Genomic DNA, 72,089 nt, shown 5'->3' with positions numbered 1-72,089 from the left:
CTTTAACCTGGGTGCTGTGAGACTGAGTGTAGGTGGCTGCTCTTAAGCCTAGTGTGGCTTTAGGTCACTTCTCAGCCTTTCTTAGTACCAGTTTTCCCATTCATGACATGAAGACACTAGCTAAGGGAGAATGAAAATAGAAACTAACTTGGTTTCTATGCTTGGTAATTTTTTTTTAATTAAAAAAATATTTTATTTAACTTTAACTTATGTGCATTGGTGTGAGGGTATCAGATCTTGGTGTTACAGACAGTTGTGAGCTGCCATGTGGGTGCTGGGAATTGAACCCGGGTCCTTTGGAAGAGCAGGCAGTGCTCTTAACCATGGAACCATCTCTCCAGCCCTGCGCTTGGTAGTTTTTTTGTATGTGAACTTGACATGGACTAGAGTTATCTGGGCAGAGAGAACCTCAACTGAGTTCTCCATCAGATTGGCCAGCACACAGGTCTATGGGACATTTTCTCAATAACTGTTAAGGGCCCAGACCACTGGGCAGTGTCACCTAGCAGGTAGTCATGTATTACATTAACAACAACAACAACAACAACAACCTGAGCAAGCCACCATGGTGATGGCAATAAAGCAGTGTCTCTCCATGGCTTCTGTTCGTGCCTTGACTTACTTTATAATAGATTGTAAGATGAAATCAACTCTTTCCTCGCAACTTGTTTTTAGTCGTGGTGCTTTATCTCAGCAGTGGAAAGCAAACTAGACTAGTTGGGAAGATTGGCTGGAGAAAAATATGTCTCTATTTTGTTGGTGAGGATGGCTTGGAGGACAACAATGGAGAATACTTTTTTTTCTTTTTTTAAGTGCATTTTGAGGATAGGGAGTACAGAATGGGAGAAAATATTTACCAGATATCACACTATAGATTAATTTCTATAATACATAAAGAACCTCAAGAACTGAACACTTACAAAAGGAAAACTACCCATCAACAAATGGGCTATTGAAATGGGCAGATAGTTCTCAAGAGAAAAAAACCACAGAGGCCAATAAATATTTTTAAAATTATTCAATACCCTTAACCATCAAGTAGATGCATATTAAAAGTACTTTGAGACACTATGCCATTCTAGTCAGACTGGTTTTATTAATTTATTGAGGATTAGCACAGTTTTGTTTAAAATTTCAGAGCACAGCCAGGTGTGTGGCGCACACCTTTAATCCCAGCACTTGGGAGACAGAAGCAGGTGGATGGCTTTGAGTTCGAGGCCAGCCTGGTCTATAAAGAGAGTTCCAGGACAGCCAAGGCTACACACAGATCTGCCTGCCCCCAACCCCCCCTTCCAGCCCCTGCTCTCTCTCTCTTTCTCTCAAAATAAAAATCAGAACACTTGAAAATAAATAATATAATGTACCTTTTTATTGTGTAACTTAAAAAAAAATCTTCTAATTACAATTAGCCCCAAAGCTTTATTTATTTATTTATGTTTTGCCTGTATGTCCATCTGTGTGAGGGTGTCAAATTACTTAGAGCTGTATTACAGACAGTTGTGAGCTGCCATGTAGGTGTTGGGAATTGAACCCTGGTCCAATGGAAGAACAATCAGTGCTCTTTACCACTGAGCAATCTCTCTAGCCCCCAAAATGCTTTTATTAAAAAAAAAAAAAGAGAGACAATCACAAATGTTGACAATGTTGTAGGGAAAAAGGGGCACTTTCTCACTGGTAATAACAGTGTAAAGTAGTACAGTCATTATGAAAATCAGTATGGAGGTTTATTTAAAAAGCTAAAAATAGAACTACCACATGGTCCTGCTTCACCACTGCTGGGTATATACCCTAAGGATTCCATATTTTATTGCAGAGACACTTTGACATTCATATTTATTGTTGCATTATTCACAATATCAAGAAAATGGATCCAGGCTAGCTGTCCATCAACCAACAAATGGATGGATAATAGAAATGTAATAAACATGCATAATTTCTATGTGACAAATATACAGAATTTTAGTCAACAGTAAAAAAATGGAATTATGAAATTTGTAGGAAAATGAATGTAAAATAAGATGACTCAAAGAACAAACATTATATCTTCTCTCTTATGTGTGAATCCTAGCTTATAAAATTTATATATATTTATATATAGCCAATTGAGTATAAATATATGTGTGGAATTAGGAAGGAAGCCATGATAGAGAAGAGGACATGTTGAGAAGTGCAGAGAGTATTAGGACACATGTGACACTGAAAGAGAGTTAGAGGGACATGGACAAATATATTGGTGACTTTTATATGGCTGCAATAAAACAGCATGTCCAAGGCAACTTATAAAAGGAAGAGTTTATTTGGGCTTATGGTTCCAAAGAAATAAGAGTCTAATTTCATCACAATGGGAAAATGTGGCAGCAGGCAGACACAGTAACTGGAGCAATAGCTGAGAGCACATATCCTGGGCCATGAGCAGGAAACAGAAAAAGTGAACTGGGAATGATGCATGGCTTTGGAGCTTCAAAGCCCACCCCCCAGTGACAGACTTCTGATTTCATCCAAACAGTGCCACCAACTGGGGACAAGGTAGTCAAATGCCTTAGTCTATTGTGGACATCTCATTTAAACCATCAGAACAAGGAAAGCAAAAGAAGTCTCTTAGACTTTATGTGGCTTCTTTTTCCTGGAAGATATTCTGAGGTGCAAGGTCTGGGAGGCTTGGGAGTTGGGGTCTGCACAAGACCAGTAATGGAAGGGGAGAACCCCGAGACCATATAACAAACCCAAGCCAGGGCCTGTTTGACTGACTTCCAGCCATGGGGCCCCTGCCATCCCAAAGGGATAAGGAAGCTACCTTTTCTTTCTCTGGTGCTTGAACTTTTGTTTTTCCTAGATGCTCAGTTCTTCATCCATCTCATGGAATGAACTTGGCAGTCATTAGATGATTCCCAGGGTCCACACTACACTATGAAATGGAAAAAGGTCTACAAGGGGTAGAAAGGTATAAGAGGAGGCAGAAGGAGAAGAGAGGAAAATTAACAAATGTAAATTTTTGTTTGAAAATCACAGACTAAAATCTAATACTGTTTATGTTAATTAAAATAAAAAAAATAAAAATGAATGGATAAAAAGATAAAATATTATTTAATGCTTTATCCATTATTTGATGACTCCACAACAGAATTCCTTTCAATATTGAAAAAAAGGAAAAGTTGGAGACTTGCAGGAAAAAGAATGGAGTTAAAAAATATTATACTGAATGAGGTAACTGAGGGCCAGAAAAGAATATTTTCTTTCTCATATGCAGAGTCTATATTCTGTTTTAAATGTCTGTATCTAAGTTGGAGGATCTGCAGATTCCAGGAATCAACAAAAGCAGTTATGAAGTGGGTGGGAAAGAGGACTGAAGGGAGGGGTTACCATGGAAATAAAGGGAAAAATACTATGGGTGGAAAGGTTTAACATGGGACAGAGACAGGTCATGGGAGAGGACAGAGCCAGCTAAAACTAAGGATGTATGGAAAAGCCATATGGGAGCATACTACTTTATAAGTTAACTAAAAACTATGTTTATTTGCTTGTTTTTAAAAGGAGCTGGAATGGAGTTATCTTTCATGGTTACGTTAACATTGTCCTCTGTCTTAGTTATGGTTTTATTGCTGTGAAGAGACACCATGCCATGGCAACTCTTATAAAGGAAAACATTTAATTGGGACTATCTTATAGTTTTAGAGGTTCAGTCCATTATCATCATGGCAGGAAGCATGGCAGCGTGCAGGGAGACATGGTGTTGGAGAAGGAGCTGAGAGTTTGACATCTTGATCTGCAGTCAGCAGTAGGTGACTGTGTGTCACACTGGGCAGGGCTTGAGCATAAGAGAAGTCAAAGCCTGCCCCACAGTGACACATTTCCTCCCACAAGGCGACACTTTCCAATAGTGCCACTCCTTATGGAATAAGCACTCAAACACATGAGTCTCTGGGGGTCATACTTACTCAAACCACCACACCCCTATAAGTAACAGGTTATCATGGCCACATCCCTGTATCAGATAAGAAATACCTCCCTATGAGCTAATTTGCCAGGGTATCAGGCTCTCAAAACAACACAAGTTATTGCCATTGTTCTTGGTTGCTCACCAGAAATAGATGGCTAGACACTCTTGCTGAAGACAGCACATAGTCTCAATGGAGGACACAGAGGGATCATACTCAGACTGAACTGGAAGTTCCTAACTGTTGATTTATGTTCATAGTTCTGGAAGCTACTATCTAAGCTGTTGGGGGAGAAAAATCCATCAAAGATCTAATCCAGGTGTGAACCCTGTCCCTGTATGCTGCTGGTCAAGACACGCTCATGGGTTCAATAGTGGTGTGACTATTCCTGGTGTAACCAACTACTTTTTGATTGGGTCTAAAGCCTGTTCCATTGGAGAGAGTGCCTGCTTAAGTACTACAAACCTGGTCAAACTCCTATGGGTAGGAAAGTCATTGGCAAAATGGAAATCTACTACAATGTTTTGCTAAATGGAAATGTAGGCCAATTTTTTTCTGACTGGCATTGCACTCAGCTTTAGTTCACGACATTTCTTCTGACAGTTCTTGATGGTCAAAATAGGAATACATTAACTACCAAAGTCCTGAGAACAAGGACTTCTGTGAGTGCTTAGCCTTAAATAGGACATCTAAACTATGAAGCCAGGGAGCATTGTGAAGGAGTTGTTGGGAAGACTGGGAGATGGATGGAGGATAGGAAGGATCTTCTGGGTATAACATGGCTCCTGAAATAATTAACACACAGAAGCTATGGCCAATTGCTAAAGACATGAAGACACACACACACACACACACACACACACACACACACACACACACACGGGAGGGGGGAGGGGGGAGGTAAGAGAAGGACTAGTTGGGAAGAAAAGGGTTGGGAAAAGTGGAAGGAGAGCAAGAGAGTGTATTATCTGGCCTCCACACTGTTCACACAGGTACATGCTCCTGTATATACATTTGCACACATCTTCGTATTACAAGGCTATACACAATTCTTTCTTTTTAAATAGTCGTTTTATATTTATAATACACCTTAGTTTGGATGAATCGTATTGGAGAAGCCACCATACTAGACATCCTGGGTCTAAATCCTGCAGGAAGAAATTAAACAAAATCAGGTACTTAGATAAGCCTTATTTGTTTAAATTTTTAATTCATTTAAAAAATTTGACAGTTTCTTCCTTATACAACATATTGTGATTATATTATTCATATTTCAATTGAAGACATTAAGTGTTTCTTAATGTCTTTCTGTGTTATTTCTTAGAGACAAGGTTTCTCGGTACACCTGGAGCTAGGCTGGCAAGCACCAGTGATCCTCCTGTCTGGACTCCACATTGCTCTGGGGTTACAGCTGTGCATGGCCATGCCAGCTTTTATGTGGTTGCTGGGGGTTTGAACTCAGATTTTAATGTTTGTATGGCCAGTGTTCTTACTCACTGAACCATCTCTTTAATCCCCACATTTTGAGAATTTAGTACATAAATATAAACTAAGCCAGGCAGTGGTGACACACGCCTTTAATTCCAGCATATGGGAGGCAGAGGGAGAGGCAGGGAGATCTCTGAGTTCAAGGCTAGCCTTGTCTACAGAGTGAGTTCTAGGACAGCCAGGGCTACACAGAGAAATCTTGTCTTGAAGATTAAAAAAAAAAAAAAAAAAGACATAGATATATAAATTGTTTTTTAAAATGTAAATTATGTCATTAGTAATTTAAAAATATTTGACTGAATGCATAACAATACTATTGCTCATCCCCAGTCCAATAAAAACCCATTACTAAAATTTATTTTATCTATGTCATTCTAAATTTTTGAGCAACTTAAAAAAGTTAAAGTTAAACATGTGGCTTACATTCTCGTGTATTTCCACCGCACAGAGCTAGAACATCAAGTCTATGAACTACTACTGGGAAGGCAGTTGCACCCATGAGCTGCAGCTGTGGCTATGTCTCTAAGATTTGTATAAGACTGAGCTCATCAAGGATGAGAAAGGGAGCTAGGCTTTAATCCCAGCACTTGAGAGGTGGAGGCAGGCAGATGGCTGTGAGTTCAAGGCCAGCCTGGTCCAGCACAGCCAGGACTACACAGAGAAACCCTGTCTCAAAAAACAAACAAAACAAAAAGGATGAGAAAGGGACTTATTGTCCATCTGTTCCTAAGGGACTATAGAGGGAAGGCCATGAGAGAATGGAATCGGGGGTGGAGGGTAGGGGACTTGAAAATGACTAAAATTCATTGTATGCATGTATGAGAGTGTCAAGGAACTAAAAAAATAAACAAAACAGAAAAGAAGGGGCTTGTAGAAAGAGTGTCAATAGTAGTCAGATATTGAGTAGATAAAAGCAAGAAGATATCAATGAGTAAAACACTTGAAGAGAACACATGACAGTATCGAGAGATGATCATGAATTTGCACATGACAGTATCAGTCCAGAGTGTCTAACTGCCAAAAAAGAGGCCATGTTTATAGCGGTTGATTGCTATACCTGAAGTAGGAGTAATAGGTTGATTCCTATGTCTGAAAGCATGGAGCCATAACCTCTCCAGTGCTGTATTCTTCCTTAGCTTCCATCACCACCTCAGCTTGCCCAGGGAGTACAGAGTGGGACTGGGAGAAGAGAAAGGTGTATAGGCTGAAGTCGAAGTTCCTTGAGAATTACATACAATTGTTTTTGGCAAGAAGGTAGAGATGGGTGGGGCAAAGGAGCCAGGAATGATTTACAAAGCATGCTACAGACTTTATACACTACCTTCGCCAAAGGCAGGAGTTGGCACAGTGCAGTCATTGTGTCATGTACGATAAACTCAAAGGCATTTGGTAAGTAGTCGCTCTTCTAGGAAAGTTCCTTGGCTGCTTAAAGATGAATCATTTACTTCCCAAAACCACTACACTTATGGGAAGTTCAGTTAAAACCCAGAATTGACTTCTGTTGCCTGAGTATGGCCAGATTTCATGGTGAGGAAATCAGACTCTAAAAGGACATTGAAAATGTCTTTATTACCCTTGCCAACAGCCATTCGAAGGCTTCCTGTATGCCTGGAAGCACAGAGACAGGAATAACCTCTCCAGTACTGGTCCTTTCTCTTAGCTTCCATCGCCTCTTCAGCTTGTCCAGGTCGGACTGGGTGGGTGGGCTGAAGGGGACGTTTAGAGTAGGGGGTTAGTGTAGAGTGCATAGTAGGTTTTGAATACATTGTTATTATTATTATTATTATTATTATTATTATTATTATTATTATTATTATTATTATTATTATTTAGTTTCTTTGAGACGGGGTTTCTCTGTGTAACAGCTCTGGCTATCCTGGAACTCACTCTGTAGACCAGGCTGACCTCAAACTCACATTGATCACCCTGCCTCTGCCTCCCAAGTGCTGGGATTAAATGTGTGGGCCACTACTACCTAGCTTCTATTACTAATTTTTCAGATTTATCTCTTAATATGCAAGATGATTCTCAACACACACACACACACACACACACACACACACACACACACACACACACATTTGTGTATGTCCAGAAAATTGTTAAACTTCTATATTCTGAGATTTTTTTTCTGTCCTCCATTCAATATCTTTTTTTTTGATGTTCCTGTTAAAGATATTTTATAGTTTTATCCTATCTTCCAAGTAATTAACACAGTAGATTATAATAATATAAAATCTGAATTTCATATTCCTGTACTCTCTCGTTTTACTATATTGTAACAGTTTTTGATAATAGCTTTACAACAATAAAAAAAAAACTTCTTTACATTATTTATTGGTTTGTGTGTGTGTATGGAGGTGTGCTTGCCCCCACAGAACATCTGCACAAGTCAGAGAACAGCTTGAGAGAGTTGAGTGTGATCTTACATAAACTGGATTAAACTATAAATATTGTCTCTGGAAAACTCCTTAGTATATTACAGTGTATTTGCAGCTGTGAATTTAGCGTACGTTCTTGTAATAACATATAGTACCAGATGATGACTCCACTGTCTCTTCCTGTCATACACTTATCTTTTTCATGGCGGACATGTCAGCTATGTCAGCTACTTGCTGTGAACTAGATGCAGGCTAATTTTCCCAGTCAGGCTCTGAAGAGGCAGGCCGTGAACAGACGCTGATATTCAGGTTGCCTCTGCTATGTCCTACTCCTCCATTCAGAATGAATGCTTAACTTGTGGCCTGAAAGGTGAAAATGGACCCCTCATTACTGTAACTAAAAATTAATTCATGGTACTAGAGATGGGGAAGTAAGGCAAAGCATCCTTTTGTCAGACGAGCCACTCCAGTTACCCTAATTAGGCACTGTTGATGCACATGATAAAGTGGGTGTTACCTCCTCCCCTCTTTTAATCTGCAGGTTTTATTATCATTCACGTTAAATCACCTTTTTGGCTTCACTCCCGTTTATAACACCTCAGAGTTTGGCTGACACTATCACATCTCATTTATTTTTGACTACAGGTTTGCTGGGCTTGGGTAGCATGAATAGAAACCAAAGCCAAACATTTCTGTAAATTAAAACACTTTGACTTGATAAATTCAAATTCTCGAGCATTGTAATTTTCAGAAGTTTGTCTTAAGAGTGAGTTTGTGAAAAGTTTTCTCTTTTTTCCTAGTCCCTCACACAATTTCTGGAACACATTAGAAATTAAATAAATACTTGTTGAAAAAAAATGAGTGAATGAATGCATTACTATTAATCTGTGACTTAAATATTGACAAAATCTGGGTCAGTGAAGCTGCTTTCTTACACAGTTAAATAATCAATGTAATTTAACATTGAATTAATTTTTCTTTTCCAAATTTTACTTTTAATTGGTATGCAGTAATTACAGATTTATGGTACAGAGTGCCATTTCAGTACTAGTATGTGTAATACAGTAATTAAATTAGAATCATGAACAGATCCCTTACCTCAGATATTGATAATTTCTTGGTGATAATAAAAATCAAGATCATCTTTTCTAGTCACTTCAAAATATGCAAATCTATTAGCTGTAATCACCCTGTAGAGCATAAGTAGCAGAACAGCAGAATTTATTTTTTTCTATCTGTAAATTTGTACCAATGGGTTAGGTGGCTTTCAATCACCATGACAAAGTAATTGAGGCAATGAACAAAATAAAGGAAAAGATTCATTTGTCCCAAGGCTCTGGGTTCAACCTCTGGCACTTGAAAGGATAACAGCAACATGGTTTATTTGGGCTCAGGGTTTCAGAAGTTTGAGTCTATGCTCTCTTGGCTCCGTAGCTTTGAGCTGTGACTGCTTAGTGTGTTGTAATGAGGGTACATCGTAGAAGAGCTCAGTTTACTTCGTGGTGGCTTGTGGTCAACAAGAAACAGGAAGCAGCAAGGATTCCAATATCCCATTCAATAGCACAACTCCCAACAACTCACGTTTCTTAAACTAGCTTTACCTGCTAAGAGTGCCACCAACACCACCAATGGCTTTTGACCAAGACTTCAATGCATGGGGCTTTGGAGAACATTGAAGCTCTGCCCAGTACCACTGTAGTAACCTCTGTTCTATTCTGTGCCACCACCTTTTCAGATTTCTCCTGTGATTGTTATCATGTGGCATTTGTCTGAGTCTGGCTTGTTTGACTTAACACGATGAGCTCTTGTTCTTCTGTGCTATTCGGAATGACAGGATTTCACTCTTTTTTATAGCATAGGAGTATCCTATTGTGTATTTGTGCCTCATTTCCCTCATCCATTTATCTGCTGATGGACACTCAGGTTACTACCCTGTCTTGGTTACTGTGACCAGTGCTGCAATGAACACGGGAATGCAGATGTCTTTCCAGCACTCTGCTTTCTTCTCCTTTGTAACCCAGGAGTAAGACTGCTGCCTCAAATGGTCATTCTCTTTTTGCAGTTTGCTAAGGCACCTTGCACACTGCTTCTCATGCTGACCATGCTCACTTACATCCCTTCCAACAGAGTGTAAGAGTCCTTTTCCCGACAGCCTCCCAGTGCTCAGTATTCTATGCTTCTTTGGTATAGCCATTCCAGCTGGGGCGAGGTAGCGTCTTGTGGTTTTGATTTCCCTAATGAGGAGTGGTACTGAACATTTTTCTTTACATCTGCTGGCTACTTATATACTTTCTCCTGAGAAATGTCTGATCTTTCTCCTCTACATATGGAGATAAGCAGGTATATTTCAGCAATCAAAATTTACCCTGTTCATTGTGGTTGAGATCTGCTGTCTAAGGAGAAGATTGACAAGTTTCCTCCTCATGCCCAAGTCCTACCTGCTGCCTGATTAGTGCAGCTGATTCTACTGATGACTTTGAAACATTTATTCATAGTTGGAAACAGTCAGAATTGTAATGACTGGGGCAGATAACAATGGTATAAAGGTTAATTTCTTTTTTCTTTTTTTCTTTTTCTTCCTGATACAGGTTTCTCTGTGTATCCTTGGCTGTCTTAGACTCACTTTGTAGACTAGGCTGGCCTCAAACTCACCGTAATCTGCCTGCCTCTGCCTCCCGAGTGCTGGAGTTAAAGGTGTGCGTCACCATGCCCAGGTATAAAGGTTAATTTCAATGGCATACTGCTGGGTTCATTCTTTCTTGTATGATTTTCAGTTGCTTTTCTGTAGACGCTGGAGTTGAGGAAGGGCCCACAAAACCAGAGACTCTACTCCCTAGTCTTTTGTTAAAAAAAAAAAAAAAAGTCACTTTTTAGTGTAGAGTCAGATGTCCTCTTTGGTTTGGTTTTGGTTTTTCAAGATAGGGTTTCTCTGGGTAGCCTTGGCTGTCCTGGACTCACTTTGTAGACTAGGCTGTCTTCAAACTCAAAGAGATCCGCCAGCTTCTGTCTCTGCCTCTGCTTCCCCAAGTGCTGGGATCACAGGCATGTGCCATCCTGCTCATCCTTCAGATGCTATCTTGAGGGTCCATGAGGCTCAATTACTAGACATGTTGAAAACTAGAGAAACCCACTGGATGACAAAGTCCTATTTTTGTGACAGCTTGAAAATTATAGCAGTAGCACATTTTCTTTTATTATAGTAACTCAATAATGAATTCTACAAATGTTTTTTCTTCTTCTGAAAATGCACTGGTATAGAATCTTGAATGTCGGGATTGTTCATCTCTCATTACACCACTCTTAACAGGGCAACTGTGGCCCTTTGGGCTTCCCAAGAGTGTCTCTCCAGACCCCTGTCTGACCTACAGTCACTTGCTGGGAAGACATGTGTTTCAGTACATAATTTAAGACAAAGTTTTTAGTATTGGGGGTCATTTTGAAAAGCCTGTGAAAAACTGAAGGTCTGTGCATATATTCTAAGTGTATAAAAGTATTGAATTTTATTTATATTTTAATTTTTCTTTAGTTTCAGTTGTCTACAGCAGAAATAATTATTTTCACAAGATTCTTGATACTAAAGCTGGCACAGTAGGAAGAGGATAATTCCGTAGCTGTCATTCTCAATCAAGTTTCTACGAGGACTATTGCATATTCTCAGAGGCATGTATGTATCCCTATTTTATGCTTCCCCCTCCCCCCCATTTGAAACAGTCTTGCTCTGTAGCCTGGAATGGTCTGAAATTTCTTGTGTAGATCAAACTTTCCTGAAGCTCACAATGACCTTCCTGTATGGCTTTGAATTATGGCAATTTCAGGTTCCATTTTTAACAATATTATCTATTGTTTTCCACAGAAACAGATCCAACTTCTAAATTCCTACAATGAAAATTTTAGTCAAGTACAGTGGTTCATGCTTGCAATCCTAGAGCTTGGAAGCCTGAAGCAGGAGGATTGGCATGACTTCATGCTCTGCCTAGGCTATATAGTACTAGGCAAGCCTGGACAACATAACAAGACTTGGTCTCCAAACCATGGAGGCTGGAAATTTCCACAGGAGAAGATCCTATGGTCTCATAGCCATGTACTCAATGACAGCCTGAAGGCAGAGATCTTTTCTAAAGTTTTATTTATTTTTTGTGTATGAATGTACACCCTGTGAGTACCTGGGAATAAAAAGTTTTTGCATGCCGCAGTAGGTAGGTACTAGCAATAGTATCCAGTGTCTCTACAAGAACAACAAGTGCTGTTAACCACTGGGTCACCTCTTCAGCCCTGAGATCCCTTTTCTTTAGGAGATGGCCAGATTTTTCTTCTAAGGCTTTCAGCTGATTGGACACGATTGAAAGTAATCTTCATTACATACATTGCATATATAACATATATAACATGTTTCATAAATTCTGACAATTTATTTTAGTTTCACATTTGGTCTCTCTCTGTGTATGTGTGTGTGTGCATGCATGTGGGCATCTATTGTATGACACTATTCTTACGGAGAAGTGAATAACATTTACCCACTCCAGATCGGGTACCAATGACAGAGCAAAATAAGGATACCACCAAATTTCAACTTGGTGAATTAATGAATTTCACTGGAATGACTTATAAGAATGTGGGTGAGGGGTTACTTAGAGGAACAGAAATGGCTATGAGAAAGCTATATCACCAAGAGCCCACCCAGCATGAAAGCTGAAACCTACGCCCTGGGCATGACTTGATTAACAGGTTTGCTAGCGTCTCTTCCAAGGCAGCTTGGCTGGTCTGTGCCTGTTCTAAGCACCCCGACTTGTCTGAGAGCGTCATCGCTCCTTCCTACTTATAGAAGCTCAAGGATAGAGGGCCCTAGTGTGTCTGGTCAGTTTCATGGACTTCCCAACATTTTTTGAGTTGTTTACTCTTTTAGCTTAAGGAGCTTCTTGGCAGGATGGAGTGTTTGTTTCTCTTTGGAAGACACGTTTCTCTCCAAGTTGGAGTGTTGCTATGCAACTAGATCAGAGAGGACATCTTGTTGGAGTCTGTTTTGTTTTTCCACCGTGTGAGTTGGACTCACTTGTCAGGCTTGGCCATCTCACCAGCCTTAAGTTTTCTTTTCCATTTAATGCAGTGTGAGTTTAAAAGTCATAGGAACAGCCAACATGCTGGTTTAGACCTTGAACCCCAGCACTCAGGAGGCAGAGACAAGTAACTCTATGACTTTATAGCTAACTTGGTCTACATGGAGTTCCAGGCCATCCATAAGTACACAGACCTTGTCTAAAAACAACCAAAAATAAAACAAAAAACAAAAATAAAAAAACAAACAGACCAAAAATGTTAAAACTCACAGGAATCTAAAGCACATTGGAACATTACATTAGTTTCTCTTCCAGTTTAAGAGCCTTGTCTAGACCCATTAAATTTGTGGAAGACACGCTACTGTGACTGGAAAAACAAAACAAAACAAAACAAAACATAGCACCTAAGGAACCTGTGATCTAATCTTAAAAACCTGTGGATACGTTACCTTAACAAGCAAGGGGGTATTAACTTACATCATGAGCTGACCTTTAAAAAGAGATAGGGCCCTGGATTATCCAGCTGGGCCCATTGTAATTACAAGTCTTTAAATGTGCAATGGCAAAGGTGGCAAGACATACTGTAGACTGAATGCTGTATTTACCTCACTCTAGCCAACCTGATAGGTAAAAGTCCCATCACCCTGTGTGATTTGGAGATGGGGATCTGTCTTAGAGTTTCTATTGCTATGAAGAGGCATCATGACCACAGCAACTCCTATAAGGAAACATTTACTTGGGGTTGGCTTACCGTTGAGAAGTTTAGTCCATAGTCACAGTGGGAAACATGGTAACACCCAGACAGACATGGTGCTAGAGAGATAGCTGAGAGTTCTACATTCAGATTGGCAGGCAATGGGAAGAGAGTGGGATACTGGCCTGGTTTGTACATCTGAGACATCAGACATCAAACCCACCCCCAGTGAAGACACACTTTCTCCAACAAAGCCACACCTAGTACGGCAAGGCTATACCTCCTAATAGTGCCACTCTCTATGGGCCTAAGGCAGCCATTTTCATTCACACCACCACAGGGTCTTTGAAAGGTGGTAAGAATTGAAGGAGCTCATGGGGTGGGAGACTCTCAAGATGGTAAGATAATGCCCTTCCAGAAAGGCATGAATACCCAAGGGGCTGCAAGAAGAGAGCTGTCTGCAAGTCAGAAAGTGTGACCTGTTACAACCTGACCACACTGGTTCCTGATCTCAGACATCCAACCTCCAGGCCAGTGAGAAGTATAACCCTGTGTTTTGAGCCACCTATTGGGGACAGGAGACCACATTGACTAAGATGAGATGTGAAAAAGACTTTCCAAAGTCATTGGCTTTTAGCACAAGGAAGAAAGCAATAGCCGACCAAAGTAGGCGATCTTCTATCAGAAAAGAAATTGTTACTGCAGTTTGCCAAAAAGGTGTGCAAATCCACAGATACCTTGATTTTAAGTTTCGAGACAGCCCCTATTCGGTGACTGGGAGACCAGAAAATACTAATGTACTTGTTATTTCCCGCCACAAAGAATGTAATAATTTGATACCACAACAGAACAAACATATGTAGGTACTAAGCATAGGATGAAAAAAGCTGAGGACTATTAAAGTTCAAACTATACTTATTAAAAATAGAGAGAGCGTGTCAGCTGCCTAGCAAGGCTGGCACTGTCAGGGGGGAATGTCATACTTGTGGGAGAGAATGTTCCAAGCCCTTCAAAAGACTGTTAGCACACCTTTGACATGGTTCTTTTTATTTCACTAAAACTCTCTGGAGAAATTTGCAAAGAATCTGCTAAAGTTACTGAACCACACTGACTCACTCTTTCAGGCAACCCAAAGGAAACTGCTTTTTATAATACTGAAATGAGCATACCCTAAAGTGGTTAGTGTCCGCCGCCTCCCTTTTTCTTTTCTGAGCTTGGATATCATCATGTAGCTGTTGCCCTGGCTGCTCTGGTACACAATATGTAGGCTAGTCTGGCTTTAACATAGAGCCACGACTCTTCCTTCAGCCTCGCCAGTGATGGAATTAAAGGATATACCAACCACATGTACCTCACGTTTCAACTTTGACCATGCACAGTTCAACTTAAACTGAGCATGCCCAGGAACATTAGCACCTTCCACCTTTCCTTTTGAACACATGTTCTTAAAGTGAACATGCTCCGAATGTACCTTCTCCATTTATTTCTTTTATGAGTCGTACAGGCAACACGAAGGGACAATAATGTTGTGCAGATAATCCCTGGGCATCTTGGGATTATTATCTTGATATAACTAATCATTTGAAAGTTTATCTTTGCCTAGTTTCTAAAAACAGAGAGTAAATAATTGCATGTCTTTCCTGTTTAGCAGGTACTATAGCAACTGTGTCTTCTTCATGGTAAGCATACTCTATTTTATTTATTTTTCCTAAGTAATTTGTGGAATGGGACTCCAATTTAGCAATAAAGGCGTGCTATCATACTCAGGAAAGCTGACTGCTGAGACAATGACTTTAATCATTTCACCCACTGCAGCACACAAAGCAAGGAAAGCATATTCTTAATTATAAGCATAGCATGAGGTAAAATTTTAAAAAGAAAAGTAAAATAATAATAATAAAGGATTGTCTATCTCCTTCTATTTATTGATCTATGTAGGTAACTACCCACCTACCCATCCATCCATCTACTTATCTATTGATTTTTTTGATGGGGGAAGAGGTATAGTTTGAGGAAGAAAATTCCCAGTCAAGTAGGCTGGGTTGAAAGTAAAAAAGAATAGAAGTCTTTCTTTCCTTCTGTAATTTCTCTTGCCACTTTTTAGTAGAAAAGTTATTACTACTTTCTCTTGTTATCTATGTTCTTTTTTTTTTTCTTGCCATCAAGAATAGAAAAGAAAGTGCAAGCCATTGTATTGCACCCAGAGTGTTGACCATAGGCCTTTGATCACCCCAGCAGGAGTAGTACAGGGCAATGGGAAGTCTGCTAAAACAGAAGCTACAGGATGTGAGTTCAAACCTTCCCACATACGCGTAATACGGAATCCCTTTACTTTAAGTTTTCTCATCTTGAAAATAAATAGCCCTTCTTTTCTGGATTGCTTTGAAGAAGAAATAAAGTGTTCTCAGAGTACATGAATGATGTAGCTGCTCGACGTTGATAGGACTGTGTTTTCCTCCCTCTTCTGCACCCTTCTTCAGATGACTTAACGTTGTTCTGGGCAGAGCTGGAGCAGGCCTCTTAATCTGCAGTTCTTTACTCTATAGAACAGGAATAGCCAATAATCTATTGTCCTTGATTATTGAGTTCCTACCCATCTCTATTTCCATTTTATCCTTCTCTTCCTACAATAGAAGAAACTATCTCCATGGGCTTGAAGACTAAATCACTACTGAGCTAAGAATAGGAGACTAATGAAGAGCTTGGAGCAGTGGAGGTGGGTTGCGGTGATCGAGTGCTCACTTTTATGTGTAATTACTAGCAATGCATGCAGTCTCATTGAGACGTAGTTTTTTTTTTTTTTTTTTTTTTTGTCTGTTTGTTTGGTTTTTGTTGGTTTTCTTTTGAGAACAGGGTCTCACTGTGTAGCCTAGGCTATTCCCAAGCTCATAGCAATTCTTGTCTCCCAAATGTATGCCTAACTCATTTTTTATTAGTGACTGTTCTATTGCAATGCTAAAATACTGTGACTAGTGTAACCTAGAATAAGTTTATTTGGAGCTTATGGTTTCAGAGGGTTAGAGTCTACAATGCAGATGAGAAGTCTGGAGCTAGAAGCCAAGAATTCACATCTGGAACCACAAAGCAAGAAACAGAGCGCATACTTGAAACAGTGCCAGTCTTTTGACTCCTCAAAGTTCCTCCACTGACATACCTCCTCTGCAGGTCCTCAGTTCCTATGCCTTCCAGAACAGGTCTACTAAGCATTCAAATGCACGAGAACATGGGTAGCATCTTATGCAAAGCATCGCATCATTTTTTTCTTTCTGTTTCTTTTGTCTTATTTTATTTGAGACAGGGTCTCACTGTGTAGCTCTGGCTGGCCTGGAACTTGCTGTATAAACCAGGTGGGGTTCAAGCCTACAACTTTGCCTTCTGAGTTATGGGATTAAAGGCATATTCCATATGTGTGTGTGTGTATAAATAAAATTTTATGTGTCTATGTGTATGACTGAATGCATATGTGTACACCACATGCCTGCAGAAGCCAGATGAGGTCAGAAGAGAGCACGAGGTCTCTCTTAACTGAAGTTACAGGTGTTTGTGAACCACCATGTGGATGCTGGGACCCAACCCAGGGTTGTCTGCAAGAGCATCACCTGCTCTTAAACACCACCTTATCTCACTAGCTTATTAGTCTTATCTCAGACAACTGCTTGAAACTCACAAGTGAACTGGACCTGGTGGCTAATGCTTGTAATCCCAGCTCCCAGGAGAAGCAGACAGGAGTGGAACAGTTGGAGAACAGCCTGAGGCTACATAGCAAGGCCCTTTCCTCAACAAAAGCAATCCAAAATAAGCAAATAAAACCTGAAAACAAACAAACAAACAAAAAAAAAAAAAAAAAAAAACCAAAAAAAACATATGCGTGGCTTGCCCCATCTTTAGAACAGTCTAAACAGCCTTCCCACATGTCCTATCTGTGCCTCATCTGAAACCCTGCCTCTCTCTTGCTCTTTTCCCAATGTTTACAGTGGGCCGGTAAATTCCTGTTCATGGCATAGTCCATGCCACAAGAACAACCTTCATTCCCTTCTCCTCCTTCATCTCTGACCAGCTTCCCCGTCTTCCAATCTTACCCTAAGAGTAAATTGCTTTGGGAAAAAGTCTGCTTCCCTCACTTCCTTTTATCCAGCTTGGTCAGTGTGGCCTTCAACACTTGATTACTGCTCAGTGGATTACTGTGGCATTTTCCTCAAATTTCATCTTTATTTGTTTAATTATTTGCTTAGCCTCCATTCCCCTGATAGATTATAAATTTTACTCCCAGTACGTGATTGGAACATGATTGGCTCCATACATGTGTACTGAGTAGAACCAGTGAGTTTTTGGCAATGATGAAACTTTATGTGAAAGGTGTCCACACTCGTGGTAGTGATCAGCAGTGAGGCAGGCAAGCATAGGGAATAGTTTAGTGACCCAGGACTCTACTTGTTTTGGGTTATGCACCCTTCTCCCTCTAATAATGCATTTGGCAGCCTTGTTACCTTACCTGCAAATGTGATGAGTGCACATTGTCCTCCAAACAACTCAACTAGCAACCCCAGATTTTCACCTGCAATGAGCTACACATACACCTCTCTCTAAGCAATGGGATAATTTCCTTCTCCCTTTAATGACAACTAGGCTTGGACAAATTCTATTCAAAGATATTTTCAGTATCCTCTGATTGAAGAGAGCCCTTGCTTCTTGTTCCTGATGATCTCAGTGAGAGTCATGGCAGAGATAAGGCTTCCATTCTACCATATCACGCTTTAGCCCAGTACTCCACAGCATGCTTGGGACCCCGGCTTCTGTATCCACGGGTATCCCTCTGGTTCTTGGTATGCAGCTCTTCTCTCCTGCATGCTCTAGGATGTGTTGTGTATGGGAGTGGGAAGAAATAACATATTGTCTGGTGGTTCTTACTGACTCAACTAGAGGCACGCTCACCCCCATGCTGGGACTGAATTGCTGCTTCAGCATCTCAATTCCAAGGTTTCACCTTCAGCAATATGTCTAGTTCTCGGATAGTCTAGCCTAACTGTTCCTACAGTGGTGTGTGTGTGTGTGTGTGTGTGTGTGTGTGTGTGTGTGTGTGTGTGTGAGTGTGTGAATGTGTGAGTGTGTGTCCGCGTGCGCACATGTGTGCATTTCCCTGGCAATTTCAACTTATCTTGGCGAGACTACCTGTGCAACTACAACACCAGATCACTTTCCTACTTTCAGACAAGCATGCCCTGGAGATAGAGTTCATACCTTGCCTGAGCTATGCCTAGCATCTAATCTGATAGGGGCCGAACCAAATGCTCACAGATTCTGAAGTATGTTGATTTCATTAGCATGAGCCAAGTTGGGTCCCTCATTTCCCTTAAGTTCCTATGTTGAAATACTAAGCTAAGGCCCCTCGGATATGACTGTTTAATCAGCTCTTCCTATATGGGGTGCTTAGCCACAAACACAAGCAAGCAAAGATCAAAATGATTCAGAAAACAAACAAACAAACAAACAACAAAACTCAATTAATTGTGTGTCTGTAGTGCACATGTAGAGACACTCCCCCATTATTATTCTCTCTCTCTCTCTCTCTCTCTCTCTCTCTCTCTCTCTTGCTTGCTCTTTCCTTTTTCCTGGTCCTAGAGCTCAAGGCTAGGGCCTGGGATTTTTGTATAACATGGTAACCTAGAAGCCCCATGACATGGATGCAATCATGAGAAAAAATATAATAATATACAGTGATATGTCTCCCAGGAGGAGACAATAGCTGTGAGCACATCAGGGGGTGAAGAGGGAAGAAGATAAATGTAATCAGAGAAGGCACCATGAAAGTGGAGAGAAAAATAAATGGGTTGCAAGGCAGGCAGTTCCAGACTGTCTTTAAGGGGCTGAAGTGGAGTAGAGAGAGATGGTTCAGTAATTAGGAGCACTGGCTATTCTTTCAAAGGACCTGGGTTCTCTTCCCAGCACCCACAACTTTAGGTCCTGTGTCTTCTGTTCTCCACGGGCACCATACACTTATGTGTTGTACAGACCTACATGCAGGCAACCCACCCACACACATGTAATACAAGCAGAAACAAAAGAGGCTGAAGAGTCCCAAGTATTCACCCCCAATGGGCTGTGGCAGAATACAGCTCACCTGAGAAGTCTGAGCAGCAGGAGATGGATGTGAAGCACTCTCCCTATCTCAGATGGTCAGTAAACCTGAAGTCTAAAGTGGTTTGCAATTCCCAGTGTGCTGCATGGGAAGGAGGCCCAAGGTAACAAAACTGTGACAGAGACCCAAGCCTTATATTACCTGCTTCCAGTTGGAGGATCTGGAGGGCCAGGGCTGGAGATGTGTGTTGACAGAAGTCTTTGAATGCATTGTATGTTGAACTAAAGTGCTAATAAATGTACATTCAAGCTACAGTTGTCTGTTGTAGCACAGAACAAAACGAGTTAACTCAGATTATGGAGTACTAGCCTAGCTGCTATGTAGATATGGCAGACTCTTAAAAACAATATACAAGCCACTAAAGTCTAGAAATCATGATATAAAGGAATCAATCTGGCTAAAATTCATAGTCAGGACATCAGTGACAACCTTAATAGTTTAAAGATGTCTTTTTTCTTGATGTAAAATGAGAAAGCCATTACCAGTTCTGCTTGCTGTTGTCTGGCACAAATTCATTGAGTCCCATTTGTTTTTTTCATACAGTGAAAAATATTTGTTGAGTATGTTCTAGATGTTAATAAAAAAAAGAAAAGAAAAGAAAAGAAAATTCTGTAGAGTCAAAATGAATTGTTCCTGAGAAAAGAAATAAATTTCTTCCATTTTTTTCTACAATGACCTGGTATTTCAGTTTGAATTTTTGATAATGACATTCATTTCAAAAGATCATGGGAGTAGATTTAAATAAGTAAGACATTTTCTCTCTCCACCAAATATGAAGATCAAATGTGTATTAGTAGATGAGGGCATTAAGGTTAGAAGGTGCTGGTTTTGATCTCACAACTAGAGAACAGAGAATTGTCAATACAGGGTCTACCTTTAACTCTATGCTATGTTCACATGGGGCTGGAGATAGTCATGAGACTCTGCCATGTGAAAGTAGAAATGACAGGCTCCTTCCTGGAGGAGCTCAGACCCAGACACTGTTGACCAAATCTACACCGCACAGCAGTTAAGAGTGTAGCTGAGCTGATGTGATAGCAAAGGTGAGACAGTGATCTGTGTTGAGGGCGTAGGAAATGAGTTGTTTGAGACCAGGAGGTTTGGGCCGGGGGAAGCAGGAGGAAGGCCACCATGCAGATTTCCCAGTGGGATGAAACAATAGATGTCAGTCAAAAGGGGACACAGAGAGGTCAGCCAAAGACCCCTGGAAAATTTTCCTCTCTGTCTTAATCTGTCCGTGTTCTCGTAATAAAATGCCTAAAGCCAGGTAATCCATAGGGATTGGGCATCTGCTGTTCTGCTTCTAGCATGCTGGAAAGCGCAATATCATGGTTGTCTCATGGGCCTGCCCCTGTGGCTTCTGGTAAAGCCTTGCTATATACAAAGGATAGAAGTACCAAGGGCAGAGATGATGCTGTGTCCTCCTGTGACAGAGGAGAGAAACACATGAAAGGGGCCAGCTTTCTCCTCCTGCCCTTTTCAAAAGTCACTGATCCTTTCATGTGGGCTTTGCCCGCATGATTTAACTGCCTCTTAAAGGGCCCTCTTCTTAATATTATCATTTTTAAGTTCTAACATATTAGTTATAGGGGGGGGACATGCATATTCAAACTGCAGCCAGCATGTGAAAGCTTTACTTCTCAGCCTGCTCCCAAGGAATACATAGTTCTGCGTGCCCTACTAATATATGAAGCTTGATTGATGACACATACTTGCAGGGGCTTTGGCGATTTTAATGGTGAAGTACACATTGACAGGGATCCTTGTAGGACAATGTATCAATGACCAATGACGCTGTGGAAAGAGCAAAGGTTTTCAAATCCTCACATTTGTAAATTAATTGGCCATGGAACCCTGTGTGCTAACAGGACAGCTATAGTTGGACCTCTGTCTTTTGCCTAACTAACCCTTCCTATAGATGTGTGTTTGTCCTGTTGGGCCAGAGATGGCTGTTACGTCCCTGCAGTGTCCTTTCCAATGTGGCGGTGGTGGACTCCTCTGCTCCTCTACTTTAAGTCATAGTAATTATAGCAATGAATACTGTCCAGTGCTCAGGGTCCGCCACTTCACTACTCTGTGAAGTTCAGAACACTCCACATGCAATATGCCACGGGTTCTTTGGGACAAGCGTACGAAGAAATCCCAATTCAGAGCAGAGGTAGAGACTCAAAAAGGTTAAATGAGTCAGTAAAAGTCATTCAGCTGAAAGTGGTAGGATTGAGGCTGAGCTCAAGTTTTCTGGCTTTGTGCTTTTATCTGCACTGCTGCCTTCCAGGAGGCCTTACCAAAGCTAGAAATGGGAGATGGGAATCATGGGATTGAACCTCATAGCATCACTCTCTCATATCCCTCCCTCAGAAACAGAGAACACGCCCCAAGTACCATCTCTGATAAGTTGTCACTTTGCTTTGTCTCAGACACCATGAGTGACCTTCAATGTGGTGATGCATGAGGCAGTCCAAACCATGTTTAGACAGCTCTGATCGCCACCCATTTTTTTCACATTTTGAGTGGAAATAATTGCTCTCCCTAACTTTACCTACGTAGCCTTCTTCTGTTGTTTTGGATCAACAGTCTTTTCCTCCTTCTGATGGACAGGTCTATACATTGGGTACTCAAGTGCAGTGAAACAGTTTTCTGCCTCATCCCAAACTCTTTTCCATATTTGTCACAGAGCCAAGCCTCATTCTGCCTGTGACAGTCCTTTGCATTCATTTCTGTGAGCAGCACATTACTTGTACCTATTAGGCCAGAACGGCATACTTGTGCATATGAAAGCCAAGCTTTGTTTTAGAGTTTATTTCATGGGGACGTGACTGTCCACATTTGACAAAACTAAGGCCTGGGCACCTTTGAGCAGAAGGCTTCTTTTTTTTCAGTCATTCAGGACACTGGCTTTATGCCTGGTCCTCTTGAGACCCTGGTATTAAACTACTAAACCCAGTAATTTTTATATTTATCCTTTAAAAGCAAAAGAACATATAATAAAAAAAACCACGCTTTTGTCAAGATGGAGGCCTAAGAGTGTGATTTAAAAAAAATAGTGAGGTGTTTGTGATGGTGAGTTTGACAGAAGGTGGAATGACCTGGGAGATGGGCTTCTGGCCATCCCTGTGAGGAGTTACCTTGACTGTGTTATAACTGATGTAGAAAGACCCATCCTAACTCTGTGGAGGTTATACTCCGGAATCCTGGACTCCATAAAGTAAACACAACAAGCTAAGCACTAACGTGTATTCATTGCTCACTTCTAGCTGTGGACATATTGTGGTTAGCTGCTACTAGCTGCTCTTGCCTCAGTTTATCTGACATGACAGGCTATGCCCTGAGTTGCTGAAATTAACCCTTCTGTCCTCAAGTTGCTTTTGTTGGGGTATTTAGTTATAGCATCTGAAAAGAAACAAAGACATTAATTTTAACTGTCATGATGCTGTAACTTGCTTAACATGCTTAAACTCTATAGCCCCTCCATTGAGACCTACTTTAGTTCCTAGCATAACTGTGGCTCCTCTGTTAACACCTGCTGTCATCTTTAGGCTATCAGAAGCCATTTTTCCTCCAAGTCCCCATTTTGATCATAAGGTGAAATTAAGTCCAAGTTCTCAATACTTGCTGCTTTGAATAAAACAATAGAGCATAAATACATATTCTGTTTGAGTTAAAGATAAATGAATGTCCTATTAGAGTTAAGACTGCAACATTCTGCTATGTTCCCTTCTCCCTGAATGGTAGGGAACTGGAAAGTCCCCAAGCCTATATCCTAGCCAATCAGCTTTATCTAGTTACCAGGATACACTGTGCTCAGGACAAAATCAATTATGTTTAGCTAGTCATAATGATGTCATGCTGCCCCCTCCCACCCCCCTCGGCTTTCTATACCTGGTTACCTGGTTGCTGCCTGGTTATAGTTTTTCATATAAAATCCTGCCTTAGAAACAGACTGGCATCACAGTCTGGTTCCCAAATACAGACTGTGGCCCTGACCGGTCAGTTTTTGTTCAGCGTTCAATAATTTCCCATCCATCTGAGCCTGGTGTTCAAGTGGTCAAAGTGCGGCTATTCCTGAACCCATAACAATGAGGGACCTTGGTGTGAGCCCAGAGGAAGATGGAATTGTGAAAGGCTACCAAGGACAACTTCGGTTTTTTGTTTTGTTTTGTTTTAAATCTTGTTTTAGGAGGATGTCGTTATTTGAAGAGAATAACCCCCACAAGCTCCTTATGTGTTTGAATTCTTGGTTCCAAGTTGGTAGAACCGTTTGGGAAGAATTAGGACATGTGGTCTTGTTGGAGAAGGTGTGTCACTTTGAGGCTTTAAAAGCTCTCTCTCTCTCCCTCCCTCTCTCTGTCTCTGTTTCTCTCTCTCTCTCTCTCTCTCTCTCTCTCTCTCTCTCTCTCTCTCTCTCTCTCCTTCCTACTTAGGGATAAGGATATAAGCTCTATTCTACTGCTCCTGCACTATGCCTGTCTAACTGCCTGTTGCCCTTGGTCATAATGTCTCCTCCCAGCAATAGAAAAGCAAGACAGAGGGGTACAGATTATAGAAGGTATGATGAAAAAAAATTGCATGACTTTACTTTCAAGAGCAAGCACTGTACCATTGAGTACATGCCCCAGCCTCTCTTTTCTTTTTACTTTTATAGACAGTATAAAACTGTCTGCCGTGATAAAACACCTTGACAAAAGTGTTTACAATGGAGAAAGGGTTTATTTGGTCACGATTCCAGGTTATTATCCATCATTTCTGGAACATCAAGGCAGGCACTTGAAGCAGCTAGTCACAGTCAAAAGCAGAGCAAGAATATGAATGCTTACTGCTTAGTTTGGTTTCTCTTCTCTTCTCTCTTCTCCTTCTCTCTCTCTCACACACACACACACAAACACACACATACACACATACAAAACTTTTTATATATTAAGCCACAATATCATTTTATCATTTTCCCTTTACTCTTTCTAAACCCTCCAATGGCTAGCCCCTTTGCTGTTTTTCAAATTAATGGTCTCTTTTTCTTTAATTGATCTCTTTCCTAAATATATAAATGCAACCTGCTCAGTCCATATAATGTTATTTGTATTATATGTTTTGTTTCAGGGCTGACCATTTAGTACTGTGTAACCAAGTGGTGTGTTCTTTCCTGGAAAGACTATTTCTCTTGCTCTCAGCATTCCTTAGTTACCTATAGTTCATGGTCTAAGATTGAGATCTGCTGAGCTTTCGTCCTTCTGTTAGCATGTCGGTTGGTGTTGCTCTTGTTCAGTTCACGCCTTGCTTCTTATTGTGGTGTGGTAATTTCCTGCCATGTAGTGCCTTTATACTGATATAAGTGACATATTCTCCTTTGAAAGCAATGGTGTAGCAATTCTATATTCCTTTTAACAATACTATACATGCTTTCTTTTGCCATTCTGGAGGTTGAGAAAAGTACATTTAGGCTTCAGTGTGTGACTGACTTTGACTGACAGGGCATTAGCAGGTATGATCTGAGCAAAAGCTTAATCTGTTTTTGGCACTGGCCCAAGAAGAAAAACAGAGCCAGGCCTATACACAACTCAAAATTATGAGCCCATCCATTATAAGTTAAATCCTCAGTAAGGGCATGAATGAAAAACAAGTGATTTATGGTTTTGCTGCTGAAAATGTGTACTTGTTTTTCAAGCTTAATTAGTCATGAGATTAGACATGTCAAATTTATAACCTGACCTAAATTTTTGTTTTCAGTGGATATGATGCACACGCTGACTTCAATTTTTGTTAAATATTTATCTTTAGTGTTTTATTTATATCATATTAATATTTTATTTGTATGCATCACAATCAGAGGCAGAGTCTTGCTGTATGGCCCAGGCTGGCTCTGAACTCAGCATACGAGGGTTAGATGCACACACCAGTATAGCCTGGCTAAAGCCTTAACCCCTTGTACCTATTGTTTTGGTTTAGTTTATTTCAGAGGGATGTCAATCATGGAAAAAAAAAGATGTATTTATTACTCAAACTGTTTCACTTATAAGCGCAACTCCAAATTTCAAAAGTTGAAACGGCCCTTATTATCCTGAATGCAGCAATTCAAGGTTAGTTCAGGGTAGGAGCCAAAGCTACTGAACTGCAGCCTCCTTGCTCCTTGACCCTTGCTTCTAAATCACAACTTAATCTGCAAACATTTATCTCTTGCTGTTCAGCAGCAGGGAGGCATTGCTTCTCAAGGAGTGGTTTCAGGAGTCTTTAGGGACTTAACATGAAAGAATATTCTCTACCATGCTGTGCTCCAAAATTAATTTGGGTTCTGAGAGGGCATACATTGTTATTTTTGCAGTTATTTGGGGTACAGCATTTACCTTCCACAATGAGATCGTCCTCTGTTCTTCCATTATAGGATCAAACGATCCTATATCTTTGCAAGCTGTGAGTTGCAGCGCTTGTTAGCTTTGGTCTAATGGCTATTAGCTGTTTTGGAATTTGATGGGCTTATGGTCTGTATGAAAGACAGTCTTGGGATTGCTCAAGGATAGTAACAAAATTTAAGACATTCCTGCTGGAGGTTGGTCTGGTCTGCCAAAGTGAGCAGACTCATGTACCCCAAAATGTTTGTAAGCTTGCCTAAAACCATGTTCCTGTTTGACCAAGAAAAAGCCAATACACCTCAGCAGGGCAAATGGGGTAGGCATGGCTAAGGTTCTTGGGCTTTTGGGAGAGAGATAAGAGAAAGAAAAGCAGGAAGAAGGCAGGCAGAGCCATGGGTTAGGTGTATGGATGGAGGGTTTGACCCAGATGAAGTGCATTAGCAAGTATTTGGGATTATGGATGGGACGTAACTCAATAGAAATTATTAGAAGCAGATGGCATAGGATTGGGGCAGGTATTATATGGGAGGTAGTTTAGGGGATTAATATCTGCCCTGCCTCAGGTTAACTAAGGCTATTTTATTTTATTTTTGGTTTTTCGAGACAGGGTTTCTCTGTGTAGCCTTGGCTGTCCTGGACTTGCTTTGTAGACCAGGCTGGCCTCGAACTCACAGTGATCCACCTGCTTCTGCCTCCCAAGTACTAAAGCTTTTTAAAAATATAACAGCTGTCTGTGTCTTCATTGATTGCTAGCAGGTTAGAAAATACCACCATGATAATAATTATAGGGTCAATAATAAACATTATTAGGTCATACTGATAAATTAACTGCAACACATTTCTAGATAATTGGAGTAAAGAAAACATTGTTTTCTCACATTGTTCTTTCAGAAAAAAAACATCAGCTTTATGGTATCCCTTGTCTTGTCTGGTAATCTTCCCTCTCAGAGTTCTACAAGCTTTCCAAGCTCAGACCCAGAACATTCAAAAAACTCAATTAGTGTTTTTTGATTGTTTGTTTTTTTCAGGTCAGGGTTTCTCTGTGTAACAGAGCCATGGCCATCCTGGACTTGCTCTGTAGACCAGGCTGGTCTCGAACTCACAGAGATTCACCTGCCTCTGCCTCTTGAGTGCTGGGATTACAGGTGTGCGCCATGACAGTTGACTACAAACTTAATTCTTAATGAACAAGGTGACAAGGATTAGGGACAGAGGAGACTTGATGTTGACACTAATCAAGGAAAAATGGTTTTTAGTCAATCATAGCACTGAAGTTGTATTTTCCTTCATAACAAGGAAGAGATTTCCACTGTACAGTACAGTGATGGTTGGTATAAATTATCCAGGTATGGAACAGCCTTGCATAAATTGCTGAATTCTAGACAAAGGACAGCAAAGGAGAGAACCAAGTACCCCCCTTTGAGGGGCACAGGAACATTTGCCCAAATTATTTTGGAATTTACACATATTGAGTCTGACGAGCAACATTGCCCATTATGGAATGACATGGGAAATGCATTAGTCAAATAGTTCAACAAAAACATGAAACTTGATCTAGGAGAAATGGGTCACAAAATGCATTTTTCAAAATATTTATTAATTGATTAAACACATTACATTCTTTTCTTGAATAATTCTTTGAATGCAGTCAGCATTATGTTCACATATGAAGCATCATATACTTGCTTAGCTGTGCCATTCAACTAATAGTCATGTCTATCTATGTTTTATGATTTTGGAGGAGAAACTTTTTACAGAACAAAGCTTTAGATTTTAAAGTATTGAGCTATTCCATGCAGCATGTACAATATGATGATAAGGAGATTCTGGCTCAAAGACTTTAAAATTGGTACCTGAAAATCCAGAGATTCACAGGCTTTCCTGGGATCATCTCAAGACTGCGTGCATCATGTCTTTCTTTTGATGTAATGCAATCTATATGCCTTATGTATTATGCTCTGTGGCTTTTAGTGGTGCCATGTGTATTGACAACTTACTAACTTGGAAGGAAAATGCTGTGTTTATTTACTTTGTGAGTGCATACTATGAGGCAATAGAGGAAGCAAAGCCATGGGCATCTTGTTTTTCTTTTTTTCTTTCTTTTTTTGGGGAGGGCAAGCAGTTTTGCTAGGGGTTTACCTTCAAGCTGAATTCCTGACCTCTTATAGTAGTATTTGAACACTTAGGGCTTTCTCATTAGGGTAGGAAAATTAGACAGCAAACCGATTCTAGGAGCATTCTTCTTAACTCAGTGTGCGACCATAACCACAGCAGGATTCTCTTGTCTTTTCACTCATCTTGTCCTGTACCAAGAGGCTCGGGGTACACCTTGCTTTCTTGTCCAGGCTCTTGCTCACATTGTAAGAAGCAACCCCTCAAATGCAAACAATTTTACCTTTAAGGGCTTTTGCCATAAACTGTATGGACAAAAATAATGGGCAATAACTTCTAATCTTTTGGCTCTCGTTTCTTGCTTAAGTAAGGCAATTAAATCACTCTAAATAGTGTATAAAGTCAATTGCAGTTGGAAGAATGTGTCCAAATTTGTGGATTCTCCAGGGTGGGAGTGGGGTATATTTTGCCTTCCAGCCACAGCCATGTTTTTCTACTGCTTTGTTTAGGAAGAACTTGTGAGCTAGTTTTGTTTTCATTACCCACCATTACCTTTGTGTAGGAACCAAGGACACTGAATTTTTACTGGATATGAATTTTCCTTTCAGTAACTCAGCTAATAGCTGGGGACAATGTGAAGTCAATTTACCCCTATTTAAAACATTCTTCATGTGGGTATTGTCTTTTATTTAATTTAATTTTTATTTTGTTACAGGTTTGACTAGGTAAGATGATGCTATATTTTCTGTAGTGTGGACAGTGAGACACACAGGGAGGACCATCATGTGAAGACAGTGAGACACACAGGGAGGACCATCATATGAAAGGAGGGGGCAATGGGTAGGTGGAGATACCAGACAAGGAGCACTGGTTACTTGCTATGGCAAGACCATAAGAAGTCTGGGGAGGATTCCACCCTGGATCTCTGTGGAATAGGGTGCTGCTAATATTTTTGACTTCAAGGTTTAAGAAGTCCAACTGTAAATAAATAAATAAATAAACTGGTCTTTTAAGTCATTCAGTGTTTGTTATTTTGTTATGGAAGCTCAGAAAATTAATACACCAATTACTTGGTATTAGGAAGCAGCCTAGCAGTTGGGTTCCACAGAATTACTCGACTTCTTAGCTGACCTTTGTTGGAGCTCTGTGAGGCAGGTACATGGCATCTGGTTAAGCCTTTGGGTTGCTTCCAGAAGGTACTAGTAGGTGGAGAAGCAGCATGGTTCAAGTTCCTTGACATCATTATGCGCGCGGCACGAGTGTGTGTGTGTGTAACCCTGAAAAAGCCAGGAATCTTTTTCTCCATGAGAAAAACGAGTCAATGTGTGTGATTTCTGTGTCAGCACATAACAATGTCCTTCTCCTCCTAACAATAGAACCCAGAGGCTTAGATGCCTGCTTCGGCTTACCAGCTCCAAGATCTCCTTACAAATCACTTATCCCTTTAGGTTCAGCTCCTAACCTGGAAGAGGAGGCGTGACTACTCCCAGGGTAAGTATGGACACTTACTGAAAGCATCCATGAGAACTCACCTGGGTGGAGCCACCGACCAACAAAGGAAGGATGACCACATTGTTCTTTCCTTTTCCTCACTAGCTGACTGTGTAACTGGGTCACTTTATTTTTAAAATTTTAATTTTAATACCTTATTTATTAACTGAGTTTCATACATGTATACGATCATTATTTTGATAACATCCTCTTACTCTGATCTCCTTCCACTAATTCCCCTTGCATTCCCAACACATGTTCCTTCCAGCTGCACAGCCTCTTACTTGTTACAGATCTGAGTCAAGTGCTTATCTCCTCTTGTCTGAATTTTGATAGGTCATATTTGTCTAGAAATTCAGTCGTCTTTCAGAGTTTCCAGTGTATTGAATATATATTTTAGTTAAGATCTAATGATTTTCTGAATTTCACTGGTGATTTTTGTAATGGCTCAGTTTTCTTTTTTCCTATATTTCTCTCTTTCTTTTTACATCGTGTGTGTGTGTGTGTGTGTGTGTGTGTGTGTGTGTGTGTGTGTGTGTGTTTGGTTGCATACATGCCATGGTACTTGTGTAGAGGTCAGAAGACATCCCACAAGTGTTGCAGTGTTGCTTTTCTTCTTCAGCCTGTAGGTTCTGAAGATTGAATTCAGGTCATTAGACCTGATATCAAGTGGCATTTACCATCTCACCAGCCTTCCCCATTCATCTTTAATTTTATTAATTTGGCTCCTCCTCCTCCTCTTCTTTATTAGTTTAGTTAAGGGTTTGTCTAGATTGTTTATCTTTTCAAAGAACCAGCTCTGTTTTATTGATTCTTAGTGTTAACTTTCTTTCCAGTGGTTAATTTTTACCCATATCCTAGTGATTTCTTTCCAGGCACTGACTGGGGTTTGGCTTGTTCTTTTTTTCCCCCAGAGATCTTGCTGGTTTTATTTATTTATTTATTTATTTATTTACTTACTTACTTACTTACTTATTGAGACAGGGTTCCTCTGTGTAGCCTTGGCTGTCCTGAGCTCACTTTGTAGAGCAAGTTGGCCTTGAAATCATAGGGAACTGCCTGCCTCTGTGCACCACTACACCCGGCAATCTTGCTGACTCTGAATGTAGATACTTAGCATTGTAAACTCTTTCCAAAGACTGCTTTTTAATCACGTTTCAGAGATTTTGGTATGCTGTGTCTTCATTCGTTGTACAAATGTTTTAACCTCTGTCTTGGTTTCTTTGAGGGTCCCTTGCATCATGCAATAGTGTGTCATCTTGCCTTTATGAGCTTGTGTGTGCTTTAGGGTTTCTCTTGCAGTTGATTTGTAGACTTATCCCATTGTGAATAGAAAGAATACAAGAAATTATTTCATTTTTCCCCATATTTGTTATAGCTTTTTCTTTGTCCTAATACATGATCTATTTTAGGAAAAGTTTCATAGGCTGCTGAGAAACTTGTGTATTCTTCAGTGTTTGGAAGGCATATTCTGTAAATGTCTGTTAAGTCCATTTATTCCATGATGTCATATAACTTAGATAATTCTTTCTATATATTTTGTGGGAGACAGCCTGCTAGTTTATGAAATGGAGTATTGAAGTCACTCACAACTACTGTGCTAGAGTTACTCTGTGATTAGGCCTGGTAGTATTTGCTTGATGAAATCTGGTGTTTAGAATTGTAGTATCCATTGTGCTGTTTAGATGTTTCCAACGTTACACAGACTAGCATCGTCTGATGCCTCTATTACCACATATAAGAACTCTCGTCACCAAAATCCATCATTGGCTCACAAAGAAATGGAAATACTCACTTCCTGTTGGATTAATTTGACCAAGATGGAGCCCAACGTGAACCCTCCCTTCTCTCTGTGTCTCCTCTGTCGAAAGTTTGTTGTTATTGGCCTAGCTGCAAGCTGCCTGTTATATGTCTGTGCCTGATGCCTGTGACTTGTGCCTGTGTCTGATATGGGTGTATGGGTGACTCTGTGCCTGTCCTGTGTCTGTCTGTCCCTGCTGCTGTCCCTAACAAGTGGCTTTGACCAACATTTACTGAATAGGAAAGAAAACATCTCATGGGAAAGGAATGGGGAATTTTAGAGAAATTTTTACAATGTTTTACACAAGGAGAAGTCTTTTCACTCACCGCAACTGACCCAGAATATCAAACATAACCATAGACAGACACTATTAAGCTCTATCTGTATGCTGTTACCAACATTTATTAAGACAGATATTTGTTGTATAAGATTGCTTCCAGCCTGTTGGCTCCTTTTGGCCAATGATTACCAGAAGAACACACACAAATTACTCTGGCTCAGGGGCATGTAAAAGTACATAATTTATGATTAAAGTTATAGGTTAGTTTGAGTTGCACAAACTGATCACATGGGAAATCCAAGGCATAGTAATGTTGTCACGTCGTAAAGGCAGATTAAAATTAAGCAGGCTAAAATACATAGTAAAATAGCAGCTTAAATACATAGTCTCAAATCATTCCCAAGGAGTATTATTAACTTTGCTGTGAGGTCTGCCAAAAGTGCAGTCTTTTGGTGGTGGTAGTGGGTGTGTGTGTCACGAGATATTTTTACAAACTTTTATCACTGCAAACTGGGAACCTCAATCTAGGAATTGCCACCATCAGATTGCCCTGCAAATATGTCTATGGGGCATTTTTAAAAACTATTAATTCATGTTGTAGGGCCAAGTTTATTGCAAGCAGTGCCAACCCCAGGCAGGTGGGCCTTTGCTATTATACAAAAGTATTGGTTAAGTCAGGGAACAAGCCCATAAGCAAAATCTCTCTGTGGTCTGTGATTCAGTTGCCATATCCAGGGTACCACTTTGAGTTCAGGCCTTGCTTATGATGGGCTAAATAAGCCCTTTTCTCCCCAGGGTGCTTTTGTTTAGAGTCTTTTATTACAGCCAACAGAGAAGCAAACTAATACAGTCATCCTCATGGATTGTGCCCCTTTAAAAACCTTTTTTCATTTGGCTTGAAGACCATTTTGTCAGATTTAAAACAGTGACATCTGCTTGTTTCTTGACTCCATTTTTCTTGGAGTATCTTTCAGCATCTCTTCTTCCTAAGGTTTTGTCTGTCTTTCATGATGAGGTGCATTTCTTGGAGGCAACAAGGCATAGATAGCTTCTGCTTTTTATTTAATCTTACTAATCTGTACCCTGTGGTTAGGGAATTGAGACCCTTAATATTCAGTTATTATTGAAAAGTATATATTGATTCCATTGTGTTAATTTTGTTGTGTGTGTTTTTCTTTTCTTTCTCATGATTATTATTTTAGCATGGTTTAGTTTTCGCTATGGCCTTTTGCATGGATCTGTTTCTCTCTTTACTCTGAAGTTTCCTTCAGATATCTTCATTAGAGCAGGCTAAGCATTTAGTCTATTTATTTAAAATAGACTATTTCTTTAGTCTATTTTACCTTGAAAATTTTTATTTTTCCTCCAATTATGGCAGATAAATTTGCTGTTTCTAGCCATCTGGGTTGGCAGTTATTCTTTTTTGGAATTTGAAATACATTTTTAATAAAAGTGAGTGTGTGTATGCACAAGATATTTGTGTGGGAGCATGGGGAAATGTTAGAAAGCAACTCCCAGGAGTCTTTCCTTCCACCATGGGATCACACTCAGGGTAGCAGACTCAGATAGAAAATACTTTCAGAACCTGAGGCATCTCACTGGCTTGGAGGTATATCTTTTGAGGCAGGTAGCAGATCTGTTGTTATTTTGATGCATTTGCCTTTGTACATAACTCGATGTTTCACTCTTTATCCTTTTTTGTTGGGTAGATTTAGTGTTTTAGTTATAATTTGATGATGAGAAATTTTCTCTTGCTCTTGTTGGTTTGTCATCCTAAATACCTCATACATCTCTTTTCCTAACTCTGAAAAAGTTTTTGTTATGATTGTTTTAAAAAAATATTTGTGCCAGGCGTGGTGGCACACTCCTTTAATCCCAGCACTCAGGAGGCAGAGGCAGGTGGATTGTTGTGAGTTCGAGGCCAGCCTGGCCTACAAAGTGAATCCAGGACAGCCAAGACTACACAGAAAAACCTTGTCTTGAAAAAAAAAATCCTGTCTCTTTAGAATGAGATTTGTCTATTTCTATGTTCATTATCTGTAGAGTGTCAGCTTACTTTTTTATTGTTGTAATAAAGCACCGTGACTGAGGCAACTTATACAATAATTCAATTTGAATTATGATTTCAGAGGGTTTGAGTCCATTATGGTGGAGCAAAGGAACTGTCGAGAACTCACACCTTGTTCCACAACCATATGATGCTATGAGGGTCATTCTCATTCAAACTGCCACATACTTATATCTTGAATTTCCCACTGGTACTTCATCGTTTTACCTTTGTTCTTGTCTGATGGTTCCATCCTTTCATCTTGTCTTTAAGCTCATATAGTCTGTTTTTGCCTTGATCTGTTCCATTACTGAAACCTTCTGGAGAGTGTTTCATTTGGCCTAACTATATTATTTTATTTCCATCATTTCATATTGGTTTTTATCTTTGTTGAATTCCCCTTTTCATATCATTCATCACCTTTCTTATTTTGTTAAGCTGTTTGCTTGTGGTTTTGAATATGCATAATTATTATTTTGACCTCTATATTTGGGATTTCATCTAATTTATTCCCACTAGATATTATTACTGTAAGGTTAATATTTTTAGAGGAGTTTTGTTGTGTTTCTGTTTCACGTTTCTTATGTTACTATGCTAGGGTTTATGCTTCCAGCATCAGTTTGCTGCTTGGTTTTTATATTTTCCATTAGTTACATTCTTTCACTTGGACTATTTACAATGCTCCAGTGGGGCTTAGATGTAAAGTATGTAGTTCAGAGACTGGTACTTTAGTCCAGGTATCTTAGGATACCTGGTATAAATACTACTTTATGTCTTGAATCAGGTGTCAACTGGAAGAGGAACCACAGCTGCTTAATGTTATCACAGTAAAAATGTCATACTTGTCAATTAGGGACAGGGCCCTCCTTGACTTCAGTAACTGTTGAAGCACAAACAACTAAGGATTGTGTAGTGCATACTCTGATTTTGGTTAATGAGATTAGAAGTGGGAGGAAACCCAACAGGGTAAGATAAGGATTAAGTATTATAATGCTTTGAAAAGATGATCCAGGTGGGTAAAGTAACTGGGAGAGAAAAGATGGTATTGTTATCTTCCAGAGATTATTGAGGTTGTTCCATCTCTGAAAGGTCATGATGAAAAAGTAAAAGGAGGAGGAGGAGATAAGGATGAGAGAAAGGAGATAAGACAGGAGTTAAGAGACTGGGGTTCTTGAAGCTGGGAGTGGTGGTGCACGCCATTAATCTCACCACTCAAGGAGGTAGAAGCACGCGGATCACTGAGTTCGAGGTCAGCTTGGTCTACAAAGTGAGTCAGGACAGCCAAGGATACAAAGAGAAACCCTGTCTCAAAAACACAAAACAAAACAAAACACCACCTTCCTGTAAACTGGGTGAAGAAGCATGAATAAATAACAGCCTTAAAATCTAACAGCAATAATGAAAGTGAAACTGCCAAGAGAAGTATGCAAGAATATGAATTACATGATAGGAAACAGAGTGAACGCCCATGGGGTGAATTGCTGATGCCACTGCGCTGAGCTGAAGGAAAAGTTCTCCCTGCTCTGGCTCCCAAAGTCTCCATTTGGTGCTGTCTCTGAGTCATTTTCAATAAGTACTTTTCATGGTGGATGACTTGTTCCCTAGGGAGAACTTGCCAGTGTCTGGAAGAGGGCAGGTGCAACGGTAATGCTGACCTCTTTGAGGAGATGCTCCGGAGCCTGCTAAAGTCAGCACAGGACAGCCCACTCAAGCAAAGGTCAGGACGACAAATGTGAAACCATTCTTTAAGAACCCTAATATTTCCTTGTTGTTGACACTCTGTGAACAAGTTACACTTTTTTTTCCTGGTTCATTTCAATTTTTGCTTCCTAGATGTTATATACCGTCTTAGGTGCCCCATACCTCCAACCATAAAATTAATATGTCAAAGCCCTAACACCTAGTGTCTCAGAATGCTGTTGTCATCAGAGACAGACTATTTAAAGAGGAAATTAAGTTAAACAGAAGCTAATGAGCCAATATGACTGATGCCTTTTGAAGAAGAAATCAGGGTACATAGATCCTGAAGATACACATCAAGATAAAAAGCAATCATTATGATTTGAGAGCGTCCCTCATACCTGTGTTGAAAACCTATTTTCCAGTGCAACCATGCTGACCAGTGAGCTGCTCATGAGCTCTCTGCCTTTGTGCGTAGGTGAATGAAATCATTGCCTGAGTGGGTTAGGTATCACTAGAATGGGTTCCTGGTGAAAATGAGTTCAGTCCCCTTCTTCGTCAGTGCCAGTGCTCTTTGCCTTTCCATTGTCCACTGAGGGATATATGAAGAAGGATTTGACAAAGTCCTTTGAGCAGGGCCCAGCACCATGGTTTGGACTTCCCAGCCTTTAGAGCTCTGCACTGATAAATATGTTGTTTACATATAACTAATCCTCAGTCTTTCTGTTACATCAGTCAGGATGAAATGGACTGAGCCGCATCCCAGGACACAGAGAGAAGGCAGGCCCTAGAGGAAATGAAATGGAACCTTTCTCCCAGCCATCTGGTCTCCCAAACTGTGACGTCAGAAGTAACCTCTGGGGACTCACACATACCTGGAGGCTGGATGAGGTTATCTATCTGGTGACCCACTCTAGTGCTCTCCACCTTATCCCTTGAGACAGGGTCTCGTGTAGAGCCCTCTGTCCCTGCCTCCCTCTTCCATACCTCCAGTATGAAGATTTTAGGTATGTGTGGAGCCTGATCTGGCTTTTTACCTGGGTTCTGGGGGGTTTTAACAGGGCCTTTCACATGTGCAGCGAGGTCCCTTACCTGCTGGGCTAGCTCTCCAGACTCCACTAACCACTTTAGGACAGCCACTATGGCCTTTGTCTGGCCTTCACAGAATTTTACTACTTGTTCCTTTCAATAGGTTAAAAACACAACTCAGGCCACTGTTTTAATATTTTCTTTTTGTCACCAAAGTTACAAGTAGCTTTTTGTTTTTAATTTTTTTTTTAGGTTTAGAATTTCTATTTTAGAAATAACATATGGTCAAAAATAACACTTGGTTATTATAAAAATCCACAAAATTCAGGAAATGTTACAAAGTAGAGAATACAGTCACTCATAATTTATTTTTTCGTAGTGAAAATTTCTGTTTCTACCTTTTCTTTTTGGTATCATTAAATTCATTGCTTTTTCTATAGCGATATCGAATACAGGTATTTATTTCCATATAGGCTTTGTCGGGGAGTGCTGCCTTAAATGTTTGTTTTATGTCTATTTTGTCCATGATTGCTTTGCTGTGTATATGTCTATGTACCATGTGAGTGTCCTTAGAAACCACAGAAGCATCAAGTCCTCGCAATTGGAGTTACAGATGGTTGTTAGTCACCATGTGAGTACTGGGAACCAAACCCTGGCCCTCTGGAAAAGAAGCCAGTGCTCTTAATCACTAAGCCATCTCTCTCTAGCTCAGTACACTGTTTATATTGTCCTGTTTCCTTCCCAACCAAGATTTCTGGTGAAGGCTGAACACTTATGCTTCTAGAATAAGTAATCCTCCTTGGAGACAGATGTCGGTTGTAAATGATAGAAACTTCCTGAAGTCATGCATGCATTTTGCTGGATCTCTGAAGGCCAGGGCTGAAATTATTATGGCTAGTTCCTTTTACTACAAGATCTGAAGTCCATGTATTTTTTTCTGTTCCGTATTGCAGGGAATCATTTTGCACAGACCAGTCTGTGTGATAAGAAATTGAACCAGTTTAGTTTTTAGAATCAGTGACAGGAGTGGTGAAAGAACTAAAACATAGATTATTAAACTTACCAGCTTAGTGGTCCTCAAAACAAAGAGGACTCATTGCCAAAGACATAATGCTCATCAACCTCACCGAGGGAAGTCAGGGCAGGAACTCAAACAGGGAAGGAACCTGGAGGCAGGAGCTGATGCAGAGGTCACGAGGGAGTGCTGCTTACTGGCATGGTGCTCATAGCTTGCTCGGCCTGCTTTCTTATAGAATCCAGGACTACCAGCCCAAGGATGCCACCACCCGTTGTGGGTTGGACTCTTCTCTATTAATCACTAATAAGAAAATGCCCTACAGGCTGCCCCTGCCCCTACTGGTTCATAGTCTGGAGCAAGTCTCAGCCTTCTGTGCTTCTGCTTCCTAAGGAGCAGCTCCTGCTGTAAAGCCAGTGGGAGGGTGTAGGACACTGGTGACAGTGGCTAGCACACTACACTAGCTCAGTGAGATGCACTTGTACTTGTTGCTCTCATTGTATAGTTTTTGTTGATAGTTAAAAGGTTGACTCATCATAAGCTCTCAGTACATTTTCCTTATTCGTCCCTGGACTTAGCAGTGTCTTTTCTCCAATTTTTTGCATAGTTGAACTTATTGGGCTAGATAAATATGTCCATGTTATAAAATAAGCACCGGCAACCTTTGAAGTTATCAATTGGGGTGTGGGGGTGGGGTGGAGGAAGACAGAGACCGAAACAGACAGACAGAAAGGTTGTCACCAACAACTATCCACAGGGTCCAGTGAATTTTCACCTTTTACCACATCTTCTTCTAACCCTGCATGTTTAAGAAGGAGCTAAGAATATGAGACAATAATAGAAGCCATCATATTTGGGACAACTTGTTTTTGTTTGGTGGGGGTGGGGGTGGGGGGCTGGTTACTCTCCAAAGCCTAGGATGCTCTGAAAGTCACTGTATCCTCAGGCTAATCTTGAAGTTACTATGCTCCTGCCTCAGCCTCCCAAGCAGTGAGATTACAGTTCTGCACCACTGTGGCTGGCTTAGGAACAGATTTGACAGTGTATTGCTATTTAACAAAAAGAATAGACTGTGTTATATCTTCATAGTGAATGTCACTTACACATCTATACTGTGCCTGTGTATGGTACACAAAGGGAATTGTAGTCAGCGGCAGCCAATCAGAACTGAGTGTGGTTAGCCTACACAGTTCACAGTTGTCCCTTTCCTCCTAGGCACTGTCAAAAGGGGTTTCGTTGTACTTCATTCCAGAAATAGAATTGGTGATAGATTGCGCAAGTGTGGGGCTCTGAAGTTTCTTTTTCATTTAAAATAACTTTTATTCAATTTCTGCCATGTGCCAGCTGCTTTCACAAATGCCATTCGGCTACATAATCTCTGAAAAAAAAAAAAAAAAGGCTAAGGTATGCAAATTAAAGCTGCCAAAAGAGAGAGAGGAAAAATATTTTGGTCTCTAACAGAGGTCATGTTACTCTCATATAATTTAAAATAAACTCACTTAAAATACATTAGATTTATATTTTGTTTTGGGGTTAGAGTTTAGCACTCAGTGGGGGTAGTCTTTTAGAGTATTATGCATCTAGGTTTGGATAGTTTCTTACTTACTTTTCTATTGCTGGATTAAAATGCCACAAGCAAGGCAATTTGTGGAAGAGTTTATTTAGGCTTGAAGGTTAGAGTCCATGATGGCAGAGAAAAGGCATGGCAACCGGAGTAGGAAACTAAACCTCACATGCTTAACTGCAAATAGACAGTGTGAACTTTACATTTCAAAGCCTGGCCCCACTGAAATAATGGTCTTTGCTGTAGGGGTTATTGTCGGGAGTATGACATATGATGCCCTTCTATTTTCCCACTGTTTTTTGAGACTCAGGGTCTAGCTAGGACCACCTAGTTGACTGAGCCTAGGTCTCATGCTTGTGCTCTGTAAATCAGCAGGTGAGCACGGAATGCTTTGGCCACTTTGCCTCCTGTAGTGGGAAATGGGAGTTATCTTCCATCACTGAGCCTCCACTGGATACACACAGATGCTGGCTGGCCATTCCGCAAGGATCCACTTCTCCTTTTTGTGTTTTCCTTTCTTACTTCTTAGATATCTTATATAGTGAGATCTTCATACTCTGTCATGTATGTGGCATATATCATTTCAGCACTATTCATTTTACTTATATTTTGCCTTTTAATAGCTTATAGAGATCATATATATCACACACATATATGTATGTACACACACACGCACACACACACACACACACAGAGCTCTTCTTCTTTTTCGTCCTTCTCCTCATCTCCTTTGAGGTGTTGGGACTTCAACCTGGGGCCTTGCCTATGCTGAGCAACCACTCAACCTCTAAAATGCATCATCTTAGATATTTAATGACAGAATACGACTTTTAAAATGGCTCCAACTAGTTCTTTCTCGAAAAACCTGATGTAGCTCATGTAACATTTTGTTTGTTTCTGAGACAATGTCTCACTATGTATTTCAGACTGGCTTCAACCCTTGACTCTCCTATCTCTGACTCCCAAATGCTGGGATTACAGCCTTTATCTCTTAATCTCTTAATTGAAGCACCAGTGAAGCCAAATAAATTAGAGTTAGCTGTGGAGAAAAGAGGCTTGCTACATTGTGACATCTTTTCTTGTCCTTTGTCTTGTAAGGTTATTGCACACTGAGCAATGGAGATTTCCCCATTTTCCTTCTTTTGGAAGGTACAAGTGTTAGATGTCGATTACAGGGCATGGAATCTTAGGACCCACATTGAATTTTTCCCCTATGCTGCTGGCCTAGGTTTAGATAAGATCAGACCTGAAGGCAGTGCAGTTTGAAGAGGCATTTCTTGTTTATGCCCATAGTCATATGAAACTTACAGTAAGCCATACAGGTAATTTCTGGGTGTCACTTTTTTTGCCCCTGGTTTGTTCAAGGGCTTTCAGAATGAAGAACCTCTTGCTGTTTAAGGAATCTTAGAGACATGGAGATACACGGCTAAAAAGCAAAAAAAATCAAAATCAAAACCAGAACCCATATCTAAGACAGATAGTCCTGGGTAGCTGGTTTGAATTTTAATCCCATTCAGGAGGCAAATGTAGGCAGATCTCTGAATTTGAGGCCAGCCTGGTCTGCATTGTGAGTTCCAGACAGCCAAAGCTATATATCGAGACTCTGTTTTAAACAAACAAACAACCTAAACCCCAAAACCAACCAACCAGACAAACAACAACAAAAAAAGAATAAATGTGCTTTCTCAATGATTATCTTACACACTCTCAAATAATGCGTTCTTCTTTGTTCTGAGATCAAACGTGCTTCCTGCTATAATACCCCACAATTTCTTCTTTCTGATGGGCCTTTCCTAGGACTAAAGTTTTTCCTGTTCTAGAACTCCCCTCCCCCACCCCAATACCAGGACTTACAAAGGGATGGAAAGATGTAGTTAACTCACATATGTGCCTAAGAGGAAGAAGTACGATGTTATGAGAAGTTAAATCTCTGCGCAAAGTCAGGAGGATAGACTGGGAACATGTTTTCTAAAGAACTCAGTAGGCAGATGAATCCACACTTCCTGGCTGACACTTTCCAGAACTCGGGGAGAAAAATAAATAATGCTTTAGGGTGACATTGCTTTCCAGATTTACTGCTTAAAGTTAAAATCTGTGAGGGGTCCCAGTGGGGCTTCAAAAGGTCCCTGTGCACTGTCCCCAGCTTTATTACAAAGGTCAGGACACAGTAATGGTTCCATACTCTAGTTTTGCCAGGAGAGACAGATATGGTTCCCATGGGCAGATGGCCTGTTTTGACATGTTCTTCCCGTATTGGAACAATAAACTTCTTAATATTCGATGAACAGTTTGAAGACATCATTCCTTCTCTAATACCACTGTGTAAAGTACTAAGCTGTGGTCTCTTGTTGAGCACTGTGTAGATGGAATGTGTAGGATGGCCTGATCCTGCACCCAGGAGGTAATTTGAAATGAGCCCAGGTATGCTGAAACTTCTTTTTCCTTTCCTTTCCTTTCCTTTCCTTTCCTTTCCTTTCCTTTCCTTTCCTTTCCTTTCCTTTCTTTCCACCCCTCTCCCTTCTCTTTTCCTCCCTCCCTCCCTTCCTCTGTCCCTTTGTCCTTCCCTCCCTCCCTTTCTCCTTCCCTCCCTGTCCCTCCCATTTCCTTTTCTCCCTCCAACCTCTGCCATGCAACCCCTCCTTGCTTTTCAGTGGATTATCAGTGAAGGTGTCCTGGAGGCCAAGGCTCCAGGCAGGCATGTGTGCATGCACTGCAGACAGAGTTATGCCATGAGTTAATTCCAAAATGCTTTTTTCTTCTAAGAGTTACTATAATCTCTTTATCCTACACAGAGAAAACAACTGGACTCTTTGTTGATTTGATCATTTCCTCTCTGAAAACAGGCAGGCGGGGAGGAATGGGGGAGTAGCTCAGAAGGAATTTACAAAGGAGGGCGGAGGAAATTTAATTTTAGCTTTGAAAAGTTGAAGAATGCAACTCCTCCTCCCTATGGCAAGCTCAGAGAGGTGTGTAAAGTGTGTCCTGGTTACAAGTGTGTCCCTTGATGGAGCAGCCCTGCTTAGAAGACGGATTAGCTGGGAAAGGTTGTGTGCAGAAACAACATATCCAGACTTTTTTTTTTTTTTTTAATAGTTAGCTAAAACCAAACTGATTCTCTGTGGACCAAGTACGGTACTATCACTTTGATTTCTTGTCTCTTTTGCTTCCTATCCATCCTTGTCATTTCTTTGATTTATGTATTATATAAATCCACATATATTTGAAGCATGGTGTTGTGTGTGTGTGTGTGTGTGTGTCTGGAGGCAGAGGTTGACGTTGTGTGCCTTTCTCGGCTACTCCTCACCTTAGTTTTTGAGACAGGACTCTTGTTGAATCTGAAGCCACTGACGCAGATAGGCTACTTTCTATCCTCCTCAATGCTAGTGGGCTATCGACACTGGTACCGGGGAGCTAAGCTCAGTTCTGTATGCGTGTGCAGCCAACGTTTCGATTACTGATCCATCTCTCCAGCCCCTACGACTTATTTACTCTTATAACAGGGTCTTCCCAGATGGTCTATGCTGGCCTCAAATCCATGATCTTTTTGTCTTAGCCTCTACTGAACTGCTAGTACAGAAGTGAGCCACCATGACTAATATTAGCACACAGGCGGTCCCATTAGCTGGCCTTTAAGGGGCCTAGCAACCTCTGATGTCATCACCTTCTGTCTTCAGGTGTGTGCCCGATAAAAAGGACCCCGCCAGCCTCTTATCTCTCCTTGTCTATCTCTCTCTGTTCCTCTTTCTCTCTGTCATCAGTGCCTTCTCCTTTTAATCCCCTTCCTCCTTTCCCAAAATAAATCTCCTTCATACCAGATCAGTTGCAGGCACCTTGATCATTACTATAAGACAGTCATCTCACCAGCCCTATTAGTACTTATTTAAATGTACATTTATTATAAAATTCTTCATTTATATGGTCCCAGTTTGAATGTTTGATCTCTGCTTACTTGAACAGATTTCTACCTTGCTTGTCTATGTTGTCTCTATTATTTTCTCTCTTTGCTGCCTCTTTTCTTTTTTCTTTTGGTTTTTCAAGACAGGGTTACACTGAGCCCTGGCTGTCCTGGACTCTCTTTGTAGACCAGGCTGGCCTTCAACTCACAGAGATCTTCCTGCCTTTGCCTTCTGAGTGCTGGGATTAAAGGTGTGTGCCACCATGCCAGGGTACCTCTTTTCTTACGTCAAGCTTAGTCCTAAACAAAATTGTGAAATTTCACTTCCTCAGAATCCTCCAGGTCTGGATCTGCTGTGTTCCACAGTTTCTGTTTTATAATCTTCATTGTTACTATGCTATTTTTCCATCAAGATAATAAACATTACACCTCACTTGATCTAGTATTATTTTTCTAAGATGATCTCCCTCTTAATCATTACCAAAGTGTTCAGATCAACAAATGAAACATCAAAGTGAATTTTGGGTGGAGACTTGTGTATGTTTCAGGGACTTGTCCGATGGTCCTGCTTCCTCTGTGCTTCGTGGAACATCGGAAACAGTGGGAATGAAGCTTTGAGAAACACTACTTCCTCTTTCAGGGCCTTGGGGTATTCAGAAGCTCCTGAAAGGAAGGAAATATCTGGGTAACAAATACTGAAACCGTAAAACTGAACCACGCATCCTAGCAGCTTAGAGAGGCAGGGGTGGCTGGACGCTGGAGCTGGGCTGTGTGTTTAGCTCTGTAAAGACTTGTGCCCATCGATATGTCTGACACTGAGAGACTGGTTGGACTGGTTTGTAATAGCCAAGATCTGTTGGAGTGCAGGTGCCTTCATCTTACAAAGTGGAGGCTTGGGCTGCTAATCCAGAGAACTGGCGGATGCTGCCCAGGTGCTGTGACTATCCATCCATTGGCAGGCTTGGGCTCTGATGCCAGAGAAATTGCTCCAGGCCTGTTCAATGCCCTTAGATAGTCTCCACTGACCTTCAAAACTCAGTAATACTATTATAGAAAGCCAGCCTCATCCACTCAGAGGAGAAATACCCTTCCTGCACCCTGCTCTACGAGAGCTATCACCACACTGCGTTGCAATGGATCTCTCATCTGACTTTCTCTTTGGCTCACTGTAGAAGAAAGAGGCAGATCATGCTCTTAGATTATCCACTGAGCTGAACACATCTATAGCACAGAGTTGATGCCCAGCAAATGCTTCTTTAATGAATCAATACAAAAATAATATCACTTAGTAAAGCAGACAATGTAAAACTTATGCTATTCCAAGTCTAGACCCCAGAAGAAGCTTCTGGCGACGACATAAAAAATCGTCTTTGAACTTAGGTTGTGTTTGAAGGCTTCGGCATTAACGGAAACCAACAAGGTTATACAGCAGTATTATTAAGGGCTGGAAGGGAAGGAGGACAGAGAGGCTGACTCACTCCTTTGAGCTGACAAAGTGTACAAATCACTCCAGACAATGGGGAGAAACAATGCACCCACTCATGGAAATGGGCGAGACAAAAGGGGTCTGAGCAGATGCCCTCCCTCTGGTCCTGACCTTGCCCTGTGTCTCCATCTGTGTATCTTGTGACCTTTAGGCTGGGGGCCTCCACCTTCTTTAGGAAAATACAGCCAGAGCAGACACACTGGGGCAGGTTCTGGCATGCACTGTTGTATGTGAGCCATGGGGGGGGGGAGAGGGCAGGGGGGAGGGCTTACAATAGAATGCAAAGGGCCAAGTTGACTTGGAAGGGAGATGGCTTGGGAGGGATGATTTCTTACTTATAAGTAAGTGACTTTCCTATATTATTTGACTTTTTAAAGTCTTCTGCATGAATTCCTTTGATAACACAATGAAACCCAACTACCAGTTGGGTGGAGGTAGCAGGCCGAGCAGTGGGAAGAGTGGCTGAGTAATAGCTGTCCTGTGAAGAAAGGCTACATTCAGGTCTACCCTGGTTCCTGAGGCTCTGATAGCATGATCTGGGCCAGGGAGAGGAAAGCTCGCTCAGCTAAAACACTGGGGTTACAGGTGTGTGCCACTGGTCAAAGTCTACAACATGGAACCACTCCTTTCCTCTCCAGATAGATGATTTGCTTTTACCAAACATCATCTCTACACTCCACTCTGCTCAGGGTAGGTGCAGAGCCAGTCCCAGAGAACCTTCTAAAAAGAAAATGACTTATTTAGGTGGTTTATCATCCTCTTCAATAAAGTGCTATTTTCCAGGTTTCTGCTCCTTCCCTTGTTTCTCCCCAAAATGGCGTCTGGATGGGAGGTTCAGTTCATCACAGTGTGGTGGAGAGGACACATGGCTCCTCTCCCTGGTGTCTGTGTTGGTCAAGAGTCTTCGGAGGAACCAAGCTAAAAAATAGAAAAATTGGAATAGAGGAGAATAGGAGGGAGTAGATTAGAACAGAACAGAAGACTCACATAGAATAAAACAGAATAGGATAGGATAGGGTGGGATATGGTAGAACGTATTAAGTTGACTCGTGTGGTCACAGATGCTGAAAAGTTCTGTGCTGCCTGCCTGCGAGCTGCATCATCAGACGTTGCTGCTGTTCTAGGAAACTGGAGGCAAGAGCTGAAACATAGGCCACTGAGGAATGCTGCTTACAGGCTTGCTCCCACCGGCATGCTCACTGGCTCATTTAGTAGGGGGCATATTCTCAATTGAGGAAACCTTCCCAAATAACTAGCATTTATCAGGTTGACAAAAATTAATAAATGAATGAATAAATGAATAAATACATAAACAAATAACCAGAACACCCAGACATTTTAGATGAACTTGTTGGAGCCCCGAGAGCCCCCAGAAAGGTATTAACGCAGGTCTCAGAGTCAAAAGGCTGAAAACCCTGGAGTGTAACACTACAGATAGCCATCATTACAGATAGCATGGAGGAATTGTTGGCTATTCTATTAGTGCTGACTCAAGTGGCAGGAAAAGGCTTCCCTGTCCTGGACTCCCTTTGTAAACTTTGTATACTCTGTAAACTTTGTAAGCCTCCAAGGCAGGAAAGCGAACAGGGACCAGACTGAGGGGTCCCAGTAGGCCGGCTCTTACCCAGCCCTTTCTAACTGTCATATCAGCAGAACTATCACAAAGGTCATCTCCCGCCCCTCAATGGGGCCCTTCCCAGAGCATGCTAATTTTAGGTGAAAAAAATATGAACAAAAAGCCACCAATCCCTGAGTAGGAAAACACACCAGTCCCTGAGTTCCTCCAAGCTCAGGACTTGAAATTCCACCAATCCTCACCCTGAAAGTCTCTGCCCTAGCAAGCTTAACCCGCTAAGACATTCCTAAATAAAGGCTGTGTCTGCTCAGTTCCTTGCTGTCCTGTCACAGGAGCAGAGGCAGCCAACCCTGGATTCATCCCTTCACCCCTGGACTCTCCCAAGAAATCTCTTTTCTGAGATTTTCTTTTCCTTTTTTCTTATTTTATTTATTTATTTAGTTAGTTTTTTGAGACAGGGTTTCTCTGTGTAGCCCTGCCTGTCCTGGCCTCTGTCAGCCTGCCTCTTAATTCCAAGTTCTGGGAATAAAGGCATGTGCAACCACCGATAAAAAGTGAAGAAAGGAAGAAGTGGAGTGAGCCTGAGGCTCCTGAGCTCCTGAGCTCACCTGGAGGTACCTGCCCCTGGAAGCTGCAACACCTCTGCTGAGGAGGTTTCCTCTCAGAGCTGTGTGGTTCCTGGGCTTCCTTCCATCTGAGCAGGAAGGCCAACAGGAAGGGTCTCACGTCCTCAAATGTTCCCTACTATCTGGGTTCTGGAAAATGGCATCTCTCATGTCCAAGGTGGTTCTTTCCTCTCAATTTGCTAACCTGTGTATCAGTTTTACCAGTAAATCCCTGAGATACATCCGGAAGTGTGCTTTCCCTGGATGCTGGGCATGCTAGTGTACATGACACTGAACATAGGCTCATAGAGAGTGGCACTATTAGGAGGCATGGCCTTGTTAGAGTAGGTGTGATCTTCTTGGAGGAAGTGTGTCACTGGGGATGAGCTTTAAGGCTTCAGATGCTCAAGCCAGGCCCAGGGTCTCTCTTCCTACCACCTGCTGACTCAGATGTATATTTCTGAGCTTCCTCTTCGACACCATGTCTACCTCTGCACTGCCATGCTTCCCACCATGATGATAATGGACTAAAGTTTGGAAATGTAAATCAGCCCCAATTAAATGCTTTCCTTTGTAAGAATTGCCATGATCGTGCCATCTCTTCACAGCAATAAAACCTTTAAAAAATTATTTCTTGCTACAGCTACTTTAGTAGTATTTTTGGCCCTTTCCTATGTATTTTATGGCTTTCTCATTTGGATTTTTGTTTTTCCTAGGGTTTGCAATTCCCTTTATTTTTCTCCCATATTAAAGATTTATTTTAGTGCATCCAGTATTCCAGGAACCAAATATATATATTTTGCATATTATTTTTAGTTATGCATATATATGTATGTCTCCATGTGTGTGAGTGCACATGAGTGCAGATTCCCCTGAGGGCCAGAAGTGTCTGACCTTCCTGGAGTAAGCTGGAATTACAGGTGGTTGTGAGCCTCCCAGTGTGAGTGCACCCAGTTTCTCCTAGATGACTTAAGAACTCCAAATTTCATATTTTTTCAAATTTCCTTAGTTTTCCCCAATAGCAGTTTTCTGGAATACCATCCTACATTTATTTAGCTGGGCTCCTCTTGCTGGGATCTTTATTCAGACTCCTTTTGTTTGAGTGACCTTAACAGATTCGTGTAGTACCAGTGAGGTACTCTTTAGATTACTCCTCAGAAGAAATGTGTGTCTGGTATCTTTTCTCATGACTAGAATGTCACTGTGGATTTCTGGGAGGAGGGTCACAAGAGGCCCAGTGCCACACTCATCAACAGTGTCTACTCTGACCGTGCCATCCCTGTGGATGTGAACTTGGTCAGCTGACTGAGGGAGTTTCTCAGATTCTGCACAGTCATGTTTCTATTTCACTCCTTTTGCACTCTTTTGGGAAAGGTCATTATATGTGATGGGAATCATGTTTCACCTCTTCAAAGGCAGAGGAACTATGTAAGTTATTTCAAATTCTCTAGCATATTTTTCTCTTCTTTCTCCTTTATTTATCTAGTTATTTATGGTCATACAGACTCATAAATATTTATTTTTTACTTTGGTTTTAATCAAACATTACTTTATTTTGTTTCTGGAATTACTCCAGTCTTGACAACTTGGGCCATCTTTCCTTTGGCTGCTTTCTTCCTTTAAGACACCTCCAATATTGTGGCTTTATGCTTTCTAATTAATTCTTCTGTACTTTTTAAAAGTCTGGGATCATCTATCTATCTAACTATCTATCTATCTATCTATCTATCTATCAATCTATCTATCTACCTACCTACCTATGTATACATATGACTCTTTTTGATTCTTACCTATATCTCTAACTAGACCTTTCTCAATTTTATGATTGAAAAATATTACAGACCAAGAACTGAGTTCTGGGTGTGCTTGCTGCTACTAAAATGCTTTTGCTTCTTGGTACTGTCAGTGGATAGAGTGAAAAAAGCCAGGCATGTAATTTATCAAATCAATATATAACAATGAGCTAACTATAGATGTAGCATTCTATAGTAGCTAAAGATGAGTTCATACTGTTACCTCCAATTCTAATCCATCATCGCATGAGTCACTCTAGCTGACCTCTTTTTTGCCTATAAACTCTCAGTCTACTGGTGAAAAAATTCACAGTGTGTTCACCATTTCCTATCATTTACTTGATTGTTTTAGGCCAGCAGAGTTAAATCATATTGAAACCATTAACTGTTACCCTCACAGGAAAGCTGGAGTTCAACTAGAGCTCAATTCAGGTACTGTTAGTCTTACAAAGGCCACTCAATTCCAGTATAACTTAGGGAAGCAACCATCCACCTTCCAATGAGGTTGTTTCATATATTTATAGATGGTCCTGTCACCATCTAAATTCATCCTGGGATCCTCAGCATCAGAATTTTCTTGATGAATTTTTAACATTCTCTCTCAAAAGTTACATTGCTGTTTATTTTCTGCTACCAAATTTTATTAGATTTTATTTTTTCTGAGTTTTTTTAAACCATCTTATTCTTTCCAATAGATTATAAGCATTTGTATCTCTAGCTATGAAAATAATTTTTCTCATGTCTATAATCTCAGCACTCTAGAAAAACAAGATGGAAGGATTATGAATTCAAAACCAGCCTAGGAAATATAATGAGAAAAAAAATGGTTTAAAAGATACAATTGGATCCCTCTGGCTAGGTTCTCAACCTGTTGCATGCCACAAGATTATATCTCTCCTCACACAGTGGCAAAAGACTGGGAAGATGAGAAGAGAATGTGCTGTGGGGGAAAGCATGGCACACTGGAGATGTGGATATTCCAGTTTACACCTCAAGACTATGAAAACAAAACAGTGCAAAAATCAGACCAACCAAGCACAAACACCCTCTTCCAGGGACATTATTTATATCTTTCAAAGTTTCTTTTTCTTCACATTAGTCTGCTTTCTTCACATTTTCTGGAGACCATTATTCAAAATCAGGTTGTTTCACATGATTGGTAATCCTTGCTTCCTGTTCAGAGTTCAGGAGTGGAGAATTCAGCCTCAGACTGGAGGCTGCGAGGAAAGGAATGGGTCATGCTGCTTCCGAGTTCCCTTGGAGGGCAGTTTGGGGAAGGCTTCACATGCCTCCTTGGGCACCAACCATACGAGTGGTACATGTACACACATGCAGGCAAAACACCCCTATGTAAAATGAATAAATCTAATAAAAACATTTAAAAATTCTATCATATTAGGTCCTGCCACAGGGCATGGCTGGCACACCCTGCCCTCTACTTAGGAGCAGGGCTTCCCCTCTCTCAGAGTCCCTTCCCTATATAATCTAGACATTTTGGTTCCTTCCTGCCTTTTCCTCCTTCCTGCTCTCTCTCGCCTTCCCTTCTCCTTCCTTCCCCCCTCTCCTCTGCTCTCCTATCTCTCTCTTTTTGTATCTCTCCATCTTTCCTGGTCTCTCTTCTCTCTCTGCATGCACCTCTCTCTCCCTATTCCCACCTTTCCCAGGATGCTCCCAATAGACCTGCAATTATATAATATAGCTTCATCTTGCCATTAGCTCATTCCGTTTTTATCATCATCTATCTTTCTGTCATACTTTGCTTTATCATGGTTTTGCTTAGGGTTCTGGTGGCAGCACTTTTTTTTTTTTCTTATGCTTTTATTGTTTTCAAAAGTTTGGAAAAAAGAGTGTACAGATGTTAGCCTAACCTAGGGTGCCACATTAATACTTTTTAATGTTTCTTATTACCATCATAGTTAATATTTAAGAAATATTTGTTCAGTTAAAGCTCACAGACAGTTTATAATTTTTCCTGTGCTGAACATTGAAGTTGGCAAAACAGTAACAGTAAACTGAAGGTATTCTGTGGCATGCCACAGCTCTCCCATTCTGGTTTTCCAACTTAACCACGAACAAAGACATTCTTTGAGACTGGACCCTTTGTTTTTACTTTGGAATAAGCCCCAGGGAAGAGCAACTAAACACATTTATTATGCCTTGTAAATCAGCAATAGTAAAAGCAGCATTATCTATTACCACTCAAAGTGTTGGGAGGATGGGGCTCGGCTGGAGTCCTGGCCTCTCCTTGTATGGTTCCGGGTTAAAAATCCTTGATGACGTTAAACATTAACTTTTCCAATAGATGGTCATTCATGCAGCATTGCTCCCATACCCTAGGTATATTGAGCTGAACAGTCCTGGATTAAAGCTTTTGCTATGGGATACAACGAGCTAAGGTGGATTAAAATGTCCTCTTTGTCTTCATAGAACGCAGCGGACTATGCTGTTTAAATGTCATCTGCTCATGTGATGACATAATGCTGGGTGAAAAATGGGTTTAATTTTGGCACTGCCACTTCTGGGTGTATGATACCTTGCTTCTGACTCCCATTTTCCCGCTCACTAACAGTAGGGCTAACACTTACTTGTGTGGGAGTGACATCCGGGCATCCTGGCAGGCCTCTCTGGCTGGTGCAAATGCATGCAGCACTTCTACAGATAGTGTGTCAGTTCTTTAAAGAAGCACCTACCGGGCCAAGATATTTATGGACGCCAAAGCACTTCTTTGCATAAATAATGGCCATGGAGGCTCATGTTCTTTGTTCCCCAAACATCTGACTGCTCATCCCGTGAGGTTATTAAGTTTAGGAGGTTGTGGACATGTGGCTGCCTAAACATTCACATCTCTCAAAGGTGCCAGGAATTTTTCTTAGAGAATTTCTTTTGTGATGTCAGGGGTCTCAGGCATCTTAAAGGATGTTAGTCCCAGCCATTTAGAGGGCAACCCACCTGAGCTTCTCTTGTCTGTTCTGGGCTTGGATGTCTGACACTGAAGAGATTTAATACCTGTTATCAGTGACAGTCCTTTTGGAGGACAGACAGGCTCAAAGCCATTCTCAAGGATTTTTCTTTTATTTCTAAAACACCTTTTGACCACTGGAAAGGCAGCTGAACTTGCCTTTTGTTTCTTTTAGTGAGTTCACAGCAGAACTGAGGAGGGAAAGGGATTCTCAGCTAAGGCCTTTTCTTTTCTTTCTTTTTTTCCTTCTACTTGAAAGACTCTATTGTTCCACCTCCAGTTACTGCCCTGGACAAAGTTACAAAAGATCAAGGGAGAGGGAGAGAGAGAGAGAGAGAGAGAGAGAGAGAGAGAGAGAGAGAGAGAGAGAGAGAGAGAGAGAGAGAGAGAGAGAGAGAGAGGCAGAGAGAGAGACAGAGAGAGACAGAGAGAGAGAGAGAGACAGAGAGAGAGAGACACACACACAGAGAGAGAGAGAGAGACAGAGAGAGAGAGACAGAGAGAAGGCTGCCACTTTTGTGTTCTCAGGCTGGCATGCTGTGGCCACATTGGCTACTATAGATAGGTGAAAGCAGATACCAGCCATATTCCTGAGTCTAATGGCTTGATCACAACTACGTTCACGTGGCTTGTGCTCAAGGCACTCAGGAGTGAAGGCTTTCCTTGCCTTAAACTGACTTTAGAAACACACAGTACCCTAGCTGGCTGGCAGCTGTGACTGGATTTAATTAGGGTAAGTGGAAAATGGATCAGCTGTTTCGCTTCTTTCACTATTCAATCTCCAGCCTGCTTTTTTATTTGTGGACTATTTTTTTTTCCTCGGAGATAAAACTGCAAATCAAGTGAAATGAAGCGAGACTATGTACTTAGATGCTTGGATGTATTTATTTATTGATGCCGTTTGGTTTCGTATTTTTAGTCTTAATTAAAAATTATTCTTTTTTATTTGAATTAATTAGCTTCTTATTGGAGGCAGGGGCACGTGTGTGCCACACAGTGCATGATCAGGGGATAACTTTGGGAGTCCCTGTTCCATTTCTACCTCAAGGCTCTCTCTTCTTTCTACAGAGCTGAGTACTCCAGGCCATCTGGCCCATGCGCTTCTGTGCAGTTTTTCAGATTCCTATATCACTGTAAGGCAGCTGGGATTACAGGCATATGTGCTACCACCATCAAACTGTTTACCTGGGCTTCAGGGGCTGGACTTGGGGTCAAGTTTGTGTGGCAAGTACTTTTACCCACTGACCTACCTGTCTATCTAACTGGCCTTAGCCGCACCCTCCCCCTCTGTCTCTCTGTCTCTCTCTCACCCTCCCTCTCCCTCCCCGCCCCCTCTCTCATTTGTAGAGCCTCACTGTGTAATCCAGGATGATTTTAAATCATAATCTTTCAGCCTCAGACTCCAGAGTGTTGAGATTATAGACACGGCACCCCATGCCTGTCTTTCATACTGTTGTTTGTTTGTTTTTTCACTGCTTTTTGGTTGTCGGTTGGTTGATTTCTTGATAGAGGCTCTTACATTATAACTCAGACTGGATTTGTACTTGATGTATATAGCCTAAGTGGCCTTGTACTCACAATAGTCCTCCTGCCTCAGCCTCCCAATGGCTGGGACTATAGCTTGGTCTACATGGATAAAGTGACTTAACTCACCTATTTTTCTCCAGCTCTTCCGTAAATGCACGGCAGAGGAGGCCTTTTCTCTCCTGTGGAAACAGATGTTTTACTTAGAGGCTTTCAAATGAAAAGTCACTAGTTTTGAAAATCATGCCAGCAATGACTTAAAGTTGGTGTTACAGTGCTTTTGGAAACATGGAAACTCAGGACCAAACTTTTCCCCTTTTTGTGACCCATTCCATGAAGACTCAAATTTGGTCACTGATCAGAAAATTAGAAAATATTTGCAAGAGGAATGGGGTGCATGAAATACTATACTGGAAAAATAAACAAGAAGCCAATCTTGCAGCTAACTTTTCCTAATATTTTGCCAAAATGCCCAAGATCATTGATAATTACACTTAGTTTGGAGATAATACGATGTTAACCATAAAACAGGTCAGAAACTTTGCAAAAAGTACAAGTTTTCTATAGTGTACCCTCATGCATATTTATAGAGGTGGGTCATAACATGATAAGCTCTCAAAAGTAGACTCAGGAATTAGAACCAGATCCTACATTCTCTTAAATTGTTTCTCTTTCTGCTAGGAGAGTGAGCTAGTGTTAAACCTCATGTGCTATGGTGAGAAGCAGTGAGAGGTGAAAGTCCCCAGTGGAGAGCATCGTGACCCCGTCCTTCTGGACACCCTCACCCTGACTGCGATGATCAGGCTGGCACCATCTTGAGTCACTTGGGCTTTGTGCTGGCTGACATATCTAACACTTTTGTGTCTTTCTGTTTTCTTTCTTTTTTAAAAATAATTATTTTAAATTTTATTTACATTGGTGTTCTGCCTCCATGTATGTCTGTGTGAGGGTCACAGATACCCGAAAACTGGAATTACAGACAGTTGTGAACTGCCATGTGGATGCTGGGATATGACCATGGGTTCTTTGGAAGAACAGCCAGTGCTTTTCACTGCTGAGCCATCTCTCCAGGCCTATCTTTTTGTTTTCTTAAAGATATATTTTTTTCCCCTGTAGTTTACTATTAAATACAGTGCTCAGATTCTCTACAGTTCTGGATGTGAGCCACTCTTCATCCTTGTTCCTTGTCCTTTTAACTGGCTTCATTCTCCCCCAGAGCCTCCCTTACCATCCCCACCGACCCCCTAATGCATCTAACACAGGCTCCTCATCAATAAAGGAGAATCATCTCAGATTCCCAAAGAACAGCTCTAGCTTGGACCTTGGACACACAGATTCCTCCTGTCAAAGTTGATCTCTTCTCTCAAATGTCTTTGCCTCACTGTGGTCCTTCTTTCATCTAAGACCAATCACCTACCCCAGAAACTCCTAAAAACAAAACAAAACAAAATGTAAATCATATAAACAAGAGTCAGCGGTGTTTTTTTTTCACCCAAGTCCGTTTATGCTTGTTGTATTTTCTATTTAATATATAAAGTATTAACTAGTATAAACCCCCCCCCCAAAAAAAGAAATGAAAAAGATTTATTTTAGGAGAATTAATAAACACTTTGGGTAGAATCTGTGAGAGAGTACGGTGTAACAAAGTACAAAGAAGACTTCATAAAATGAGATATCAAAATATTCATAAGTATGCGGAGCGGTTTAGCATTATGCTTCTCACCAGATGACCATACCTTCTTGGTCCATTACAAAAGTGGAAACTGGAGACCAATGGTGATCTTTTATGAAAGAAAGCAGCAGTACCAATCAGACTGGACAGGATGCCCTGCAACCAAGACAGGCTAATGATTCCTCAGGGAAATGATTGGTACCTAAATAAGTTACTTAGATGGACATTTGTAATTTCTTTCCTCACTTTCACTCTGTTAACCGACTCATTCCCAGGCCGCATCACATCGCCTTATAGGAGTTTTGCACTGATTTGTCAGAGGTCAGCGCTGGACTGTTCTGCTAACACCGTGCTCAGGCATACAGTGACTGGGACTCTGTGAACTTTGTTTAACCATGCATTTGAGGCATTGATATATATCCAAAGGCTAATTAGAGTATAAGATAATAACTCAGGCTCTGGGCTTGAATCCTACTTCTATTTCTGACTGATATCATGCATACAATCATACAACTTCTAATACTGAAACTTAGAATAATAACAATGCTAGTTCCTTAAGACTAAGAGGATCAACTGTTCATAAAACAAAGCAAAAGGTAGGGTCTTTATATTTCCCTTTGAAAGATTTTATTTAAGTAATTCTATTTCCCAATCACTTAATACAATGACGGGCTATGGAAATTGTTGGGTGAAAAAGATTGAACTTTGTGCCCCCTTTGGGGGTAGCTAAGGCAAATTGAAGAGAACCCAGGGACAATAGAGTCCTGTAATTAGATTATGCGGTGGCCAGAGGTCAAAATCCAGGAGCAAGCTGCACTTTCAGTCAAGGGTCAGTGATCAAGCCCTGCCTGAGCTGGCTCTTGTTTGCTGTGAAGTCTCGAAGGCATCCAAGGAGAAAAGCAGAGGAGAAAAGCTCATGCCACAAGACGTGGGCCATGTTCCTGGATCGCAGGCGGCAAGATCTGTGTTGTTGCAGCTTTTTCTCCAAGGCTCAGAGAATGAGCCTCTAAAGGCTAAGTCGCATCTGCATTCCTGTCTTCAAACTCCTAGAAAGGCTTAGGAGCCAAACTTCCAGCAAAGGGTCCGAGAATCTGCAGTTCCCAGAGCCCTCACCCACTTTCCTCCAGCTCCCACCGGCCTTCTTTAAACTCTTAATTTTTAAAAATTTGTTTTACATTTGCTTATTTATCGGGGGTGGGGGGGTAGGGGTTGGGGAGGCAGCGTGCATCTGTTGAGGCTCATAGGACAACTTGTAGGGGTCAGTTCTCTCTTTAGCCGTGTGGGTCCTGGGAACCAAACTTTGGTGCTGTCAGGCTTGGAAGTGAGCGTCTTCATCCAACTTGGCCAGCTCTCTAACTCGTCCCTGGTTTGGTTTTCTCTCATCCTTTCTTTTTATCTAAAGAGTTATTGTTTTTATTTGATGAGTATGGGTGTTTTGTCTGCATGCGTGTCTGTGCATCTTGTGTGTGTAGACCCCATGGAGGTCAGAGGGGGGCACTGGGTCCCATGCAGTTGGAGTTACTAATGGTTGGGAGCTGCTATGAAGGTGCTGGGAACTGAACCTGGGTGCTGGGTCCACTGTAAGAGTAACAAGGACTCTTAACTGTTGAGCCATCTCTCCACCCTCTCACTGGTGTATATACGGACAGTATCTTGTCCGGTGTCTCCAGAAGGCTCTAACACCCATAGCTTCTTGTCCTTGTCTAAACTCTCGGCTCCACTCTCACGTTCCCAGTGAAGCCTACCCCTGTCTCCACCCACATCCAAACTCTGCCGAGCTGGCTTCTCTTTTTTTAATGCTATATGAGTTAGTAATTTAGTTGTCTTACCTGCCTATGCTAGACTGTAAGTTTTACGAGGGCAGAGAACCTTCGCTATCTTGTTCATTAATGTGTCTAGGAGCCTGAGAGAGTTCTTGGCACGTGAGCCCACTAAACGTCCGAAGGAACAACAGAAGCACCAAGGCCAACCCGGACAGTCTGAAGTATTCTTGGCCCCTGGCTAAACACTTGCTGACTGAGAGCAATGAACTGTTCAGAACAGCACAGCACAGCACAGTTTTGTGACTTCAGCTGGCTTGACAGTCTCCCCTTTCCCTAAGTCATGGTATTTTCTCAACTTTATTGCCTTAGATTCGGGCTTACTCGGGCAAAGAAAGCTAGGGAACCATGGCTAAGGCCTAGATGTTCCAGATAATAAAAATGTCTGATTCAGTTTTGTGACATACAGGCAATTAACTAAAAAGCCTCCTCCCTCTCTCCTTTCTTGTCTCTAGTTGGATTTAATGATTACCCCGTGATTCAGCAATTATTACTTTTCTTTGATTCTTTCAACTTTTGTAGCTTCTGACCTTCTCCTCCGTGGATTCATTTCTGTCATTAACTATTTGCTCCCCTCTATGTTTCTCTTTTTTTTTTTTAAACTTAATTATGACTTAAATGTTTCCAGCTTTCATAAAGTGCTGGTGTTTTTTATACATAAGTACTAATTATAAAATTATTTAGATTAATTTGGGGCCATGTATTATCTACGCAGGTCTGACTGACATGTGTCTGATATGGTTTCACTAATCTTCACTCCAACCTTGAAGGATGGAATTTTGGACTGAGTAAATTGATTACAATCTGTACAATATGCATGCAGTCTTTGCACCAGCCCCATAAGGATCATGGGAATGAAATGGTGATGGAGTCCTGCATTATATTCCAGGTGACCTACAGACAACCAGTATCTTTTTTAAAAATATATTTTATTAATGTTTTCATATTACATCTAAATGGTTATCCCATCCCTTGTATCCTCCCATTCCTCCCTCCCTCCCATTTTCTCCTTACTCCCCTCCCCTATGACTGTGACTGAGGGGGACTTCCTCCCCCTGTATATTCTCATAGGGTATCAAGTCTCTTCTTGGTAGCCTGCTATCCTTCCTCTGAGTGCCACCAGGCCTCCCCATCCAGGGGACACGGTCAAATATGGGGCACCAGAGTTTGCGTGAAAGTCAGACCTCATTCTCCACTCAGCTGTGGAGAATGTCCTGTCCATTGGCTAGATCTGGGTAGGGGTTTGAAGTTTACTGCACGTATTGTCTTTGGCTGGTGCCATAGTTTGAACAGGACCCCTGGGCCCAGATCTGCCCGTCATAATGTTCTTCTTGTAGGTTTCTAGGACCCTGTGGATCCTTCTAGTTGATAACCAGTATTTTAATTAACCTTGATGGTGAAACTTCTGGCACTCTAGTCCCAAACACTAGTTATCAACTAGAGCATGCCTTGGAGTTTATGGTGTAGTGGACTCACATTGCCAGTGCGTGCCAAGGCCATTGTTACACAGCTTTATAGTGACAACTCACTGAGTTCTGGAGCATTTGACATGTGTTATGTGGGCCAAAACAAGCAAGCTCTACCTGTAGCTTCTACCCCATAGATGTTCAGACACTGGTCAAGGCCTTTGTTCATTTATATAGGAAAGATTATTAAGGTCTTTTTTGGCTCTATGTCAGATTTTTTTTTTTGAGGCAGGGTTTCTCTGTGTAGCCATGACTGTCCTGTTCTGAAACTCACTGCATAGACCAGGCTGGTTTCAAACTCAGAGTTCAGCCTATGCTTGGCTCAGATTAATTTTTGAAGGAATACAAGACCAATTAATTTGGTCAGTTTATCCAGGAACAAAGAATAAAGAGAGTGTCAGAATGACTAAAGACAAATGTTTGAACATGTTTGAAATGTTTGAACACAATAATATTAGCTTTCCTTAATTTTTTTCTTTTTTTTCAAGTAAAAGTAAGTAGTATGACTTAAAATCAGATAAACAAAAATTCAGATGGCAAAATGAATCAATAATCTTGAGGATTTGACTAACTACGGCTCTTGAGCCAAAATCTTTCTGCTTCCTATTTTAGTAAATAAAGTTTTATTGGACTGTAGCCCTGTGTACTCTTTTACTTATGACTTTGAGTGCCTCTACACAAGGGCAACCGAGCAGTCTCAATGGAGCTAGATGTAACAACACCAAAGCATTTACTATTGGCTTTTTTTTTTTTTTTTTTTTTTTTTTTTTTACAGGAAAATGCCTTGGATTCCAGCTGGATAACTAACTATTCTAAACTATTCTATTTATTTTTATATAAAATGATGAGTTCATTCAATATTACTAATTATCTGTGAAACACGTAAATGATTATTTCCCAGTTGGACTGGGAAAATGATTGCAGAGCTTTAGGTGTAATACTACTGTTTTAGTTAGGGTTGCTGGTGTTAGAATGAAACCCCGTGGCCAAAGAGCAAACTGGGAGCAAAGGGTTTATTGAGCTTCCCCCTTGCATGTTCTGGCCTATCACTGAAGGAAGACAACACAGGAACTGGAGCAGGGCAGGAACCTGAAGGCAGGTGCTGAAGCAGAGGGAGCGGAGGGGTCCTGTTTAGCAGCTTGCTCCATGTGCTTTGCCCAGACTGCTTTCTTATAACACCCAGGACCACCAGCCACCCACAACAGGACGGGCCCTCCCCCATCAATCACTAATTAAGAAAATTCTCTACAGAATTGCCCACAGCCTGATCTTACGGAGGCATTTTCTTAACTGAGGTTTCTTCCTCTCAGGTGACTATAGTTTGTGCCAAGTCGACACCACTCTAGCAAGCACAACTACTGTATAGAGAGGAGAAGTGAGCGTCACTAATGTTTAATGTTTACATTGCCAGTAGTCTCTGCACAAATGTACCATCAAACGAGTTATTGCAAGAATCTTAAAGAAGGAGTAGAAATTACCTAGCCTCAGACAACTAGATACGGAGTTCTTGGTTTCTTGATTTGGGTGTGTTGACACTCACTGAAGTTTTCATGTACTTAGTTAAATGGCTTGGGAATGTCACTGTCCACTTCACAGAATGGACTACAAGCACGCCTGTAAAAATATTTAAGGTTGATGATAATAATTCATGCACTGCTTAATAATAAAACACGGTGGAGGCATGCAGGAACAGCGGTGCACACCTGTAATCCCAGCACCGGGGAGGCAGAGGCAGGCAGACGTCTATGAATTCAAGGCCAGCCTGGTCTACAAAGTGAGTACAGGACAGCCAAGGCTACACAGAGGAACTTTGTCTCAAAAAAAAAAAAAAAAAAAAAAAAAAAAAAAAAAAGAAGAAGAAGAAGAAAAGAAAAGAATACAAAACAGTGGAGGTAATATTCCTTATACCCCTTTGAGACTGGTCCTCAGCTGTAAAGGAGAGCTAAAAGATGGATTATAATATTCTAGTGAGTTGTAGAATAGTCACAATATTATCTGTGGTACAGATTCCCATCCTCTGTCATTGTAGACTCCATTCTGGTTGAATACTTTGTTGAATTTCAATAATTTTTACATAATTAGAAAGATATTTTTAAAGAGAACTATTGTTTGTAGATAAAAATGAGATTCTTTAATGTTCAACATCCATCCACGTATCTTCAGGAATTAACTTTCCAGCTGTGACAATTGTTAAAAGTTAAGAACAGAAATAATGAGCATAGTGACAGACTGAATCACAAGGATTTTAAAATATAATTTAACTACAGGAAATCTACAGTGTTTGCATAAACCGCAAGAGTGTTAAGGAGCTTTTAACACAAGAAGAGGGAATGTCAGGTGGCTCATGGTTTAGAACACTCACTGCTGTTACAGAGGACTGGGCTTGGTTCCCAGCACACATGTGGCAGCTCACAACTATCTGTAGCTCCAGTTCCTGGAGCTCAGATACTCCCTTCTTGCCTTCAAAAGCACCAGAGACTCAAGTGATGTATACACCTGCATGCAAATACCCATACATATGAAACAATTTTTAAAAAAATTAAAAATATAGGAGATATCTTTGTAAATTAGAAGATAATGAAAATTGAAAGGACTGCTATTTGCTATTACTATATCAATTTTCTTAAATCTACTTTTGGGCCAGTAAAGAAATTTGCCACCAAGTCTGACAATCTAGCTCTCATTTGGTAGAAACAGATGATTGGTTCCCATAGTTGCCCTGTATGTCATATGCAACACACACGCACACACACACACACACACACACACACACACATACACAATTTTGCATGACTTTGTTTCCTAAGGTTTTAATTATTCATAGTGAATTTAGTTTGAGGCAGTAACTAAAAATGTGTTAATTCCGTGGTCTTCTGAGTAGAACAGAAGGATCTCATGCCATCCCATTTGCTCTGCCAAGTTTGCCCACCACCTCTAGGCTAGCAGATCGCTGTTTGTGTGACACAAGCCTGTTTTTTCCTTAGAAGCCATGCAAGCACCAGATCACCTGGCATCACAGTTCTTGTGTTTGAGGAACCATTGTGCAACCATGTCACATCATGTCACGATACCTGTGTCATTGTCTCGTCTTGTCCCACAGGCACGTGCCACTCATATCATTACAGGGGATGATAGAACAGTGCGGCATACGTTACTTTTGAGATGTGGATGACATTCATGCAAAGTTTTGTATAATATGCTCTTATAATTGTTTCATGAGTTATTATGACTTTCTCTCTATGCCTAATTCATACATTGAACTTTATGATAGATATGTTGTGTATCATAGAAGAAGCATAGTCTCTAGTTGGGAACTATTGTGGTTTCAGGAGTCCTTCCAATAAGGGAGGCTTTATAGTCTATGGTTTGACCTCTCCAAGGTCATTCTCACTGAAATATTTTCTCCAGTCTTGTAGCAACCATGATCTCCCACAGTAGTACTGGATGGCCAATGCTTTCTTCAATCCTTCTTTGTTAAGCAATAGGAATTCTTCTAAGGGGTTCTCTCTCTCTCTCTCTCTCTCTCTGATTTTTCATTTTGAGTTGGTTTAGGAAGAAATCAGAGGCAATCTTTCCTACTGGATTGTCTAGAAAGCCTGGCTTCTTATCAGCTTTCTCTTGCCTTTAGGAAGCCAGTCTCCATGCAAATTTCACAGGCTTTCTAGAGTTCCACAAATGTCAAACTGCCTTTCACTCCCTCTAGTGCAACAGTGAGCTGGTGCCAGTGATAATTAGAATTCATGAAGACAGGTTGGCACTTGACACATGCATGGCAACAATGTGGGGGCACAGAGCAAAGGGACTGTACATCTCGTGCATATAGATATAGTGTGCAGGCCTGTAAAGATTACAGTTTTTGAGTGAAACTGGTTTGAATTCCTCATATGCTCAGCATGCATATTTTAGAGAGGAATTCATAAAAACTGTCTCTGATGTGGACTGAACTCTGGTCTCATGACGAGAGAGGCATATTTTTTAAGCAAAAGTTTAATCATGTCAGTTTCATATAGAAAATTAATAGCTTAGGGAAATCCAGAATAAAGCTTTTTATAGTTTTTGAGATGGCTTAGATTTGGAACAATTTTAGAAATAAGAAATCATTAATTTGTGTCTTAATATGTTTTTGCACAGGGATGAAGAGGATATGAGCCTTAAATGTGTGAAACTGTTATAACATACATGGGACTTTATTACACTAGCTAGTAAATCCAAGGCAGTTAGTAGTAGCTACAAAATCACACATATTATATTTGTATTTCAATTACCTAAAACAGCATTTTATTTATGCTTACAATGTGATGGGCAAGCTGGGCTTGGTGCCACACACCCTCAGTGCCAGCACTTGGGAGGCAGAGGCAGGCAGATGTCTGTAAGTTAGAGGCCAGCCTGGTCTACAAAGTGAGTCCAGGGCAGCTAAGGTTACACAGAGAAACCCTTTCTTGAAAAACAAAAACAAACAAACAAACAAAAACAATGTGACAGGTATATAATAAGCTTTTGCATAAATAATCTGAATAATTCTCAAAAACTTCTTTCAATCTGTGTACATCTGAGGACTCTCAATCCTCATGAACAGTGGTGGCTCCTACAGGAACATAGTGATACATCCTTCTTGACCTGGAAGGCACATCTTGAGGAAAAACCTACAAGAATTTCACAGTGGCAGATATTAACTTAAACCTGATATAGTAGCTATTTTTCTCACACTGTACAAAATATCCACCAAAAGCAACTTAAGGAAGAAGGAGTTGATACTTGGCTTACAGTTTGCAGAGATACATGGTAGCCAGGTAATGAGGTGGGTGTCAGCATTCTAACTACACTTATAACTCATTTGTTTTCTCCTTTTCATTCAGTGTGGAGCCCCAATCCTTAGAGTTATGTCTCTAAGGTGATTCTAAGTTCAGTTAGGTTGACAAGATTGTACCACCTTCAGAACCATGTTTTAACCCTTTATAGTAATGTTTTTCAACTTTACCTGCCCAAAGTATAGAGTTGAGTACCTGGGAGAAATTGGGTGAGAGGAAAATATCATCAAAATATATTTTATAATTTTTTTCAATTAAAAATAATGAACAAACAAACAGAAGAGTGTGTCTTCTCTACTCAGCTACATTTCAACAAGACCCCTGACACCTACATATGGTTGGGAAAAAGGATGTCTATTTTATTGGGTGCCAAAGTCTAATATAACAAATGTCTCTACTTTTTTTTCTTAGGGAGTGTGATAAAATTTCTCATATTCCTCCTTGATAAGTTATCTACTTCGTGCCTTGGAGAAATTCTAACATAGAATTAAAACTTCAGTACATGTGGACTTAACAACACCAAGCCAATTTACTACATCAAAGATGTATAGAATGAAACTTTGGGTTTGTCAATTGTTCTCTTGCGAAGCAAAGAGTATCTTTTTACATTATAATCTAAATATAAAGTCCTATTTTTAAAAATTTGTTGTTTTTTATTTAAGTGTTCAGAAAAATAGTCTGGAGGAAGCATTGCCAAGGACCTCATAGAGAGACAACTGAAGAAGCCAAAGTCACTGGGCTCTGTTAAAAGCAAGACAGCCTTTCACAGCCCTTTGATATCCTGTCACTGTGGTGATTTGGCAGTGGCTTTGGCTGTGAATGGAGTAGAGGTGAAAAAAAAAAAATCTCCTTTGTGCAGTGACACTTGGCTGCAATTACTCCATAGCATTTTATGCCTGGAAGTAAATGAGATTGTCCGCCATTATGTTAATGGGCATAGCCACTCATCAAAGCGTTTCCCCCGTGCTGGCGAACCTTAGGCAGATCTCACACATGCCCTGTGTCCACATGTCTTCCAGGAATAATGCAGGCAACGACTCTTCCTTCTGCTGCGTGTTCTTAGGCCCTTCTCTGCCTACGGATCTCAGTTAGGAGTGCCAAATAATGATGACGCTCATTAGCACAGACCTGAATATTCGTTTTTTCATGGGCACTGCCTGTAGACAGGTAAATCTGCTTCCTCTCTGCTTCCTTTGAGACCAGCAGATGAGGGAACGGTGCTCCTGGTCAAGTCCCAAACACCCCCTCTGCACCAACCCCTGCTGTGAGTCAGTGCTTAATGTTAACACTGCGAGAAAAATGATTTCATCTCCACACCCTCAACTGAAATGCAATGAAACATGTATGTGGTATATAGGCTAGTTTACCCCAAAGATCTTAGCCTGATACTGACCTTCAAAACAAAACAAAACAAAACAACAACAACAAAAACTGTTATAGCTCTGGGTTTGTCCTCATTGCTTCAGCCTATTACTTTTTTTTTTTTCCCCCTTAATGAATTTTTAAAATAAACTGTAATTTTTGTGAGGTGGTGTCTGAGAGATAACTCAGTGGTTAAAAGTGCTCACGTACTGTTCATCCAGAGGATGTGAATTCAGTTTCTAGTACTCTCTTCAGCCTGCTTTCAACCTCCCATGACTCTAGCTCCAGGGAACCCTACTCTCGGTTTCTGTGGGCATCCCCACACATGTGGCTTACACTCACTCATGTGCATACATGCACACCACCCATGCACACACACACACACACACAAAATAGATAAACCATAAATCACAACAACAACAACAACAACAACATCCTTTGTGTTAGAAGTAACCTAATGTGAAAACCAGCATGGGTATGAGTCAATACATACCGTGCCCTAAAGGAATTTGTTTACAACATACTTAAGGTTCCACCGAATTCCACAGAGCACAGGTGCTAGTGTGTGCTGAGTGCACGTGAGTGACTCCAGCTGAACAGTGAGCAGTTCAATCTCAGGTTAGGGAGGGAGCGGGAAGCACGTGAGCAATTGAGTAGCTCGGTTAGATCGTGACAGGTGGCTGCTGATTTGGACAGGCACATAACTCACCTGGGTGCCATGTGGAAATGTCATGCCTTATTTAGAAGGAAATTAGCTTCAGCCTAGGAGACATCCTTTAGGGACTAAATAATATTCTAGTGGCATATTTTAATTGTGCCTCTTACAAGAACAATTTTCACATTTTCTTTTGACAAAGACTAAGATAAAAATAGAAGGATACTAAAACAAAGAAGGCTAGTGAAAAATTGTATAAGCCATATTAAATGTGATGAGGGATTATGGGACATGTATCTTCTCATAAGTTTTTTTTAATAAGTTAAAATTTTAATTAGGTATAGACAAATCTATAGAAAAGAAAATAGATCAGCAGTGGCCTGCAGCTAGGGATGTTGGCGAGGACCCAATAACAGTAGAGAGATGTTTTTAGGGTGATGAACATGCTCCCCATCTGGATTGTGGTGATAGTTGCATAAGTGCAGAAACTAATCAAGATCACTGAACTGAACACTTACAGAGAGAGTGTGAGGGTTTGTTGTTGTTGTTGTTGGTGGTTTTTTGTTTTTTTGTTTTTTTTTTCAAGACAGGGTTTTTCTTGTAGTCTTGGCTGTCCTGGACTCATTTTGTAGACTAGGCTGTCCTCGAACTCAAAGAGATCCCCCTGGCTCTGCCTCACGAGTGCTAGGATTAAAGGTGTGAGCCATCATGCCCGGCTCAGTGTGTAAGTTTTATAACATAAATTATACCTTGTAAACTTCATTTAAAAAAATTAACCAGCTGGAGCTGAATGACATTGGATTTAAAACTAAGTTCTTGGAAAGGCCTCAGAAGCACAGGCAGCAGCAAGACCAACAAGTAAAGCAGTGGACTGCATCAAAAATAAGAATTTCTGTGTATCAAAAAACATAATTGACACAATAAAACCCATGGAATGGAAAAACATTTGGAAACCATGTATCCAATAAAGTTTTAACACACACACACACACACACACACACACACACACACACACACACACACACACACGTGAGCTTAGCCTTTACAGGTTGGGTCATCTCTCCAGCCCCTTATACACATATATAAAGAACAGCCATGAGTCAACAACAAAGAAGACCCAATTGAAGGTGAACAAATGATGTAAATAGGCATTTCTTCAAAAACAGCTACAGAGAAAACTCAAGTCTAAACAGTGTAGACGTATTTTCATGTGAAATTTGAACTTCCCCTCCCCTAGGAGAGACACATCATGTTTAAAGGGCATTTCCAGTTGACTCAGAAAAAGAGTATTTTCAGGTTGAGTGGAGCAGGAGAAACAGGAGAAATGACTTCATCTTTGCCCTACTGTTACTTATTAAGTTGTTGTGGCCCTGGTTTCTTCATCTGTGACATTAAGCCCTTCTAACTTCAAATTCTTAAAAATATGATTAAACTCCAAAACTCTTGGTTTTATAGGCTCAAATTTGATATACCTTTCAGACTCCTAACCATGAAAGGAAATAGAATTCAGAGGCCGGCCACCTGCTTTTGCTTCCTGTGTCACTGTCCTCCGGCTGTGTCTCTACTGTAGCCAGCATGGCCGGACATTCTCATCAACAGTCACATGCCGATGAGTCCTATCTTCTTCAGCTTCAATTTGGGGGAGACTGAGGACCAAAGCCAGGGACAGGCACTTTAATATAGGGCTGCACACCCAGACCTAAAGTTAGGAAATGATCCAATTTTCCAAACACCTCTTCTCTTAGTTTCTCTTCCTCTGTCTGTCCTTGTTCATTCATTTCCTCCTTGAAACAAGGAAGTTGGAAAAGACTTCACAAATGAATGGAGGTCACCAACTTGAAGGACCCGGACCCTCCCTGTCTTCGCTTGTCCTATTGGCTTCCCTGGAATGCTGTTTTCATGCTTTGCATTTCTAACAGTCCTAAGATACCACATTTCTGCTCTTGTGCTTAACTCATAGGTACTTTCTCAATCTCATAGCAATTCGTTAATGTCAGATTAACGTTCATTTCAAGGCTGAGTAATGAAAAGGAATCAAGAGCTTGACCCAAGACAGCTCGCCTACTGAGGAGCAGTAGACAATGTGAGCCCATGTTGTTTACATCCCAAAGCCCAATGGCACGGGGTAGAGATGTTTAGTTAGAGCCAGCAGGCACTGTTTCATCATCAGTGAGCAAACTGACTTATGGTTCGCATAGAACAGTAACAGCAATAAGTTTGGAAATAAAACCACTTCCCCCAAAGGCAGTTTGAATGGATTCCGGCTTTTAGCAGCTATTCTGTGATAATATACAACACTGAACTCCTGCCTTGACTGGGTAATCGTGGTATCCACATGAAGCCATAAGAAGTTTGCATATGGAGTTACCCTGCTCTTAAGCAACAGATACTTTTTCAGTGAGAATAAAGAGGAGTCATCTTTAATAGAAGGATCTAGCAGAGGAACTGATTAACCCAGTCCCATTAGAATGATTATACTAGAAATAACAGCCCTTGGCTTTCAGCTTATTCCAAATGATCAGCTCTTTTCAATGTACGTCCCGTAATGACTCCCAATTCTCAGAACACTTTAGAAAAAAACCTTTCAACAGGCTGCACAGCAAGGTGAAGTGAGCCTGTGAGGCAGGAAGACGACATGGGCACAGCACACTTTCCCATCTGAGGCCGTGGTGTGTCTCTGCTATACACTGCACACTCAGAACCCACAGCAACTGTGATTGTGAGCATTTATGTAACTGGCTTCCGGAAGAACAGTTTTCAGTTGACCCTTGTGTTTCATTGCAGATCACGACCCAACCTATGGGACTCGTCTAAGGAACGCCTGCCTACCTCACACCTGCTCTCCTCACACGCAGGTTCTCACAGCAGCCTTCCTTAGAATGGCAAATTTACTCTGCCTTGACAGTTTTAATATATTGTGTAATAAGGAAGTTGTAATATAATAGACAATATCAGACTCAACTCATCCACTCTTCTCTCATTGAAACCTAATGGGCAGGGGGCGAGGGAGAAGAGCTGTAAGAAAAACTGCACATTGGGGAGGTTGTTACTGTAGACATACCCTGGTAACTGGCTGCTACTGAGTAACTGCTTACCTCACACAAGTGAGGAAACTTACCTCTCTGGGCTATTTTATTTCTGACCCTATGCCTCAAACTCTCTGAGTCTAGCATTTTTAGAGAACAAAGTTTTGCATTATAGAACATTAATTTTTTACTTTTCAGTGAGTATACATAAGGTTTTGGATTTAAAGAAAATATTTAGTGTTTAAATAAAAATTTTTCTAGTAGAATTTATATTTTTGTAAGTGAATAAAAATCTTATTTTTAAAATCATATCCGGTACAGTGCCTTTGTTTTTCATTCCATTCCATTTGCTTTCTGAGGCAGAATATCACCTGTAGCCCAGGCTGGCCCGAAAATCACTATGTAGCCAGCCCAGCCTAGGCTTGAACCTTTGCCGCTTTCTTTGGCAGACGTGTGGGTCATCATGTCCACTGGTCATCACAGTGAATGATAACAAAATCGTTAGAGTGTAAGACTCACAAAACTGATAAAGGGACAAAGTCAAGAATTTTTCAAGCTATTTCCGAGGATGGTCGGAATTCGACAGATGCCATTTCCAGAGCTCTCACTGTGAAGAGTGAGTCCACGGACTAACTGATTTGCAGTGCATGTGTGTGTCTGCTTGAACATGGATAAAACTGTAGACCATGGGTTCCAAGTTGCTTGTTATTTCCATAGCTGTGATTTCATTTTCTAGCATGGTGTTTTATAAAACTTAACTTGCTACACACATTTATAAGTTGATGAGTGACATTTCCCTGGGGAGATTTTTGGAATCTTTTAAAAATGAGGAAATGTTAGCACTGGGCTTATAAACTTCAGTGTGAACCATGACTGGAATTAAAGAGAGAGGGCAGAAGTGAGAGGGGCCCAGACTTTCCAATTGCCTTGTCTTCTTGTACGCTACTTGCCTGGTCCCTAGAGATAACTAGGATTAAAGAAAACTCTCTTGGAGGAGCTCCTTTAAGGTGGCTGGTTGTAGTTTGTGGATGGTGGCTTATAGTACAGAGGTATTGGAGGTGTGTCAGGCTGGCTCCACATGCTGATGTACAGAAGGTGGCTGAGTGGAGAGCAAGAGCTATCTGGATCTTTGAGACTAGTGGAGGCAAAGAGTCATACTGGAAAAGGCAGGAACAGATTTCCCTGGTCCTAAGAGTGCTGAAGACGTCAGGGCACATTTCATGAACACACAGGAAGGAACTATCATCCTGGAAAGCACCTTGAAATCTTCCTTTCTTAACTTTTGTTTGTTTTATTTACTCATTTTTATTGATGTCCATAAGTAACGTGATCCTGTTGATTTTATTATAATTTATGGGAACCACCGTATATGGGCATAATAAGGTCATAGATATTAACTAACGTTTTTGCTCATTTTACATGAAATTTACTGCTTGGACTCAGAGCACAGCCTTTGTTTTCTTTCCTGTCCTTACCTCTGAGAACAAAGTTTATAAATACAAATGTCCTAAGGTGACATTTGTTTACTATCATAAGGCGATGTACATATCCAGCAGGCTTGGCTGTCCTGGAAACCAAACCAAACCAAAACTAAGGGATTCCCTAGCAAGAACCCTGGCCTGGACTGACAAGGCAGTGGACCTGTTTTCTGTCCAGTGATGGGAATTTGGTTTTCAATTAATTCAGTGACTGCAATGCCTGAATCAATTAATCCAGTAATTTCAGATGCTGGAAAATGTCCTCTTTAAGATTCTGTGGCTATCATGCTTGTACCTCGATTGCCATGGATCTATGAGACATTTCATTTTAGAAAGTTGAACTTTTGAGGCTTTTCCTTGCCTTCTTGAGAGTCTGAAAAACTTGACTTCAGATCTGTAGACAATGTCACCACTTCAAAGAAATGCAATCCTGGCTTTGATCCGCTTCTCTAGCCCCTAGGAGGATGCTTGAGAGAGAGTAGGGGCATGGAAAATAAGCATTTGGGAAGGTGAGCTGGACCATAGGAGGGCTTGTCTCTAATTAAATTCTCAGCTTTCCTGCTGCTTTCCAGCTACCTTTGGCTTCTTAGTTTCGGGTTATAGGGAAGGCAGACGTGGGTGACTCAAGGTTTAAGGGAGCCAGTCCAGTCCCATAAGCTGATACTGTTTTCTGATTCTGCCTAAAGCAGATCTTTGGTCATGACCTCAAACAGGAAGTGCCTCTAAGTTCCTCCAAACAAGGTTATGTGAATGAGGGGGTGGAGCCTAGCACACGCAAGCCCAGCTGGCAGTCTTTCATGTTTACAAGGGATCAAGAATTGGTCACTTGAGGTCAAGAATATAGCCTTTCTTCTCCCAGCAAGAGTGTGCGGTATTGTATTACTAAAAGGCATACTGACTTCAAGTTGTAGTTTTGTCTTTAATGTTGCCCAAGCCTATTCTGTGACTGTTTTGAGCTTCAAAAAACTCAGTGAACAGAGTGACTTAAACTCAGCTCTGCCTGTATCTGATGAGTTTCCTAGAGGGAAACGTAAAGCCAAACGTTTAAACAACACTGTTTTGTTTGTTTCTGAGATAGAATTAATATTTGACTATAAGTAGGTGTTTGAAGAAAGCAGTAGGAAAACAGGGTTGAGGGGTATTGAAGAGAGGGCATGGCCAGCTTTCCACCTGAGGGGCCAGCCTGAATCACCAGCTCGTTCTGAGCTCTTCTTTCTGTTCTGATTAATTTTCTCTCCTTCAGAGGTGGTCACAGCATCTGGAATAAAAGCCACCTCACAGAAAATTCTGTTCCCAGCTCACTGCCTGGGGAAACCTTTACAGCAGGGCTGCTCACTGTAGCGCCCCAACTGGCATCCATCAGCTCAGCTCTGCACTTCTAGGAATGCCGATAATGCAAACTTGAGGAAGGCAGGGAGATGCTTTCTGTTCATCCCCCTTTCCATTAATTTAAGCAAGTGTTGATCCCTGTGAATTATTTATATGAGCTGCAGAAGCTGCCTCCCTAGAGGCAAGGCAATCTGTTAAAGGTTTCCTAGCCCACTGCCTGGGGGGGGGGGGTGGGGGGGGGGGGGGGGTGGAGGTGTCAATACACTTTAGGAGTTACGAAGTTTTAGAAACAGGAATTTTCTTTTAAAGATTTATTTTATTTGCGTTGGTGTTTTTCCTGCATGGATACCTGTATATGGAGGTGCCAGATTCCCTGGAACTGGAGTTCTAGACAGTTGTAAGCTTCCACATGGGTGCTGGGAATTGACCCCAGGCAGGGACTTCTGGAAGAGCAGCCAGTGCGCTTAATCACTGAGCCATCTCCCCAGCCCTAGAAACAGGAGTTTTAAGTGTATGTATGGAAATGAGCTCTTGGTGAAACACACTGGAAGCAGAAAGAAGCCAGGTTCCACCACTGGTGTAAGTCAAAATAGAGTAAAACAACAAAATACAACTGGTGATCAGACTACAGATTTGAAGTGGACGTTTAAGGTCTTGTTTCTAGTCTTTCAGCCATACTGGATATTTTCTTTTGAAAGCCATAGCTTGGTGTCTTCTCTTACTAACCTAGATTCTACCGAGTAAGATTTATATACTAGAAACACCAGATTCGTTTCTAATTCCTTTAGATTGCAAGCACAGTCTTCCCAAGATCCATGTATAAGCAGATCCTTCTGAACCCTAGTGGATGAAGGAACATCTTCATCTATTGAAACCCAATATATTAGTAATAGTAAGTCTTCTCCCTGTTGACGCCTGTTGAAAAGGATGGGAAACATTTTCAGATTGTATACTATAACCAGTACTGAGTCACGATATTGCCATTTTTAAAAGTTCCTACCCAGGCCATGACAATCTACTGTCTAGTTAAGAAGAGCTGTAGTACAGAAGCCAAGATTGAGAGATAACAGTGGTTCCGGAGTTCTGCCAAGATCCACACAAATAGAAACTCACACTGATAAAAACAAATAAAGGCTACTACTGCTTAAATTACTCCTAAACTAGCTGCTGTAATCAATCATTAGCAATGTCAATGGAGTCTGAGAATTAGAATGTTAAGCAAAGCTTGGGGTGATCTCTTTTGTCATATACTTATGATGGAGGTGGAAGTTGGGGTTACCTGAAGTTACTCACTGACAGGCACAGTTGAATGCTTTGCCTAAGCTGCCTCTATGTAGTCGTTGTATGGATTCCAGCCTTTTCCACAACATTGTTTTGGTTCTAAGGGCAAGGATTTCAACAAGCCAGAAGATATATTACCTTCTTATATTTACCTTTGAGAGTCTGTTATGTGGCACGGTTTTGGTTGTATTATACTCTTTGGGCCAGTAGGTAGTGTGCATAGTTATATGAGAAGAGTGGAAGAATGGAATTGTACATGTACCTAAAACCCATCCCAGGTGCTATAAGAAGAGATGCCATGACAGC

Source organism: Acomys russatus, chromosome 5 (genome assembly GCF_903995435.1).
Source record: "Acomys russatus chromosome 5, mAcoRus1.1, whole genome shotgun sequence".
NCBI classification, from domain to species: domain Eukaryota; kingdom Metazoa; phylum Chordata; class Mammalia; order Rodentia; family Muridae; genus Acomys; species Acomys russatus.
This window is presented reverse-complemented; position numbering follows the sequence as displayed.